Source organism: Mustela erminea, chromosome 16 (assembly GCF_009829155.1).
Source record: "Mustela erminea isolate mMusErm1 chromosome 16, mMusErm1.Pri, whole genome shotgun sequence".
In the NCBI taxonomy this organism is placed as follows: Eukaryota; Metazoa; Chordata; class Mammalia; order Carnivora; family Mustelidae; genus Mustela; species Mustela erminea.
In genome coordinates, this window is record NC_045629.1 from 44,005,220 (window position 1) to 44,076,663 (window position 71,444).

General features: G+C 44.1%; 1 protein-coding gene and 2 long non-coding RNA genes across 5 annotated transcripts in view; 1 reads left to right on the plus strand and 2 right to left on the minus strand.

The window, feature by feature from the left end:
* Positions 1–5,931: 5,931 nt before the first annotated feature.
* TP53INP1 (tumor protein p53 inducible nuclear protein 1) lies at positions 5,932–24,825 on the minus strand. 3 transcript variants are annotated; one of them, XM_032315470.1, is made up of 5 exons: positions 24,588–24,825; positions 16,268–16,526; positions 15,341–15,698; positions 11,986–12,023; positions 10,766–10,853 (listed from the first exon to the last, which is right to left on the minus strand). In XM_032315470.1, the coding sequence occupies exons 2-4, from the start codon at positions 16,377–16,379 to the stop codon at positions 12,002–12,004; spliced, it is 492 nt and encodes a 163-aa protein (XP_032171361.1). In that variant the 5' UTR covers positions 16,380–16,526; positions 24,588–24,825; the 3' UTR covers positions 10,766–10,853; positions 11,986–12,001. The 3 variants fall into 3 exon arrangements, with proteins under 3 accessions (XP_032171359.1, XP_032171360.1, XP_032171361.1); XM_032315468.1 differs by lacking the exon at positions 11,986–12,023 and having other exon boundaries at positions 5,932–10,853; positions 24,588–24,824; XM_032315469.1 differs by lacking the exons at positions 11,986–12,023; positions 24,588–24,825 and adding an exon at positions 24,069–24,484 and having other exon boundaries at positions 5,932–10,853.
* Positions 24,826–27,935: 3,110 nt separating this feature from the next.
* On the minus strand, positions 27,936–35,047 carry LOC116574719. The gene is made up of 4 exons (XR_004279455.1): positions 34,919–35,047; positions 34,313–34,583; positions 29,333–29,468; positions 27,936–28,034 (listed from the first exon to the last, which is right to left on the minus strand). It is a non-coding gene; the product is annotated as an uncharacterized LOC116574719 (long non-coding RNA).
* Positions 35,048–65,432: 30,385 nt separating this feature from the next.
* The window catches only part of LOC116574720, a 16,017-nt gene continuing 10,005 nt past the window's right edge, over positions 65,433–71,444 (plus strand). The window contains exon 1 of the long non-coding RNA XR_004279456.1: positions 65,433–65,511. This is a non-coding gene — a long non-coding RNA (uncharacterized LOC116574720). The remainder of the gene's footprint in view (positions 65,512–71,444) is intronic.

Sequence of the window (71,444 nt, forward strand, 5' to 3'; positions counted from 1 at the left end):
TCTTATAGCCTTATTGACTTCGGCAGGTCACACTTCAAGTTTAGAGAAGAAGCCAAGCAAGAAGGATGTGTCTTAATTGTTTCTGTTTCAAAGAAAATCTTGAGGTAAGTTCCCACATTGAGCGTCTGCTGTATGCAAGACAATAATGCTCCAGCGAAGGGCGCCTTCCGTGGCCAAGGGCCGAGAGCCCCTAAGTGAAGCAGGAGCGGCCCTGCTGGGAGTGAGGCAGCGCGTCACCCGGGGAAGGAGAGAGAGCTCTGGAGTACATCGTCCACCCAAGATGCCACCAGCTGTAAGAAAGCCCTCTGTGTGTGTCACTAAGAAAGATCAAACACTGTCCCTTACACTAGGATATGCCATTGGAGTATAAGACACGTGTGGATATCACAGGTGTTAAAGTGAGAATAAACGGGTTAAGTGAGCGTAAACAGTTGGTTAAGCGTCTGCCTTCCTCTGGGGTCATGATCCCAGGGTCCTGAGATCGAACCCAGCACAGCTTCGCCCCCACGGCTGGCCTGCACGCCCCACGGCCGCTGCAAGCAGCCCCAGCTACCCCCCTTCTGGGGCGCTACACGTGGCGCGGCTGGACCTTCGTGAACAAAGCTCTTTCATTCCTGTCCCTGCTCCAGGTCTCGGCCACACTGGGCCCGGCTCCACACGCACAGCACCGGCCTGCATCCTCTCCAGCCTACCCGGCCTAACCCTGGTCTCTGAGGCTAACGGAAAAGCTCTTTGAGCCTCTACTGGAAGCCAACAGGGCGTGAAGAGAGCCCAGCCCAAACCAGTTTAAGCAATAAGAGAAGCCTCAGCTCACCTAACACAGGAGTCCGAGGGTTGAGCGAGATCAAGGCATTATCAGTAGGCAGGGCTGTCTCTCCTTCCCTTCTTCCCGCTCGCGGGCCCAGATTCTCCAAGCATCACCCCCCACCACCCCCTGCCACCCCCGCCTCTGTGGGCTGAGGTCCGGGCTGGAGCTCTAGGTTCAGGTGCTCCTTGACTGCAGTCCGGTGGAAATGGGTCTCAGGCTCTCTCTGCAAGCCCTGAAAGAGCCTCAAATGCATCTCATTCGCTTTGATGGGGGCAACAGTCCAATCCAGGGGCTAACCCCCGCCCCCCCCGCTGCGGCCAGGGGCATGCGTTTCGGGGGGGGGGGGGCTCATTCCCGTGCCTCCTCCCGGCGCGGGGACTAAGGAATGCCACCTGCCCGGAAAGCGGAGCGCGGTGCGGGGAAGAGCGGGTCCCTAGAAGAAAATCGGGGCGCTCCTGTCGAAGGACAATGGTTACAGAGTGTCCGCAAAACAATACATTGCTGCTTCCCTCCATGCTTTTTTTTTAATAAACGGTGTATTCTTCCTCTTAATAACCCCCTTCAGTCCCGCGCTGACCCCCGCAGGCGCCCACCCCGGCTCCTCGCCTGCTGGCCTCAGCCGCCTCTGTCCACGCCAGACATCTGCTGGGAGACAAGGCCTGCCGTGGGTTGGGGGGTTGGTCTCAAAGCCGTGGGTTGGTCTCAGAGCAGGGTCCCTGGACCAACAGCCACACCTGGGAATTTACTAGAAATACATACAATCGGACCCACCCCAGAGTTACTGATATTTTTTCGCGTTTCTTTTCCTTTAGTGCCCGCGGATCTTGGTCCCGCCGCTTGGGAGAATGAAGAGGTAGAGCGGGCGAAGAGTGGGGGGCAGCGGGGCCAGGTTTATTGAGCGGTGTTAGGAGGGTCCAGAAGAGCGAGGGGACCCGAGAGGGTTGCTGTGGGAGTTTCTAAGTTGAGGAGCTATAACGGGCTGGTCGGTGGCCGTTTTAATCTGATTAACCTTCCCTGCACCTGTCACACAATCAAGTTTTTGTCCACTTTGCACGGGTCTACCTTCAGGGAGCTGTCCGTGTGGGAAAGTGTGCTGTAGAATAACAGGAAGGGGCTCCCCCCCTTTTTTTCTTGTTTTAAAGATTTTATTTATTTATTTATTTATTTATTTATTTATTTGACAGAGATCACAAGTAGGCAGAGGCAGACAGAGAGAGAGAGAGAGGGAGAGAGAGAGAGAGGAGGAAGCAGGCTCCTTGCCGAGCAGAGAGCCCAATATGGGGCTAGAGTCCAGGACCCTGAGATCATGACCTGAGCCAAGGCAGAGGCTTAACCCACTGAGCCACCCAAGCGCCCTGGGGCTTTTTTCTTTTAAGAGTAGTTGTCTTTGAGGGCAGGGGGCCTCTTGCTCCTGCCTGCTCTTCTTCCCACTACCCTCCTCCGTTAATTAGACACTCTGGAGGTGGGACCCAGTGGGTTTGAACAAGCCTTCTAGGGAATTTTTTTTTTTCCCCCTCCAAGTTTTAATTTAAATTCCAGTTAGTTAACATATAATGTCATATTAGTTTCAGGTGTAGGATTTAGCGATTCATCACTTACACACAACACTGGGTGCTCATCACAGGTGCTCCTCTTAATTCCCATCACCCATTTAACTCATCCCGCCACACAACTCCCTTCCAGCAACCCTCAGTTTGTTCTCTGTAGTCTGTTTCTTGGTTTTCCTCTCTTTTTCCCCCAGTGTTCATGGGTTTCTTAAATTCCACATACGGTATCTGTCTTTCTCTGACTGACTTACTTCACTTGGCTTAATAGTCTCTAGATCCAGCCATGTCATTGCAAATGGCAAGATTTCATTCTTTTTGATGGCTGAGTAATATTCCTCTCTCTCTCTCTCTCTCTCTCTGTGTGTGTGTGTGTTCGTGTATATACCACCTCTTCTTTATTCATTCATCAGTCATTGGATATTTGACCTCTCCATAATTTTGCTATTGTTGATAATGCTGCAATCAACTTTGGGGTGCATGTATCCCTTCAAATTAGTATTTTTGCATCCTTTGGGTAAATACCAAGTAGTACAATTCCAAGGACTGGAGCTCAAGCATGGAAACAAAGTCCTGGGTTGAGGTTGACTTGATGTTGGAGATTAGCAGAGCAGGCATGTTGGAAAGATAAGAGATTCAGTTGAACATGCCATCATCAGGATGGCCAAATTGCAGAAGGGGGGCCTGGGCTGAATGGGGAGAGGGTGGCTGTGAAGAAAGAAGTGGCAGCCCAAATGTTTCCAGTAACTTGAAGCAGGTAAAGTGGGAGAAAGAGCTATGTGGCAAAGTAGTGGTACAGGCTTGATGGAGGAAGGATCTTCCTTCATGCTCTCTGGGTCCCTAGCAGATGGATTTTTTGGTAACTGTGGAATTCACAGCAGCTGGCTTTTTCAAATCCAGCAATGGGAAGAGAGTCTCTGTTTCATCAAGTCCTCGACCTCTAGACTCTTTCAAAGGATTTGTCTGACTGGTCAGTCCCATCCAGGAGAATGTCTTTTTTTGATTTTAAAAGCAACTGAGTAAGACTGTGATTATATCTACAAAATCCCTACCTTTGCCATAGAATGTAACCTAATCTGGGAGCAACATCCCATCACCTTTGTCCTATTCTGTCTGTGAGAGGAAGTAACAGGTTCAGCAATCCCTGAAGGAGCAGGGGTTGGTTGTGGAAGTTGTGACTTAACAGGGGTCACCTGGGGGGTTGTTCACCACGTACTGTGAGAAAGCTGGCTCTCGGTTTCTGTCATACTTTCACTGTTCAGTCCTGGTAGACACATAAAATAATGACAGAATTGCTAACTGCTACATCTGTGCCAAACAGATTCACCAATTAGAGCAGTGTGTTTGTGAGGTTGTGTCCTCGCTTTCCAATGCAGTGGAAATACTGATTCCCAGTTGACTTGGTTCTTTCCTTCCCCTTCCCTTTCACTGTGGTTCTGTACTCCTCTCTAATAGGTTCAGTTGCTCTTGCTTCCTATTTGGAGTCTCTCCCCTTCCCCCCCCCACCAACACCCTGGTTGGTTTTCATTTTTTGTTGAAGGTGCTGGGGGGATTTCTATGGTTCTAAGAGTCAGTGGCAGACGGGGATGCCTGGAGAAATCTACTGATTTCTGATTACTGATTACTGAAATCTACTGAATCAGTGGTTCATCAGTTGCGTCTAACACCCAGTGCTCATTACATCACGTGCCCTCCTTATAATGTCCATCACCCAGTGACCCCATCCCCCCACCCACTGCCCCTCTAGCAACCTCAGTTTGTTCCCTAGAGTTAAGAGTCTCTCATGGTTTGTCTCTCTCTTTGATTTCATCGAATTTTATTTTTCCCTCCCTACCCCCATGATCTACTATATTGTTTCTTAAATTCCTCATGAGTGAATTCATATAATTTTCTGATTGACTTATTTCGCTTAGCATTATACCCTCTAGTTCCACCCATGTCATAGCAAATGGTAAGATTTTTTTGATGACTAATATTTCATTACATATATATACCACATATTCTTTATCCATTCACCTGTCAATGGACACCAAGGCTCTTTCCATAGTTTTTTCATAGTTTTATTTGAGAGAGAGAGAGAGCATGGGTAGCAGGGTGTAGGGGCAGAGGGAGAAGCACACTCCCCGCCCGAGCAGGGGGCCCAACATGGGGCTCAATCCCCATGATTTGAGCCAAAAGCAGGTGCCAAAAGCAGACGCAAAAGAAGACCTCACTTACCTACTTTTAGACTCCCTCGAGTCACTGCCCTTGAGATGTGAAGCAGCTGCTAGATTCCCTCAGCAACCCCTTTACCTTGTAGTAGGCCTGGTAAACATTTCTCAACAGTGACCATTCAGCTGCTATTTTGAGGAGGTGCTTTCATTTCACGATGTTCTTCCCATCTTTGGGGTGACCATCCCCCCATGCCTATCCTCAGTCTTTACGTCTCACCATGGACTCTCAGGATAAAAATCTGTCTTGAAATAGTCTAGTTCTAGAATGCAGACATTCCTCAAGGATTCATTAACATGGGAGATATTCTTTGGGCTGTCTGAATGTTTACTGGCTTAATTAAACTAGAGCTCCACAATAAGGGCAATAATGGACATCAGAAATGTCCATATTGGGGCGCCTGGGTGGCTCAGTGGATTAAGCCTCTGCCTTCTGCTCAGGTCATGATCTCAGGGTCCTGGGATCGAGCCCCACATTCAACTCTCTGCTCTCTGCTCCCCCCAACACCCACCCACCGTGTGCTGCTCTGCTTACTTGTGATCTCTGTGTCAAATAAAATCTTTAAAAATCTTAAAAAAAAAAAAAAAAAAGAAATGTCCATATTGCCCTAAAATGTTTAAATAAGATTGTGCCTGCACTTATCTGGGAAAGAGCCATTGGGAATTCAGCAACCTAGCTTTAAAAAAGCTAAGAACCAGGGGCACCTTGGTGGCTCAGTTGGTTAAGCGTTTGACTTCGGCTCAGGCCGTGATCTTGGAGTCCTAGGATTGAGCCCCATATCAGGCTCTCTGTTTAAAGGGGGGTCTGCTTCTCCCACTACCTCTGCCCCTTCCCCCTGCTCTTGCTCTCGCTAATAAAATCTTAAAAAAACAAACAAAAAGGCTAAGAACCAGTGTATTTAATTCTGCATTTGTGGGGTGCCTGGGTGATTCAGATGATTAAGCATCTGCCTTAGGCTCAGGTCATAATCTCCAGGTCCTGGGATAGAGCACATGTCAGGCTCCCAGCTCATCAGGGCCAGCTCAGCGGGGAGTCTGCTTCTCCTTCTGCCACACCCTCTGCTTGTGCCCTGTCTCTGTATCTCTCTCAAATGAATTTAAAAAAAAAATCTGTATTTGTTTAACAATTATAGGTTGCAGGGAAAAGGTACTGGCTAGGAGTCATACTCAAATTCATGTTCACTTAAATGATTATTCATTTCAGGTGAAAAATTTTAACATACTAATTTTATGTAAACTTTAAAAACAATATTTAAAGTGCATATTAAATATTTTGGATAAGTAAAACTAAACAGCAAGTAATTTAATTAAGTTGTATCTAGTTTTAAGACTGTGGCCATAAAGATAAAATAAGAGAATCTGACGAGTGTGAAGTTAAAGAACATTTTATTTATTGACAGATTAAAAACCACAACTTAAATAGTGCAAAATGCACCACTGAACCCAAATACAAAGAACTGGTGTTAATACACAACGTTTAAGCCATGCTACACTTATTTTTGGCAAAGTGCTGTATTGTTTAGTCTGTGTAAAAAACTGACCATCTATGAACCAATCAGTATAAAAAATTCTATAAAAACAGAAAAAAATTTAGATAGTGGCTCAAGAAAACAAGCTGCCATTTATGCATAGATGATGTACAGTATATAATCCAACCAAATGTCCCTTTTGAGTTTTCAAGTTGAAAAAAATTTTATGTCCAGAAATACATCGAGAAGGCACATAGTACAATCTACAATACTCTTCAGTCTCTAAAACTGATGCCCTGCCCTTGTAAAGCAAGTGTGTTCACAATTATACTTGAGAAGAAACCCCACGCCACTTAAACACACACACACACACACACACACACACACACATACACACACACACAATTATTGATTAAAATTCCAAACCTCTGGAGGAAAACAACCAAAAAGCAAGCAAAACCACTCATACACATCAAGCCTGGATACACACACATCGAACTCCCCAAGTCCTGATTTGGTTTTTAAGAAGACCACCTAGAAAACAAATATTAAAACTTCAGGCAAATACAGAGCTAAATGGAGCATTTAATAATCATACAATTAAAAAAATATGTTGTAAGGAAAATTCTAAATGATATACAAAACATCCACTTAAGCTGCCTTCGTTTGAATAGTAACATCTCTTCCCACAGAAAGGATACTGTTGCAAACAGAAAAAGAGGTCTTTATCTGTATGCTTTCCAGTACCTCTTTCTCCACCCCCAAACCACTGTAACTGGGGTCATATTTCAAGTGAAAGTGGTATATGGCAAGGCTGACACCACTGGATTAGGCAGGTTTTCTAAATAAAGCATTTCATATAAAATTTTAAGCATTACAATAAGTAGATAAGGATGCCATTTATAATGCATCAACACAGCTGATGGCAGTGAAGCCATCCGAGAGAGTAGCTGGACTTCTAAAAGAATTTAACCAGTATGAATGGGCCTGATAAAATAAAAGATAACTTCAAGGTAACATTACAAACATATGCTAGTATCTCCAGTATCAGGAGCAGTCTTTTTACTGATTCTAAAAACAAAACTACCTGGAAACTCTTAAACATTCTCCACTAATCCATTTAAACTTAAATGTCTATCTTCCAGTTGGAATCCTTCATTTTTAAATTTTTGCTTTGTTTCCAATTAAAAGAAAATGAGGATAAGAAAGATACTCTCTTCTGCTCTTTTTATCGAGGAGTATAGACGGACAGTATCTTTCCTTGAGGAGGAAGAGAAAGAGCAAAGACACTCAGATTCAGTGAAGAGGTACAGATGACAAACCAGTTTACTGCACAGATTTTAGAAGTAAAATCAATAGGCGATGCTGAACGGCCCTCTCAAGTTTTAAGGAAACTGTCTTCTCACTAGAATCAACGTTCTGATACACAGACTACCTGGGAAGTGGGAAAATGTCCAGGAAATTAATGTAGAAAAAGCTCACCGGAGTAAAAAGTCAAAAATTCAATCACTGTGCACCTTCTGCAAAAAATTCCCCATCCACCCAACCATATAAATGCATTGCCACAGATGATAAATAATGGATGGTTTGTGTTCACCTTACAGTGCAATACATAGTTAGTTGAGAAAGAAAAAATAAAACATGGAAAATACATTATAAAATGTTTTATTAACAAAAACACAAACTTTGAGAAACATGGTGCATTTTTAAAAACTAAGAAGCTCATTCATGAAGCACTGCTTGTGTGCACCATACAGTCCAAATTTTTTCCAAGTAACATTCCATATTATCAGTCTAGAAACCATCAGAACACTAAATTCAGAGGGGTCTGATTTCTCATTGCTTAAAGTTTTAATAAATATGCACGAAAGCATATTGTAAACCACTAATATTTACAACAACAGAAATAATAATTACCTTATAGTAAATTGCATTTTGGCCATGTTTCAAAGAATATTTAGCAGGTCAACATCCTTCTGTTATTATTGGTCTTGTGTCTCACACAGAGTAGATGCCTAACAAACATCTAATGATCAAGAACTTCAAATGAATTGTGTAACCACTTTCTTCAGTTCTAACATGTGCCGATTTCAGGCAGAAACCTTAGATATTGATATAAAAACCACAGTCTGATAGGACAGATGGCTTGGTTAGCCTAAAAAAACATCCCCAAGACTGAAGGTGTTGCTTCCCAGGTATAAACCATAAAAAACTAGGTCTCGATAAGGCAAACAAAAAGTCAGTAACAGATAGAGACGTATTTTCAGGTATCAGGAAATTTGAAAAAATAATAGTAAAAAAACCCCAAAAAACCATTGCTATTTTATATACAAATCTGTTCACGCTGCCAAACATATTCTCATGGCTGAACTTCGGTAGCTTGTGAGGTACTAACAAATTGCATGTAATATATGAAAAAAGAGACCCCCCATGTATTCAGAGGCTTACATCCAGAAAACATTTAGCTGGTCTATTTTCAAGTTACCGACGTATGGCCCTATAACAGATACGGTGTAAAACGTACACACCTTCATGAAAACTTTATCTTAACCACTCAGCTCTCGTAAACACAAACAGTAACAAAGTAACTTGTAGCTCAGTTTGACAAAACTTTACAGACTTGGCCCCTCATTAGAAAACAAATAAATAAAGGGGTAGTCGAAATGGAACGGGAGTAAGGAGAGAAGGCAGATGTAAGACATTGCTGGCACTTCATCACGGCCAGTGGAAGGACCAGCTACTACCACCATCTCATGAAGCTATTTAACCTCTTCTGACCCCAAACATCCCAGTCTAGGCAGAAAAGAGCACAGCTCTTCACTTACGTTAAAAAAAAAAGAAAAAGAAAAAGAAAAAAAAAGTCTCCCATAGTTCCCTGCACCGAACTGTTACAGGGTTATTGAAAAATATAATAATTCACATAACTATATGCTTTTTCCCTTGAAAGCCTTATATAGACATGTACTTATTAAGGTTGCAGAGGAGATGGAAAAATAAGCTATTTGATTGCAAAGGTGATACTACTGATCTGACAGTAGAATATGCTTTGGATTGTGTATGTTTAATTTAGTGACAGAGGAAACTGGTGAATGTGGATGGCTCAGCAAAACCCATCACAACTGCTAAGAAATAAAGTGACTGGCTGGAGGTACACAACAGAGTTTCTGTGTGTTAACTGGCCTCGTGTGAATCGAGCCCTGAACGCCGGCCTCGTTAGCACCAACACTCTGAAGAACAGCTGTGGCAGAACACCGCCACAGGCCCCCTCCCCCCATCCCTATCATTAGATTCAGTAGCGAGGCCCTTGGAATTTCACACAAGGTTCAGCTCTGGACAGCCCCGTTCCCATCAGTACACAGTCCGCACGACAACGGTGAGGAAGGTAAATACTACTACTACCCCCATTGGTGGAGGAAATAGAGGCCAAAGTGGTTAAAGATTCTGCCTGTAGCCCCAGTTACAAAAACAAAAAATGGAAACTCAAGGGCTCCAACCCGTCACTCTTCATTTGGATGCGAGGACAGGATGTCACCGGGAATCCCTCCTCGGCCTCGCAGGACAGGTCCATGGCAGAGGATGGATCACTGCATCAGAAATACAAAATCTACTTCTTTTCCCTTGGACAGTCATAAATAAGAAGTCACTAAAGTGCCTGGACGAGTACTTCTGAGTCGACGGCTGACAGGAGGTGGCAAGTGGGCAGAGCTGACAGGAAAGACTCCAGACGAGTCAAATAGTGGACTAACGGGTATGTTGTAGACGTACATTTCTCCAAAAACAATTTCACAGGTCTAACTGAATCCCGCTGCGTGGGAGACAAGTGCTTTTGTCCCATGATCTCTGTACCACGTCACACAGTCACGTCAGAATTACTGAATGCACTGTTCACTAATACTTAATGTACCTGAATTCCAAAATGAACTGCATGGCTAATCCGGAAAACAAAACAAAATAAAACAAAACAACCAACCAACCAAACAAACAAACAAAAAAAAACCACAAACCTATACACACAGAAATGTATCAAGTTTTCTTTCAAGAGAAAGTTCAGCCATAATTCCATTATATCTATGGCAACTATCACCTGTTAATGCTCATGTTAGTGTGTAAAAATGTATTCGTTATATACAGAAAAGATTATCAAGTACTGGTCAATAAAGTGTATGGCTGACCCTGAGAATAAATTCTTGCTTACTCAAAATATTAAGTAATACAAAATAAAATGAAATTGAAAGATGCCTATTCTCATACTTGGGAAGAAATGTCTTTAGAATGCTAACTCATGTACACCTTAGTAGATTTAAAGACATCCCCAAACACCAAACACTGTAACTGTATTGATATGTTTCCAAAAATATTCTGAAAAAATTTACAAAAAAGTAAGTGTTAAAAGCAAGGCATTATGTGATATACAGCATGTAAATCTGGTTTTCAAGATAGTGTCTAAACACATCGATAAAACTATGTGATTGGTCATCAGTTGGCTGTAAAGAAACAGCATCTTCATTGTCCGTCCACACGCGTCCACACACATATAAACAAACCAAGAGAATCCAACCAATCTTGAAATTCTTAGTAATTGTACTGACGGGGGCAGGGCTGATGGACAGCCCAGCCATTGTGCTTGACTTGCCTAGAGTGGCAATCCCTGGTAAGATTTTGGCGACGAAGGCTATTTCTGTTCAAAGACTGTCTTTCACTATGTTCTTTTATCCACTGGGAAGGGCGAAAGCTCTTGGGTTGTTCCAGAAAAGCTGTATGCGCAGCAAGAGCTGCAACGTAGCAATGGATGTGCTGCCCCATTTCATTTCGACTTTCCACTCTGAAACAGAAGAAAACGGGACTGTATTAAGTAACAGAGTATGTTATTAATGAACTTGAAAAAGGTACTTAGTGATTCAATTTGCCCCACTAATTTGTTTATGGTTGAATGAGAGCTTAGTGTCTCATAGCTGACAGACAAGTTTATCTTTCGTGACCACACTAACTGACAATGACAGAAAGGAGAGGACGGTTTTTCATAGAAATATGTCATATAATCCACGGATGGTTAATTAGGTAGACTGTATTTTTCTAAAAAGTGCTTCACATTTTGAGTGAATTTCAATCAGGCAGCAAATGCATTTAGATAAGATTTTCTGTGAGGGGGACTAACATTTATTGATTATCTGGATTGGCCAACTGTTTTGCAAATGTAGTATATTTAATTCTCACCATAATCTTAAAAGGAAAATGTTTTAATTGCCAAATTTTACTGACCAGAAAGGCTCAGTAATGTTAAGGTCACTATTATTACCTCATGCAACCAAGATTCTAATACAGGTTTTACTCCAAAGTCTGTGGTTAGGAAGGGGGTTGGTACTGATGCCCTAGGCTGGCTGCACCTTCATACACGTTTTCTGTCTATAAGTAAATGTTCCAGGAAACAAGCTTTAAACCCACATTTAATAGAAATATGCATAAGAAAATTCTACTCATTTAACACTTTCTGGATAAAAAGCTACCCGCTTATTATAAAAGTTTTTCATTGATATCGCAACAGGGCACATTTTGGAATGGCCTTTGCATAGTAATGTTGCAAAGACCTGTGGAGAACACATCTTGAAATATGGCTACAGACCACATGATTATTCTATGTTTTCTACATTAAAAGCTATCTAACAGGATAGATATAAGTTATATCAACACATGACAGGAAGAGTTTTAAGAGTTCTAAGGGTTATTTTATACAACAAGGGCAATTATAGATTATATCTGTAATCACTAGAGGAAAACACTATAGTTTTTAAAGATTTTTTAAAAAATAGAATTAAAGGGGGTCACATTAAGAAGCTAATAGGAAGAAGTTAATATAAAGAAAGCAGTTTGTAAAAGGTGGGCATTTTGATACTTTGGGCTTTCTGCTCAGACTGATTTTAACACATATTACACAGTCTCAAAGGGAATGTACTTACTCTGCGCCAGTGAGTCTTATAAGCAGCTTTTCCTGGCCCTATAAATGTTAAATGGTGAACTATTAAATCACTAGTAAGATTTAAAATGCTATTTAATTTTACTGTTAGGACATGGTGCATTTTCTGTAATTAAAACTGGTTTACTATGGGTCATTAAAGGCACATGTATTATTTAAGATTATGATAGCACACAGACCTCATAAACAATACTTACAAAGGCCAAAATACAATAAAACATACACTCTGAAGCCCATCTGTAATTATGAAGCACCTTCTTGTTACATACTTTACGATAATATCCCTAAGGATAGAAAGGATAGAGGCAATCTAACTTTTGAAGATACCAAGTTTAGGAAACATAGATATTTACTACACAGCCATCCAAAGTTTGGTAACACCTGATCTATCTTGGTTTAGTGTTTTTTTTTTTTTTTTTAAATAAGGATTTGAAATCCAGAAATAAAGGTGTTAAAAATGTTTAGTTATTATAAAACTATGATAATTTGCAGTACTTTTGAAGGAATTCATAGAAAGTGAAGTGTGTTCTTTTGATTCTATATATGGAAAAGTATCTATTTGTTTAACTTTCCTGTATGTTACATCAAAACATATAACAAGATTGGGGCACCTGGGTGGCTCAGTGGGTTAAAGCTTCTCTGCCTTCAGCTCAGGTCATGATCTCAGGGTCCTGGGATCGAGTTCCTCGTCGGGCTCTCTGCTTGGCGGGGAGCCTGCATCTCCCCCGCTCTCTGCTTGCCTCTCTGCCTACTTGTGATCTTTCTGAGTCAAATAAATAAATAAAATCTTAAAAAAATATATAACAAGATAAAGAAACAAACAAAATACAAAAAAAAAAAAAAAAAGATCATTCTGACTGCATCAAAACAGCAAACACATAACTAGATGCAGAGTATGATCTTGGATGGGATGCTGGTCTGGACAAATGAGGTGAACTATTCTGGGCTCCAATGAAGAAAGCTGAGTATGATGTGGATAGTACATGAAGTGAAATTTTACTGAAAAGAAAAAGGTTCAGATCATTGCCTAAAGAAGCAGATTATAAACAGTATATACAGCTTGATCCCATTTAGGTTACAAACGTGTGCGTGCGCGCGCGTGTGTGTGTGTATGTGTTTGTGAAAAACAAGCTGGAAGAATGTGCCCTGGGGTGTTAACAGTGTGCATCTCCAGGGCGTGCAAATGTCTTTTTAAACTTTTTAATTTTTACATATTTGCATTTTCTAATTTTATGCAAATGCATATATGCTGTTTCTGGAATAATAATATTATTTACAAAGCTGTTGTACATATACACACACACTTTAAACACTGAGAAGTAAATATACAAACATCAGTGTTTGTATTTAAAGTGAATTTTTTAAACATTTAAAGTGACTATTAATCATGCTAAACTCTTGAGTGGAATTCTACAGAAGTGAAATCAGAATCAGGTGGGAAGCATTTCTGAGAAATGAAGAAATTAATTTGAATCAATCATACGGCAATTTAATCAATACCATGTCCTAGAAATTTTGATTTTTTTTTTGTTGGAATGCCCGAGACACTGATCTCTTGATAAACTTAAAGCGCTGCATCAGGTGCCAGTTAAAGTAACATTTCCCACCAAAGATCTTACCCAGTATAAAGCCAGGCAACTGTATAAGCAAATTGTTTCTCAGCTGGGTAAAGGATATGTTTATCCTCATAGAAGATCACAAGATTACTTAGAGTATTCAGACTTGGGAGTGCAGCAAACTCTGGTAAAGTTAAATTAATGAGCTGCCTGGGTTTTGTTTGTATCTGGCAAACAGGAAATGGTAGAAGATATATACAATGATCCAGTTAGTGGAGTTAGAGCCCCAATAATCTAAGAAGAGGCTCTTTGGGCTATAGGACCAACTATGGGAACATTCTGAACTGTTCCAAACATTCCATGTCACCTGAAGTGTATGGTATGTAGTGTAGGTATGTAAGAAATTAGGGTCAGCATCCCCCAAATACTGTTTAACACCACAGCACATTCCACTACCATGCACTGTGAACAGCCAGACTTTGGGCTGATGAACATGACCATGGGCTTTCTTACAGCAGGTGCAAGCATCTTGAATATACTCACGGGATAAAGGCCATAGGACGCCTATAAGTTTGCTTTGAAACACATCAGTCTTTACTGACCAGGCCCTCAGCCTATCTGTCACTCAAACAGAGCCTTTCAGACCTATTAGGACTTCCATATAACAAGAAAATATTGTTTGGGTATGAAATCATTCCTCTGTAAGGCAGAAAACAACTCTCTGGGGAACACGTTTTGGTAAAATTGCCATTCTACTTCATGTTTACGATTTGTCATGTTTTTGAGGTTAAGTGCCATTTGATGTGACCCAGCTAAGACTACCTGGAAGAAAATAAGAGTTTTAAGATATACTACTCTTGGGGTGCCTGGGTGGCTCGGTCGGTTGAGTGTCTGACTCCTGATTTCCGCTCAGGTCATGATCTCGGGGTTGTGAGATCAAGCCCCACGTCGGGCTCTGCGCTGAGTGGGGAGACTGACTCTGCTTAAGAGTCTCTCTCCTTCTCCCCTTGCCCCGCCCTGCTCGCGCGCTCTCTCTAAAAAAAAAAAAAAAAAAAAAAACAACAAAAAAAAAAGAAAGAAAGATATACGATTTTTGTTGAATTTGATAGCCCAAATAATTCAGTGTATAAAGTGCCAGTTACATTGAGACAGGTAGCAGAAATGCCAGTTTTTTCTTCTCTGTCACCATCAGAGTACTATAAATCCAACAGCTCTTCCTTATATAATCAGAGCCATGTTCTAATGGACTTTTTTTGAAAATCTAAAATGAACATGTTTTTCACACCATCCACTACCTTGTGCACCATGCACACGCTTTCACAAATCTCTAACGAGATTACTTTGCATCTTCTAAAAAATCAGCTTTGAATTGTAGTAGAAATAAATAAACTGCATGTGAAACAGACTGCTTGTGGACAGAGTAAAATACAGTCAACCCCTCAACAGCTCAGGGGTTAGGGGCGCTAACCCGTGTGCAGTGGAAAATCCACGTGTAAGTTATGACTCGCCCGAAGTGTAACTGCTAATAGCCTACTGCTGACTGGGAAGTTTACCAATAACATCAACAATCAATGAACACATATTCTGCATGTTAGAGGTATTATCTACTGTATTCTCACAATAAAATAAGCCAGACAAAAGAAACTGTTATTAAGGAAATCCTAAGAACACAAAATACATTTATAGTCCTGTATTCTGCTTATCAAAAAAAATTCTCTATACAAGCAGACCCATGCAGTTCAAACCCAGGATGCTCAAGGGTCAACTGTACTCACAACGTACCTGGGGCTACTTGGGTCAGGACATTCATTGGTCCCACAACTGGCCTCACTGACGCCAGGGCAGGAGTTATGCACAGCATAGACAGACATGCTGGGATGTTCAATGAGAAGGTTTTCCAAAGGACTGGTTTCCACCTTGAGAGTGGTTAATTCACCTGCAGTAAAACATGGGGGAGGGGTGATAAACCAGCTCTCCTCCATCGGACAGGACTCAAACTGGAGAAAGCAGGAGTCACCGGTATCAGCCAAGCACTCAAGAGATGCAGGTAAACAGGAAAAGACTGGTGGGTGCTCAGTATGTGACTCTTCACTGATGGCTTCAGCTTTGGCTTCTGCTGCTGAGAAACCAGGGCAGGCGTCTACATCGTGGTCCATGTTCGTTGGTGAAGTCCCACGGGAACACGAGCATCCCGATGGTATCACATTCAGGGCACAGAAAAAGAAGAGAGGATACTATAAGCTGATGTTCACATTCTCTCTTCATTTAGGTGAGACACAAAACCATTTATGTTCATTCGTAATGACAGGAAATGATTTCTGAGCACCCAGTGTGTGTGTAGGGTGGTGTAGCACTGCACAGGATGGGTCATGGTGGTTTCGTGGGAATGGGTTTGAAGACTGCGGCTATCCTGCTGAATAAACGTGATGAGCAGCATGGGTCACTGTTCGTCTAGCACAGGATTTCCTATTAAAGTGCATCAGATCTGAACAGATTATGAGAGTTGCAAAACTGGAAGATCTGACGTCAGTCAGTTTCACTGACTGATCATCTGGCACGGGATGTTTCACGCAATTTTTTTTTAGACAATTCTTGCTTATTTACTCTTAAGGCTTCCAAACCTTCAGAGTTACTGGTTTACTTATGCAAAAACTGAGAAGGAAGAGTTTCCACTTTTGCTGGGATGATTAACAGCTAAGAATACCTTACCTATGAAGTCAACGAGAATCCATTCTTCATCTTCTTTCTCACTAAATTCCGGTTCTTGGTTGGAAGAAGTATTGACTTCACCCACAAACATTTTATTCAGTCTCTGGAACATGGTTAAGGCAAGATTGAGACTTTGGCGGGATGTCTTTACAGCTGAGATCTCAAAACACTGTCTTCAGTCTGCCTGATGGCACGACAGGAGATTAAAGTGCACAGGGTGCTTATTCAACTTAGGCGAGAGCAAGAAGAGTCGTTATCCCTAAAATAAAATAGGAAGAGAAGGTCATTTCAAATCAGCACATATTTATACAATATGTGTGTGGTTTCGAAAGCGTGTGCCCACACACACGCACACACCCCTTTAGAAGAAAGCTCATGCCTTGGCCTGTAGCTACAGCCATTCTCTTCCTATAGGGTCAAACACAAGAAATGTCAAACACAAGAGATCTAGCACCTCTTATTTATAAACCATTATGAAACGAATACTCAAAAGCAACCTGTACATAAATGTGAGATGAAAGGGAAGGAGCTGGTTCTTTTTCCCATCTGTGCTTTCCTAAGGGATAAATCTGACTCATGTAGTTCAAGCTGAAGTACTGCTTTTCTGTAAGAAAAGCAAACGCCAGATACTAAGTCTTGCTGTATGACATTCAGTGCCCAGAAGCTGCCGAAGGAAGCCTGCAGCAGGACTGGACGGCCGCCGGCTTTCCTCGGCTCGCCTTCTCTTCTGTTCTGTTCTTCTGTAGGACTGTAAGCATACCTAATTCCACTTAAAAATCAGCAAGCATAATTTGACCTTCAAAACAATTCCTACAGCTGGCACAGAGAAATTTACCCTGCAGAAAACTGAGGACAGCAGCGAGCCATGGAAATCGTTGACTGCAGGCGAGCAGGAAGGTAATGTGGCCCGCACACCTGGCTTCAAATGCTGGCTCTGCTGCTTTTGGAGTTAGGAAGTTATACTACTTCAGTGGGCAATAGTTCTATTCTACTTCATAGAGTTCTGGTGAGTTCTTATTTTTGTTGTTTTGTTTTTAAAGGGTGAGCACGTGGGAACAGGGGAGCAGAGAGGGGCAGAGGGAGGAGAGAGAATCTTTAGGCAGGTTCCATGGTAAGCCCAGTGTGGGGCTTGAGCTCACGACCCTGAGATCACAACCTGAGCTGAAATTGGGTAGCTCAGTGGGTTAAAGCCTCTGGCTTCGGCTCGGGTCATGATCTCAGGGTCCTGTGATCGAGCCTTGCATCGGGCTCTCTGCCTACTCGTGATCTCTCTCTTTATCAAATAAATAAATAAAATCTTAAAAAAAAAAAAGAGTAGAACACTCAACCAGCTGAGTCCCCAAGGAACCCCTCTGGTGAGTTCTAAGTGAGGAACTCTGGCCTTGTCTGATCTTCCAGAATTCCAAATATATATATATATATATATATATATACACACACACGCACATATACACACACACACACAGACACACATATATAGAATTTGTAAATAATATAAACATAATATTTATATAATATATAAATAATATAATTTATAATAATTATAAATTATATATGTGTATATTTTTTATGTGTGTGTGTATATGTGTGTGTATATATACACACACACACAGACACACATATATAGAATTTGTAAATAATATAAACATAATATTTATATAATATATAAATAATATAATTTATAATAATTATAAATTATATATTTATTATATATGTGTATATTTTTTATGTGTGTGTGTGTGTGTGTGTGTATAACCATTTCTCCCTGTTTACCAGATAGTCATATCAAACCTAACACACACCAAAGAGAACTTTTAATTTCCACCCCCCACAAACTTACACGCACTGTCCTCCTTCCCTTTCCCAGCAGCAGCATCCAGCAGTTATTCAGGCCATAATCCTAGCAGTTGCTCCTTCTGCTCCCCACCCAACCTCTCAACCAAACTTTCACCAGGTCCTGTTGACTCTAGCTGCACATGTGCCCTACATCTGCCCACTTCTTGCCACCACTTTCATCCTAGTTGAAGCCAATCTAGTGGGTGTCCCTCTGGACTCTGCCAATCACTACCTCCCTGATGGGTCTCCCTGATCCTACTCTTGTGAAATGGCATAACGCAGGCAACCACTTAGCAAGGCACTTGGCACAAAGTTCTCAGTCAACGTCAACTATTATTCTACAAATATTAACTGAGTACCTATTATGCATCAGGCAGAGTGCTGAGCACAGGGGAGGCAGCAGTGAATCCGGGCCCTCCCGTGGCAACCATTAACAACCCAATGTGATGAATGCCATGGAAAAAGTACGGGGTGTTCCTCCAATCCAGGCAGGCAGAGGTCAGGAAGGACTACTGTAGTAAATGACTTTGGTCTTGAGAGGTCAAGAAGATCAAGAATGGAGGAAGCCTACAGATGAGTGAGAATGTGGCAACCCTCTATGGGACTCAAGATCCAGACGGATGGTCATGAGCGCAGGCTGGGGGGGCTAAGCAAGAACCAGATCTTTTAGGACCTTCTAAACCAGAAGTTACAGAAAGGGAAAAGCCAAGGATGACCCTCTACCAGAAGCCAATGGGGGGGATGATGGGACCATTTAGCGGAAAACGTATACTGCAGAAGGTGCTGGTTGGGCATTTTGGACATGCTGAATTTGGGACTCTGCAAGTCACGTGCTTGGTGTTGTCTAGTGGGCAGCGGAACATTTCCAGGGCTTTGGAGCGCAAGGGCATGGTCTCAGCTGGGGGCACGGATTTGGGAAGTTGTCAACACAACAGGGCTAACAGAAACCATGAATAGATGAGACCAGCCAGGGATGGTGAAAAGCCTCTGACACTCTTTCTCATGAGCATCGGCCTTGAATCCGTAACTTCAGACTCTTGAACCTTTGCTTTCAAAACAGTCATCATTTTTAGCTGGAAACGTAGTTACAGTCTGTAGTGAAGGAGATTCTTGGTTGACGTCTTTATGTGCAAACAGGACTGCTACAACTGTTTGGCATGCTACTACGAATGTGTAATACTACAAATGTGTGTTCAAATAAATGACATTTGAACACTTTTGTGGTCACAATCCGTCATCATCATCCATTAATTATTAAAAGAGAGTAAACAGGAAACATTACTTGCATAACCAGTCTGCCAGAAACCCTTCTGGAAAGCAGCGGGGCCAAATCATGAAGGCTGGGGCTCTAGTATAGAATTCAAATTCAGCTTTATGTTCCATGTAAGAGATGTTAGATGAAAAGTGAGCTTGTGTAGTTCGCTTGTGTAGTGTCATAGCTATATCCTAAAAGATGAGCTATGACAAGGTCTGGTGTAAATAAAGGTTTTCGCATATAAGCTATGAGGGAAAAGACACTTAAAGAATCTTCCCCCCTTGGGCGCCTGGGTGGCTCAGTGGGTTAAAGCCTCTGCCTTTGGCTCAGGTCATGGTCCCAGGGTCCTGGGATCGGGGCCTGCATCGGGCTCTCTGCTCGGCAGGGAGCCTGCTTCCTCTCTCTCTCTGACTGCCTCTCTGCCTACTTGTGATCTCTCTCTCTGTCAAATAAATAAATAAAATCTTAAAAAAAAAAATCTTCCCCCCATTTCTCTTAAATTATGAAGGCATATATTGGCCCCAAGTACAATCCTATGTCTGCTGAACTAGTTGAGAGAATAATCTTAATTATCTCTAGAGTACAGGGCTGGCCTCAAGCGCTGCATCAGCTAGGAAGCTGGAGTTGCTGGGTGTAAAGCAGAGCACCCCACAAGGGAACCCCTGCTCATCCTGAATGAGCACCTTGTCCCCCAACTGCGATGCCACATGAGGGTAACTTACTGGGGCCCAGGCCTATAAAGTGGAAGCTACAAGGCAGAAAACAATGCTGGTGCCATTGTGGTTGGACAGCTGTGGTTCCCAGCTGCCAACTGCCTCCCCCCACCCCCGCCCCAGCTACAGCTCCAAATCCATGAGACAAAAGCCAGCAAATGCCTAGAACAAATACAACTCTGCCACAGGAAAGGTGCCTTTGGAGGAATTTTCCACGGGGCAGCACAATCTTCTTTTGGTCTCCTGAAGTCCAAGGCTACCTTGAGATATCCCAAATGTCCTGCAAGGGCAACCAACCTTGGGTGGCCAGAGTATTCACGAGCCCAACCAGGCAAGAAAAGAGCTCATTTTCATCTGTCCTGAGTCATGACTCAGATTTAAATGACACACCTGTGGAGGCCCCTGGGAAGGAAAAAGACCAGTTTGGGGACAGGTGGAAGGAGGGCTGGCCTGGGGACAAGCAGGAGAGGGTTCTGGTGCTCTCCTTAACATAAGTGGCTGGAGCTAAACGATCTAACCCTTCTGAGCCTCAGTCTCACCACTGGAAAAACGGGGAGACTGTGTTGGATCACCTCTTCACTCTCCCGATAGACCTCTAGCACAATGAAGAAGTAGGGTTAGACTAACTATGCAAAGTTCCTTTGGCCTTGCTTTCTGTAGGAGTCAGAAAGAACAAGGAGCTGCTGGAGAGCCCCAATATGCTGAAGCTGTTCAGTGGGTGGCCACAAGGCACATCAGGCAAACGAGCACTTGAAATGACTTGTATGACCAAAAATCTGAATTTTAAATTTTATTTACTTTTAATCCATTTCAAACTCAAATTTGAAAGCTGATAATTGAGCCAATTTTTGGAAACTTCCAAGTATGTTCTGAACAACCGATTAACTATTTCCAATGAAAATTGTACATCTGAATCAAGACGTGATATGTTTAAAAATATACACCAGAGTGTATGTGCAAGGAAGACTTAGTGCCTCCTTGAAAATACTGTAAAATATCTCAAAAATTTTTATATTAATTGTATGTTGAACTATAGTAATTTTGGAATATGTTAGGATAAGTAAAATATGTTAATAAAATTAATTTTACCTATTTTTCTTTTTTAACGTGGCTACCAGAAATTTAAACATACATATAACTCACATTACATATCTCTACTGGACAATGTAGTTCCAGAAAAATCTCTCTAAAATATTGAGAGCCTCACCTCCTAACTGCCCAGGAACTGGCCCTATCTGGTCACTGCCATGCTTCACCTTCGCTCCTGCCCAGGAATGGAGGCTCCTAATGGGGCTGGTTCTATGCGGAGCTGGAAGTCCAAGCACAGCCTCAGACTTCACTTTTCATTACATGTCACAGACATTTTTTTTTAATTTAATTTTTTTTTGAAGTAAACTCTACCCGCAATGTGGGGCCCGACCTCATCACCCTGAGATCAAGAATCTCTCACTCCACTGACTGAGCCAGCCAGGTGCCCCGGTCATGGACTTTTTGATATTTACAACTCTAGGGCAATGATAAAACTAAAGTGAAAATTCCAGAGAAAGCATGTGTCCTAAGAGGACAAATTTACAAATACAATTCTGGAATTTAGCAAAGAGGTAGGGTCAAAGAAGGCTAGGTAAGGTAGCACTGCTATTTTTGGGGGCATCTGCAAACTTTCCACAGTAACCAACCTTAGTCAATCTACCAGGGAAGTCTCATCCCAGTGGAGAAAAGAAACAAAGTATCTGGGCCCCAGCATTTCAAGAAGTTAGCTTTGTCCCTGTTTTTCTGGCTCAAAATACCTTCCTCCCTCACCAAAAATAAATAAATAAATAAATAAATAAAATAAAATAAAAATCATTATAAAATTAAATAAAACTACATTATAAACAGTTTAGAAGATAGGGAGAATAACTATTTCACTGCCTTGTTGCAATACTGTTAGCATTTTATGCATTTTCTTCTCCACACAAGGTTTCTTTTTATCAGGAAGTCTAGTGAATGCAAAATACTGTATCCTGCTTTGTTACTTAACATTTCATCATTAATGTTTTTCCTATTATTACAGGAGTTAGAAATGCTCTGTGGGCAGAGAAAGGTGGCTAAGTTTAATACTTATGGGGAAGAGCATTCTAGTTTGTGAACTTAGAAAAGGTGTTGCTAGTCTGTAAGAGCTTGTTAAAATGATTTATTTTCTTATTTTTGAGTCAGACAAACAACCAACAGGCACTGTGGCTCTGGAGGTACCCTGCTGTGTTTGAAATCTTGGCTTTGCTACCTGCAACTTGTGTGAACTTAAGGTATTTAGTAACCTTTTGGTGCCTCAGTTTTTTCATCCCTAAAATGGGGAGGATAGTGCACAGATTATGCGTGGATGTGAGGATTAAGTGCGTATCCCTCAGACTAGTGCCTGACAACAGAGCAGACAGCCAGTAAATATTAACTCAGAATATTAAATATAACTTGGAAAACTTAAGTCCATTCCAAGCCAGCAGCATGAATGTAAGCCACTTAGCATCTTTGGCTCTGAATGTCTTCCTCTGCAAAATGTTTATATAATAATCAGAACTACAATCTACTGAATACTTATTGTATGTGGCAGTGAGTTGAGGTACTTGTCACATGTTACTAACAGGAAACTGAGGCTCAGAAATTAAGTAACTTGCTCGAAAGTGACAGAGCTGGTCAGGTGTGGAGCGGGCATTAGAACATAAATCTGTGCAGTTCCAAGTATCTTGCTTTTCCCTGCTCATGATTGCCCAGCCTCCTTTTGGCCTCAACTCTGGTTCTATGAACTTCATAGAACAGTACTTTTCAGCTGGTTTTGGCTGCCAGTAGGCGGCTCCAAAAACAACATTTTTAAATTAAAAAAAAAAAAACCCAAAAAACAAAAACAAAACCACAACTTTGATGATCTAACTTTGCGAACTATGTGTACAGTTGTGGCTTCTTGACGGTTTCGAAATATCAGGTGGCTAACCTAACACATCTTCACTGAACAGCAGCCTCAAAATGATTTTTCTCTTTATATCCCACCCTATTTTAGAACAATAAACATGCCGGTTCAAGTAATTTAGAATTGATTTTAAACTGCAGAAAAACCAAGCCAGGAAAGCTGTCTTTGCTTGTTCCGCTTCTAATCAGCCTATTCAGCTGGTCATAGTGGGTTACTCTCCCAGAGACCCACCACTGTCTGCGCAGAAGGGTGAATGACAGCGGACAAAGACAGCAGTGAGTGGTTATTCCCAGCCTGTTAACCTTCAATTTTTAAGGTAGGGCCATTCCCAAGAGAAATAGGAGGGAACAACAGAGTGAGCAGGCAGTCACAGAAAAGAACAAAAGACAGGAAGAAAAAAACAAAACAGCCCTCGCTCATATAAGTTAATGAGGTCCTGGAACCAGGTAGCGGCCTTTAAAAATTATGCTCCCAGTTCAGAATTATAGGTCTGTGACTTAAAATCAAATGCTTCCCAGAGATTTTCACATCTGCAATGAACAGTGCGTTTCAATTACCAAGCAAATGATTTCAGGATCTTGGGGGTACCTCTTTATTACCTCTGTTCAATGACCTCATGGGTCACACTCTCTCCTCCTCTTTTCCAAAACTACTCTGCTTAGAAAAGGCTCTTTTAGCAACAAATGCCCAAATACTTGGACGTTTCAGACGGAAAGAGGCTCTTCCTTAACCTCTCCTCAACTGGAAGTCAACACAGAAGATGATGAGAAGAGGCAGTTAGGAAATGTAACACAAAACGAGGAATGCCCACGTAAAATGCACCTGAAACTTTGAAAGGGAAAACACCGTTTCCTTTTAATTGGTTGTGTGGCCTCGAGTCAAATAACTTCATCTCCCTGGGCCTCGGGTTTCCTATCCACAAGATAATGAAGCCGACATCAGAGGGTCTCCGTGAGGAGCAACTGAGACAACTGATGCACGCTAAGCCCTCCGCATAGTCTAGACACTGAGGAAGCGCTCAAACGGCGTCCGGGAGCAAAACGAGGAGGATTTTACCGGTGGCGGCCAAGTACAGGGCCCCTTCCGCAGGTGCAGCGTCAAAGATCAGGTGGAAGATCGAGCAGGGTCAGGGGACACGCAGCGGACCCGCGGACACCCAGGGCGCTTAGGCGGCGGTGGTCGCGGAAGAGAGGAGGGTCCCCCGCGCCGCAGGACCCTCGGTGCTAGGGGCGTGACCCGGGGCTGCGAGGGCTGGCGCGGGAGGCGAGGAGCGAGAGGGGCGCCCGGGCGGTCCTCCCGGAGTCCCCGACGCCAGTCCAACGGCCGAGGGCAGGAGGAGGAGTGGAGGGGAGTCAGGAGGGGAAAGAGGAGGAGGTCCTGCCGCGGCCAAGAAAACAGGCCACGCTCGCGGGAGGAGGCAGAAACCGAACACCCACCGCCGCCCCGCGCCGGGCTCGTCCGCCTCCGCCCGCACCCCGGGGCCTCGGGCCGGCCGCCGCCGGGGGCAGGAGGCGGGAGGCCCGCGCGGGCCGGCCGGAGCGAGCGGCCCCGGGGGCCGGCCCCGCCCGCACTTACGTGGGCCCGAGCGGCAGCGGAGACGGGCGGCGCAGGCAGCGGGCGCGTCGCTCGGCGGGGTCGGCGGGGAGCGGCGCGCACGGGCGCGGGGCTGCTGAGGTAGCTGCGGCTCCCCGGACGGCGGGCGCGGGGCGCGGGGCCGGGCCGCCTGTCCCGTTGCTGGACCACTGGCCGCCGGCGGCCCGTCTCGCTCCTTTTGTTGTTGTGCAGCGCTCGGAACAGCTGATCGGCCGCCCAGCCCGCCCGTCGGGCCGCCCCGCCCCGGGGCCGCGCCAGGCCCGACCCCACCAATCGGCGGCGCGGGGGCCCCGGGGCCGCCCTGCGAGAGGTTGTCACTAACGCACGTGACCTGGCGGCGAGCCGGGCGACGCTCTCAAGTTAGAAACAAGCCCGGGCAACAAAAGCCGGGGCGCCGTGGGACGAGAAGAGGGGCGAGCGGAAGGAGGGCGAGAAGCGTGTGTGGGGGGCACCGGCGCTGGGGCGACCGGGGAGGGGAGCAGGGGAGGGCCGGGGCGAGCAGAAGTGGGAACCCGCAGGAGTGTGGGGGCAGAACGGGAAGGGTGAGAGGAAGAGCCCCGACCCCAGCGACCCTTTGCCTGAGTAAGGGCCCGAGGGTTTGAGGGCACTGAGGGATGGAGGGCCATGTTTGTGGGAGAGGAAAATTAAGGGCGTTGAGAGTGATGGAGGCCAAAGACCCCAAGGGCCCCGTTCGGCCCACTCTAGGGGTAGAACCTTAGACGTGACCCTGTAACGGCAGGTCCACTTCTTGGCCTTTTTGGGGAAGAAAGTCTGGCTCCAGATGCGGGGGATGATGCCCCACTTAACCTCCTTTTTAAGCCAGGCCCCATCACCCTGTGGGAACTGACACAGGGAGCTGACTGAACTTGCCTACAGCCTCAGGATTCAACCTACAGCAGGCAAGGCAGAAGGGGCCGTGAGACCAGGGCCCAAGGCAGAGAGGTCCGTGACCTGGAGAGGTCTGCTCCAGCAGACCTGGAGGAGAACCTGGAGGAAGGAGAGTGGAGAGCTGCTTCTTCCCCAGTCTCTGCATCCAGGCTCCCATGTGACCCGGGGAGCTTATGACCTCGGCCTGACTGTTGACATACCTGCAGACCGTTGGCATTCACACGGGGCCGGCCTGCTCACCGGTTATTCATAGTGAGAAGAAGATGAGATAGTGGGCTGGAAGACGCTTTCCAAGCCTAAGCTCTGTATGCAGATGGGTGGATTAACTGTCTGATAGAGGCAGGGGAGTCACATAGATGCACCTCTGCTCTCATGTGGATCCTGTGTGGACTGAGATGCAATTCTCCCACGCAGGGTGAAATTTATGGCAACCACTGACAGGTATATCATACAGTATCTGAAGGCCTCTCACATTCTGACCTTCCCAAGAATCCTGTGGTCAGCCCATTCCCAACAATACTGGTTTTAAAGGACGAAAATCAAAGTGCAGGGATTTGTTACTTTTTTTTGTTTTGATTTTTTTTTTAATTTAATTTTTTTGTCGTTGTTCTGATACCCAGAAGTAATAACCAAAATATGGTGGCCATTGGACTTTTTCTCAGGAGGTAGACTGGGGCTATAAGTTGGACTGGATAACCTCATGGAATTGAGTGTGCTTTAGATTTTAGGTTTTAGCAAATCAGGCACACTTATGTTTTCTCTCAAATGTTATTGCTACCCTTGGAACTCCATAATCTCTTCCTTCTTCTTAGGAATCCCTGAAGAGACCATTTTCCCGTTAAAGGCATGATGATTAAAAAGTCAAGTTGAGACCTACTTTTTCTAATGTGATAAGGTTTATCAACTGTTAAAGGCCAAATGTGAAAGCATACAGTACTTTGTTATGATAGTGGAAACAGTGTGAGGTAGCTGATGCTTCCAAAGACAGTCACAACAATATTTCTTTCATCATAAAGTGGAGACTATTTTTCTTCCCCTTGAATCTGGGCTGACCCTGGGACTGCTTTGATTAATAGAATGTGGCAGTGATAGTGTTCTAGGATATCTAGGACCAGACATTAAGAAAGCCTGACAACCTCTGCTTTGCACTCTGTGGAAGGCTGGCTGCCACAGAAGAAGAGATCACCATGCTGTGGGGAAGCCCAAGCTAGCTATGTGGAGAGGCCACATGGAAGGAGACACATGCCTGGCCAGCCCCTCTATTTAGCTCACCTCAGCTGAGGTACCAAACATGTGTGTGAAAAAGCGGTCTAGGGAGTTCCAATCCCAGCAGACACCACGTGGAACAGAGGTGAGCCAGCCTTACTGAGCCCTGTCAAAACTGCCGAATCACAAGCAAATAAAAGATCATTGTTTTAAGGCACTAAATGTTGATGTGGCTTGAAAAGCTGCAATGGATAACCAAAACACAAAGTTAAGCAAGGAAAGGACCACAGCAGACAGATCCACCTGCTCTAAATTCCACAAAGTGGAATTTGGGGGGATAAAAAAACTTCTTCTTATCTTATCTCAGGGGTTATTTGCTTTCTGTTTACTCTTTCAGTGATTTGTAATCTTCCTACCTGGTACTTGTTTATCCCAATAGTGTACCAAGGGGGTGGGGGAGGGGGCGTGGGAGAAGTCTGCCCCTATGAGGGAGAAGTATTCTGTCACCGTACATTGTTTGGAACTGTTGGAGCATGAAAATAATAAAAAGCAAACTGACTTTTAATTAGTTTTATTATTGTATTAAAAATTTCTATAGAAGCGTACACATACAGAAATTCACTGCTTTTCGCCCACACCGGGAGTGGGTTGCCCCCACTGCCTCCCTCCTTGCTGTGCCACTGGTTTACATACACACATGCAGTGAGACTCGGAATAAGCATAGAGCTGTCTGAGCGCAACCAAACTGTCAAATCACACAGCTGCAAGCCAGCCTCTCGTCTGTCAGCTGACAAAGACCCAGCCAGGTTCCCTGCCTTGGCAGACCCAGAGAATCCAACCATCCTTTAATTCGAAGGATAATTCTCAGTGGGTTGCTATAGTACCCACGTCCAGGCTGACTCCCTGCTGAGGGGGTGACCCTTTCCCCATCTGTCAGAGTCCTCCTGTCTGTTTTCCATGGAGCTCAATACACTCCCTTATCTCCCCCAACAAAAGGGATTCAACCTCAAGTTTTGTTCTGAAGGACTACAGGGCAGGACCACATTTATACCAACCTCCAGAAACAATGGAGTTAATGCCCGTGTGTCCTGCTTACAAAGGCAGGCTGTGGCCATTGCCCTGCCAGTTGCGTCAGGACTGCTAAAGAATGTTGTTTCCTACCAAGCCACAGATGGGGAACCCCACTGGCTGGCTATTCAGGGCAACCTCAGAACAACAAAGCAACAAGTTGTCCAGTCTATCCTGAGAAGAATCTGAAAATGAAATCTACTCAGGTAACTTACGATGTGTCCTTCAGCAAATCCAGTCTTCCTGTCCTTCCCGCATGTGAAATGTCTGGAAAAGAAGCAATTTTGTTTAGTTGCACTTTAGAAGAACAATTACTTGGAATTCCAGTGAAACCTATTGTCTAGACAAAGAAAGAAAGGGTCTCTCTTGGTCTCCAGAAAGCCTGGAACAGAAGGAAGCAAGAGGTTTGGTGACCTCTACTTTTTGAAATAAAAACAGAAAACAGAAATCTAACTGGGCTGCCATTACCATCTTAGGAAGAAGTCAGAAAGGATACTGGGGCTACAGGTGTAACAGCTTTCCAAGCCCCTGGAACCTGGTAACTTGCATATTCATTTTTTAAACCCTCTATCCACATGGTGACTAGAAACAAAATCCTTACAATGAAGAGTCTGTGTTCTGACTGAGGAACCAGAAAGGAGAAGTGGGGTGGGTCTACCCCCTTTCAGCAGCCAGTAGCTAGGGAGAAGAGTCCTGAGGGCTGTAGTGGCGTAGGCCAGATAGTGAGTGATCAGTGACCGTCTCCCAGACTCACAGTGCTTTCTTCAGCTCCTATAAAGTCCTGACCTTAAAGGATTTTAGTTTCTAGGTGGATGCACAAATAACTGTCCAATTATCTAAAATTATATTAACACTTAACTGTACAGCCGAGAGAGAGGAAAGTGAGTCATCCCTTAATACATGTGGCCTGGATACATGATACAGAATGTCCCTCCATACACCTTCCCAGCCCCAGGCAGCCACAAAGCTTGAAGGGACTGGCAGATGCGGCAGACCCAACCCAGGCCTCGGGCAGCTGTGGCAGTTACCTGAAGTCTGTGAGCAAAGATCCTTATGCCTCCTGCTGCCAACATACCTCTTCACTCACACGGCTACTTCTGGGTCACTGCCCAACAGTCGTCATGGGCCAGAGACAGCCTGAGGTGGGGGTCTGTAACCATGAATTGCTCTATTATGGGGACAGCTCCAACAGAACGGTTTTTTTGCCTGCTCTTCTCAAAAGGATGACTCAGACAATACGATCAGTACTTACGTAAGCTCACAAAGTCTTCCTATTTAAGGAAAACTTATTTATTGGGTTATTCTTTTTGCCAGAATTAAGCACCTTAAATATCTATTACATTTCGCAAGATTAATTTGTGTTCTTCAATGTCCAGATTGTTTGTGGCTTTGGCCAAAGGCCTAAGCATGTTGATAATCTGAGGTGGGAGGGTTTTTGATTATTATTCTTTTGGGGCCTCTTCTCCTGCCTGACTCCTCTTGGGAGTAGTCATTTCTTTCCCTTCGTAGGGCGGACAGAGGGAGGACATGAGTATGTAGATCTGTAAACGTTGACCACTACTCACCCATTCATCCAGGCCTGTGGTGTTCACAGCACGCATCCAGACATCCACTAATTATTTAATGAGTATCTGCTCTGTGCCGGGCACCAGAGGCACAGCAGCGAACAAAACAAAGTCTCAGCCCTCAAGGAGCTTCCGTCTAGTGGAGGAGATACAATAAGCAAGTAAACATGTAATGTAATGAGGGCTGTGAAGAAAAACAAAGCTGGGTAAAGAGAGAGAGGCTGCTGGGGAGAGAGGATGGTCAGGAGGTGACCCTTGAGCAGCAAGAACAGAAGGCACGAGGGGAAAAGGTAACCCAGGCAGTCAGAAAAGCCTGTGCGAAGACTGGAGGCAGAAGAGGTTTTGTGCTGGAGGAAGAGCTCTGTTCCTGAACTAAACAGAGTGTCCCTGAGAATTGGGTGTGACCTGATACCGCTGGTTACCTGAGCTGACCCACAGATCTATGAATTAAAGAGGACTGGCCACAGCACTTTTTAAAAAATTTTACTTTAAAAATATTTATTTTAAATATTAACTTATCTAAGGGAGACAGCACACATGAATGGAAGGTGGGAAGCGCAGAGGGAGAGCGAGAGAGAGCCTGCAGCGGACTCCACAATGAGCACGGAGCCTGGCATGGGGCTCGATCCCAGGACCCTGAGATCATGACCTGAGCTCAAGTCATGCACTTAACCCTCTCAGCCACCCAGGCATCCCAGAACTTTAAAGTCCTTTGCAGTCTTTTGGATTTCTGTAATACTTCCTGAAAAGCATATAGGTCCCTGAAAAGTAACTTTCTATGTTTAGCCTAACATGGAACAAAATTTCAGAGCCCTGAGAACAAGTCTCACAGAATGGGCCTCAGGTAATCAATTGTGTTGCATGCTGGGAAGGCAAAACCACTTTGGAGAATGTGGTATCTGGTACGGAAAGGACAGGAAATTGTGGAGTTCCGGTTCTGTATCAGGACAGTCACTTACCTTCTGAGTCCCACAGTGTCCTCAACTATAAAAGAGAGGAAAATATCAACTCAGGGAGACAATGCAATCAGAAAAGTGTCTGGGATATTAGGTATTCAATAAATGTTTATTTTCACCAGCACGCGGACCTTTTTCTGAGGATTTTATTTAAATGGTTTTGTTTCTAATCGCCTTTGTGGAAATAGGATTTTCTTAAAAAAGCAAAAACCTAAAGCTTAAGAGCTTTAATAGCTTCTCAGAACTTGAGCCTGAAAAACCAACAAGGTTAAGGACAAAACACTCTCATCTTCTTTAATAAGTCTATAGGGGCGCCTGGGTGGCTCAGTGGGTTAAGCCGCTGCCTTCGGCTCAGGTCATGATCTCAGAGTCCTGGGATCGAGTCCCGCATCGGGTTCTCTGCTCAGCAGAGAGCCTGCTTCCCTCTCTCTCTCTCTGCCTGCCTCTCCATCTACTTGTGATTTCTCTCTGTCAAATAAATAAATAAAATCTTTAAAAAAAAATAAGTCTATAAAAGCAAGAACCACAGAGGCATAGACCCATGTTTAAATTTGTCTCTACCTAACTTATGTTTTATATCATCTGAATGTTTAAAGGCAGAATTTGGAAAATAAGCCCTTCCCTACACACACTGATAAACCCAAGTAACTTTATCTGCCCAAACACAAGTGCAAGTGAAACCAAATGTTGAGGCTGTAGCGTTCATAATTAAGAATAGTATTTAGGGGGCACCTGGCTCAGTGGGTTAAAGCCTCTGCCTTCGACTCAGGTCATGATCCCAGGGTCCTGGGATCAAGCCCCACGTCGGGCTCTCTGCTCCTCGAGGAGCCTGCTTCCTCTTCTCTCTCTGCCTGCCTCTCTGCCTACTTGTGATCTCTGTCAAATTAATAAATAAAGTCTTAAAAAAATAGCATTTAAAGTGAGAAGCAGCTTTATCTAATGGTTAAGAGCACTAGTTCTGGACTCAGACCTTAGTGCAGGCTATCTGACCTTGGATTTGACCTCTCTTAGCCTTAGTTTCCTCATCTGTAAATGGGGATGGTAAGATTGTCTCTATTAGGAGGTTCTGAGGATTAAATGAGATCATGCATATAAAGTGCTTAGTATAATGCCTGACACCATAATATGAGCTTATTAAAATGTTGTAAGTGTAACCCGAGAGGACTGAGTTCTGCAACCTTCAGGAGAGTGATATGTGAGACAGTGGGTCAAGGAAGGCCTCTCAAGAGGGTGAATTTTGAGCCAAACCCTGAATGATAATAAAGGAGCAAGAAAGCTCTGTGAAGTTCTAGCCAGTGACTCGTCATAGAGGCAGAAGGAACAGTGAGTGTAAAGGCCCATCATAGGTGTGCAGAGAGGTCCAGCAGCAGTGGTTGGAGAGTGGGGAGGGAGGTGGGCAGTGGAAGGACATGAGGTCAGGAAGGTCATGAGGAAACTTGCGAGCAGGGATGACAAGTCTGGATTTCATTCTAAAAGTGATGGGACATGGGGCGCCTGGGTGGCTCAGTTGGTTGGATGACAGCCTTCGGTTGTCCTGGAGTCCTGGGATCGAGTCCCGCATCAGGGTCCCAGCTCCATGGGGAGTCTGCTTCTCCCTCTGAACTTCTCCTCACTCATGCGCTCTCTCACCGTCTCTCTCTCAAATAAATAAATAAAATCTTAAAAAAAAAATAAAAGTGATGGAACATGAGAGCTGGTACCCTGGGGTTTCAGACATGTTGAGTTTGAAATGCTCTTTGGATACCATGGGGGAAGTTTGGGCCCAGAGCTAAAGAGATAGGTGGGTGCTGGTGACATAAATGTGTAACTTACCCACTTGTTCATGTTTAAGACACAGAACTGAATGGATTGGGCAAGGACAGACTATGAACAGAGAAGAGGGCCAAGGCCTAGACCTGGGGCTCTAACCTTTAGTAGAAAGATTGGGGATGCCGGGTGGCTCAGTTGGTTAAGTGTCTGACTCTTGATTTTGGCTCAGATCATGATCTTAGGGTCCTGGGATAGAGCCCCGAGTTGGGTTCTGTGCTGGGAGGGCAGTTTGCTTGAGATTCTCCCTCTCCCTCTGCACTCTCCCCTCCCCACCCCCGCACTCTCTCTCTCAAATAAGTACTTTTTTTTTTTTTTTTTTTAAGGATAAGGAACTAAAGTCAGCCAAGAAGACTGAGAAGTAGCGGCCAGTTAGGTGAGTGAAAAATTAGAGTGAGTGACCTGGAATCTAAGTGCTTCAGAAAGAAATTGTGACCAAGGGCAGAAAATCTGATTAAGGACAGCAAAATGGTCTCCGGATCTGGCACGGTGGCAGCTGATGGGGCGGTCAGGTTAGGGATAAGCTGGAATGAGCAGTTCTGGTTTATTGGTGGCTACGGAATTCTGATGACAAAAGGGAAGGTCCCAAGAAAGCGAGACTATGGGAAAAGGAAGCGGAGACCGATCCTCAGTGTCTTAGTTTGCGAGGGCCGCCATGACAGAGTGCTGCACACTCGAGGCTTGAACACCGGACGTTCATTTCCTCACAGTTCTGGAAGCTGGAAGTCCAAGATCAAGGTGTTGACAGGATTGGTTCTCCTGAGGCCTCTTTGCGTAGCTTGCAGATGGCTGCCTTCTCCCCGTGTCCTCACACGGACTTCCTCTGTGCTGTCTGCATCCTAGTCTCCTCTTCAGACTGGCACTGGGGTCCACTCAGCCCACCTTGGTTTAACGAAACCCCTTTAAGGGCTCCGTCTCCAAATACAGTCGCCTCCTGAGGTGCTGGGGCGGTAGGGCTTCCACATACTAATTTTGGGGGTTGGGTGGGGAACACACAGGTCCGTCTGCAACACTGAGCAATGCTTTTTTAAGGAATTTTATTGTGAAGGAGAACAGAGCAAAGGATTGGGGGGGAACTAAAGACTGTCTCTCTCAGTGGGGAGACAGGGAGGTTTTGGGTGTGTTTTGGATTTTTTACAATGGGAGAAGTTCCAGCCACTGGTATTGCTGGTGAGAATGGCACAGTAGAGAATGTGAGACTATGGCTGCCGGGGAGAGGAGGTTATTTCAGAAGCAAAGTCCTGGAATACCAGAGAAGGGATGAGATCAAGAGGTGTCTGGTGACTTACCTAGGTCCCTGACTTGTGAGTGGTAGGGCTGGCACTTGACCCCAGAAATCCTAACCTTGAAACACACTGTCCACTGGCTACATTTCCTTCCCTGTTCTTGGGAGCAGCTGGAACCAGAACAATCCCTTAAGAAGGCAGGAGAGGAATGCAGCAGAGGGAACATGTTCATACACGGAATTATGGCCATCCTGGCTACCTACTACCACCTGCAGGGGTGAGGGAGGCTGTGCGGGTTTCACAGAAGGGGAAGGAGTAGAAACAGGTGAGGCTCCACTTGGCTGACTGATGAACTAAAATACCCAGGAAGTCCAGGTCCGAAAGTGGCGGAGTATTTCCGACCCACACCCCAGCCTGGGCCTATTTATTTGACCCAAGCTTGGCTATGGAGCACCGTAGCCAGGGCATGGTTTCAGAAAGTTACACCATCAGCGTTTCCTAGGCAGATCGCCACGGCAGGTGGCTTTGCGATTTTGCTTCTACAAACTCTCTTATCATAACACTTGCATGTTGGGGCCTAGACATTAAACAAATCAATCAATAAATAAACCTTGGCTTCACATTTTGTACAGACACATTTAACGGACACCTACACACACACACAATGTGTCTTTGCTGCTATGTCGTCTCTGGGTCATGGGGTCTCCTGCAAACACTTCCTCCTTTTTGGGGTTTTGTTTTAAGATTTTATTTATTTATTTATGAGAGAGAGAGAGAAAAAGCACCCACATGAGAGAACAAGGGGACAGGGAGTGGGAGAGAGAGGAGCAGACTCCCTGCTAAGCAGGGAGCCTGAAGTGGGACTTGATCCCAGGACCCCGAATCATGACCTGAGCTGAAGGCAGACACTTTACCATCTGAGCCACCCAGGCGCCGCCCCCTTTTGGGTTTACAGCTTTACTGAGATACAATTCACAGGTCATAGAACCCACCTGTTTGAAGTGTACCATTCATTGGTTTTTAGGGTATTTAGAGTTGTCTACACTTCCTTCTTGATTCTGGGCTTCTCACTTGAGTGGATGGGCCAGTCTCCTGATGTCGGTGAGGCTGTGCCATTGCGGTCAAAGTGATTTCCTTACCGGAGAAGCTCACTTGAAGGCAGGTGTCCATCTGACTGTGACTTCCCCGGTGCCTTGGGAACAGCTGGGGACCTGTCCAAATTCACCGGTGAAAACCACTCAGTGTCTGTGTCGCGGCCGACTGCTGTGGAATGAACAAACACAGAGCTGGGGGAGCAAAGTCTGAACACAATGAGGGATAGACGCTCTACTTGGGGCTCAGACAACGGCATCCCAGCATTTTTTTTTTTTAAAGATTTTTATTTATTTATTTGATAGAGAGAGATCACAAGTAGGCAGAGAGGCAGGCAGAGAGAGAGGGGGAAGCAGGCTCCCCGCTGAGCAGAGAGCCCGATGTGGGACTCGATCCCAGGACCCTGAGATCATGACCCGAGCCGAAGGCAGAGGTTTAAACCACTGAGCCACCCAGGCGCCCCCCCAGCATTTTTAATCCCAAGGGTAGAACACCAAATCCCTTACATTTGTTTCCTATCTTCTAAGGAACCTTTCCCTTAAATGATCCATTGCATTATTCCTCCAAAGCATTTGTTTTGAAACTACGTCTGTCTCCTTCCTCTCATGGAAACCACCTGTAGCAGCGACAACTGGGCCTGCTGCAAACATTTGTTTTTGATAACAGCGTATTTTGAACGTCTGTGGTTTCAATTTCTATTTTTGTCCCTTACTGTCGCAATTTTTCGCTCTCTTCTTACTTTTTACAGATAGTTTTGCTTTTCCCAGGCATTTGTACTCTGCTAAAGACGTCAGCTGCATACACTATGACCTGAGAATTTCTACATTTCCAAAAATCAGTACCGCTGCCCGATGACTTACATTTTCCAATACGTTTGCATCTGCAATATTTAAATTGGTCTTCACAACAATTCAGTGAATGAAGTCAGGGCAACTGTTAATACTCCCATTTTATGGATCAGAAAACTCACGTCTCCTGGCTAGCCTGTGGCAAAAATTAAAGTGAAAATATGGGCAATTTTAATTCTAGTCTAAGATTTTTTTCCCCCTACCATACAATTGTCCGTAATATATGACTATGGTTCTCCAGCTTCAGCAGAATCAGAATCATTTAGAAGACTTGTCAAAGCACAGAATGCTGGGCTCCACCTCCAGCATTTGGGGTTCCATGGGCCTGGGCTGGGGCCCAAGGATGTTCTCATTCACGCCCCTGCCCCTCCACTTCCTCCCTTGCTCAGGATGGTCATGTGACATAGTTTTGGCCAATGAGATGTAAATGGGAGTCTTGTGGGAATACCTGTGCTTTCCCAATGTAAAGGGACATCCTTGGTTCTTCATCCCTCCTACCTCTTCCTGCTTAGAACTTATATGTGATGCTCAAAAGTGTAGCAGACATCTTAGGACAACGCATTAAACCCAGTCGGATAGGAGGATAGGAAGATAGGAAGAAGGTTGGTCTCTGACAGGCCTGAGTTGCTTACCTACAGATTTCCTGCTGTGTGAGAAAAATAAATCTTTATTTAAGCCACTATATCCAGGTTCTTTGTTACTTGCAGCCAAATGTATCTCTGCCCCATACAGAGGAACAGGAAAGAATGATGCGTGAGAGTCCAGGGGACTGTGTGAGAAACGGCATTTAATAAACATTTGTTGTAGTGATCCGAAGGGACATGTGCACTTGCATGTTTATAGCAGCAATGTCCACAATAGCCAAACTATGGAAAGAACCTAGATGTCCATCAACAGATGAATGGATAAAGAAGATGTGGTATATATACACAATGGAATAGTATGCAGCCATCAAAAGAAATGCAATCTTGCCATTTGCGACGATGTGGATGGAACTAGAGGGTATCATGCTTAGCGAAATAAGTCAAGCGGAGAAAGACAACTATCATATAATCTCCCTGATATGAGGAAGTGGGGATGCAACGTGGGGAGTTTGGGGGGTAGGAAAAGAATAAATGAAACAAGATGGGATTGGGAGGGAGACAAACCATAAGAGACTCCTAATCTCAGAAAGCAAACTGAGGGTTGCTGGGGGTTGGGGGAGAGGGACAGGATGGCTGGGTAATGGACATTGGGGAGGGTATGTGCTATGGTGAGTGCTGTGAATTGTGTAAGACTGATGATTCACAGACCTGTACCCCTGGGGCAAATAATACATTATATGTTAATAGAAAAAAAAAAAAAGAAAAAAATAACAAGCATTTGTGAGGCCCTATTCTGCAGCTGACATTGTGCCAGGTGAATGAGCCATGGTTCCTACCCCCAAGGTGTTCATAGTCAAGGTGAAAAAGCCACACTATAAATACATAAATAGTAATACATCGTGAAAATCACAGATACAAGCCAAATGTTATGAAACCCAGGGAAGGAACCCTGTCTAGGGAGGTCAGAGAAGGCTCCCAGGAAGTGACATTTGAGCAAAGCCCTAAAAGATAAGTAACGTTCTGCCAGGTAGAGAAGAAGGGGAAAAAAAAGTTTTCTGTGCTGTGTCCCTTCTCACTCCTACACTTTGGGGCCAGAGGCTGGCCTGGCTAGGCGGGGGCACGTTGAAACAAGCTGCTGGCAGAGTCAAGGCTCTGCAGGAACCTCAAAGCCCAGAGAACCAGGAGGGAAGCTGTGAGGATTGGCTAAAACTCTTGAGAGCAGGTCTAGGGAACCAGAAATCTGGGGCAGAAAGACAAGAGAAAGAGATCAGAGGGCAAATGGGGAGGAGCAGGGCAGGAGCCCAAAAGGATGGGTCAAGGCTTGCTTGACAAGGCTCAAGCAAGTCAGAAACTCAGGGCACTAACGATGCATTTCACCATTTCTTATTATTCAACTGCATTTCGCTCTCAGCCTCCATCTTGTTAGGCTTGTAGGTAATTCTGTCTTGGTCCCTCCTGGGGCTTGCCCTTGAACCCAAAGTTGTGCTAAAATCCTGGTGTGTTACTCAGCCTGCATCACTGTCTAAATGGCACAAAACCCTGGCGATTGAATCCCTTCTCCCTGGTGTATCATGGGTATTTCCACCAGGTGCCTGGTAATACCCTCTGGTGCATCTAGAGAGCAGGGCATAGGTCTCTGCTATGGGGGTCCCAGCGATCTCGTTCTTCTCCCCAGGGTCAGGCATCTCTTCTAGGTTTTGGGGAAATGCCTCCTTCTAGCCCTGCTTCCACCAGAGGCACACTCTCCCCTCTTTAGCTCAGTGGGCTCAGGGTTCGGGAACTACAAGCCAGGAAGGCAAGTGTCTCCAGGCTAATTCTGCTGACCACCTGCCCAACCATCCCCAATACAAAGGACAGAACCTTTGAGAATGGGAGGAGGAAAAGGGGGAAATGCAGGGAGAGAAGCTTAAACTTTCAAGTAGGTATTAGGCCACATATTGATGGTGATGGTGTGGTTTAAAGGACCAAGGGCAGGACATACATATCCCATAAGCCGTGAAGACAGAGTCAGGAAAGGGCCTGAGAACAATGAACACCTGGGGAAAGAGGAAGAAGAGGCTGAAGGGGATGCAATGAGATAGCTTCGGATGACCATTCGTTGAATTTGGATTTCATTCTGTAGGCAAGAAAATTCAGGAAAGGTCCATAAGCTATGCTGACATAAGATCCTGGGTTTTCTTTTCTTCCTTTCTCTCTCTCTTCCTTTCTCTCTCTCTCTCTCTTTCTTTTTTCAGAAGTGAGAAGAACTCTGATAGAAGGGTGGGAAGGTAAGTTGTAGAGAGCCTATGACTGGACCATAGAAATAAGAGTAAAAATGGAGATGGAACAGCATGGTCAGAGTTCTAGGACAGAATCAACAGAATTTGGTTACTGATTGGCTATAAGGGAATGATGGGGACTGACAGAGAGAAGCTGAAGAAGATTCCAAGATTTCTATCTTGGGAGCTTGGGCAGTTGGTGAAGCCATTTACCTGAAGGTTAGAAGACAGAAGAGAGTAGACACGGCTGGAGGGAGGGGATGGGTGACAGGAACGAGAGTATTACAGGTATCTAGCATGGTTATACGCCAAGCTCTGTTTTACATGGATCTGTGTCATAAAATCCTTATGAAGTAGTAGTATGAGGTTCATTACCCCTCAGATAAGAAAACTGAGACTCAGAGATGTTGTTGCTCACCCAAGGTTACTCAGAGTAATGGAGTCAGCGTTGGAAACTATATCTACGTGACTCCACAATCCATGCTATCCCTCAAATGCTTCTAAAGTGTCATTTGGTTGGGATATCTGGGAGTCACTCGTGACTCTGGGTCTAGAGCTTGGGAAATAGGCAGAACACGCAGGCATCAGTCTGGGAGTCTTTTTTTTTTTTTTTCTAAGATTTTATTTATTTATTTGAGAGAGAGAGCGAGCGAGAGAGAGAGCGAGCAAGAAGGGGGTGAGGATGGGACGCCTGGGTGGCTCAGTTGGTTAAGCAGCTGCCTTCGGCTCAGGTCATGATCCCAGCGTCCTGGGATCGAGTCCCACATCGGGCTCCTTGCTCCACAGGGAGCCTGCTTCTCCCTCTGACTCTGCCTGCCATTCTCTGCCTGTGCTTGCGCTCTCTTGCTCTCTCTCTCTCTCTCTGACAAATAAAATCTTAAAAAAAAAAAAAAAGAAGGGGGTGAGGAGCAGAGGGAGAAGCAGACTCTCCACTGAGCAGGGAGCCCGATAAAGGGCTTAATCCCAGGACTCTGGGATCACAACCAGAGCTGAAGGCAGCCGCTTAACCAACCAAGCCACCCAGGTGCCCCATTTTGGGAGTCTTTATTATGTAGTTGGTTCCTGAAGTCATGGGAGCAGATGAGAGGAGCTGGGAAAAGTGTGTGCATGAACAGAGAGGACAAGGGCAGACTCCGGGGAAGTTCATATTTAAGTTTATGTCACTTATGCTATTGATAACAGAAAAAACAAGGAACAAGATTAGGATTTGTATTTCTCTCATCACAGGAGCTCTGAGGTGGGGTCCTCAGGGTTAGTATGTTGGCTTCATTAGAGACCCAGGCCCTCTCTTTTCTTCTACCACATTTAGCATTGTATGTTTCATCCCCAAATTTGCTTTAATCATAAAATGGCCACAGTAGGTCCCACCATTTCAGGAAGCAGGAGAGCGGAAGAGGGGAGCCAAGTGAGCCTGCTTTTAAGGAAGTCTTTCCAGAAAATCCGCCCCATAATTTCTGCTTACACTAGCCTGAACTTAGTCCCATGACATATCTTCAAGGGAAGCTGGGAAATGTAGTTCTTTAGCTAGGCCCCTGACTGCTCCCACTAAATCAGGATTCTCTTGTTAGAGAAGAAGGGAAAAAGGAAACTAGGACAACTGTAGTATCTACCACTAAGAGGGTAGGCAAAGGAAAGAAAAAGATAAAGAAGAACATTTGAGGGCAGGGGAGAGAACGATGCCATAAAAACTGTAACAGTTAGGAGGCTTTTCATTTCAATGTATTGAAAAGTCAGCCCAAGCCAGTTTAAATTTTGTTCAAGTAACCAAAAAAATTTATAGGTAGGGCAGATACATTCATTGGGTTTCTGACTCTGTGACTTTATTTTCTTGGCTCTGCCCACTCTGTGCTGGCCTTACATTCAGGGTGGCTTGACAAGTGGTAATAAAATGGCCCAGGAAGTTTCCAGTACTTGCACGGGATCACCACATTGTCCAGAGCAAAGCAGTCTGTCTTCCCAGCACAAGTGACATTCATTCATTCATTCATAAGGATTGCTGAGTAAAAACTGTGCGCACTTTTCTAGATTTTAGGGATAATGTGAATAACATAAATAGGAATCTTGCTCCATTGGACCTTGTTTTAGTCATTTATTGCTGTGTAACGCATTTCTCCAAAACTCAGAGGCTTGAAACAACAAACATTTATTATTTCAGTATTTCTATGGGTCAGGCATTTGAACATGACCTGGGGACTCTGGGTGCCGCAGTCTCGGGGTCTCTCATAAGGCTGTAGACATCTCAAGGTCTAGTAGGGGAGGATCTATTTTCCAGCTCACTCATGTCACTATTAGCCTCACTGTCTTTCTGGTTGTCGGGCAGAGACATCAACTCATTGTAGTGTGGGCCTTTCCACTGGTCCAGAGGTCAAGCAAGAAGCAGGAGAGCAGTTAGTCTTTTATAACCTAACCTTAGAAGTGATGTCCAATCACTTTTCCATATTCTATTTGTTGTGAAATAAGTCACTGGGTTCAGCTCACATTTGAGGGGAGGGGATGACAGAAGGGCATGAAGACTGGAAGGTGAGGGTCATGGGGAACCACTTTGAGGTTTCTACCACAGAGCTATAACCTAGTCAGTGGAGACAGACAATGAACAATAAATAGATAGATCCTATGCAGGTGACAATAAGTGCTCTGAAAAAAAAAAATAAAGCAGAGTAAGGGAAGGCCTCTTTCATGAAATGACATTTGAGTAGAGTCTGAAGCAGATGAGGGAGAAAGGGTAGCTGTGGAAGAGCATTCCAGGCAGAGGGAAGAACAGGAGGGAACTCTCTGAGGCCGGAGCCTGCTCGGTTATCTTGAATGAATCACGCAACCGTCTCGACTGAAGGGGGGCAAGCGAGGGAGAAGACAGGCAAAAAGGTGCGGTGGGAGACAGTAGGTACAGACTTATAGGACATGGTAAAGACTTTACTGGAGGGTTCCCAGCATGGTGTGACATGATTTACCTTACTTTGAAAAAGCTGTGGTGTGGGGAACAGATGATACAAAGGCCAAGACTGAAAGCAGGAAGACTAGGTGGGATTCTCCTGCAGTAGTCTGGGTGAGAGATAATGGAGTTTTGGATGGGCAGAAGTGAGAAGTGATTGGACTCCTGATATATTTGATAAGATTTGCCAGTGGACTAGATTTAGGGTATGACAGAGCGGAGTCAAAGATGACTTCAAAGCTTTTAATGTGAGCCTCTGTAAGGTTGAGGTTGCCATTTGCTGGGTCGAGCAGACAGAGTCTAGGAGAGTAAATCAAGGATTTGACTTTGGTCTTGTGGCCACATTAAGTCTGAGACGCCTACTGGATATCCAAGCAGAGATGTTGCGGAGGAAGCTGGAGTACGGAGTTCAGGGGTGAGTTCATGTTGGCAATAGAAATTTGGGAGTCACCAGCATGGAGTTGACACTTATAGCTACAGGACTAAATGAGATTAATCACCTAAAGAATAGGACTTAATGAACCAGGGAAGACATCTCTCAGAACCTGTGGAAATTAGGAGGATCTGGTGAAGGGGACTGAGAAGGAGCAGCCAATGAGAAAGGACAGATGTGCTGAGGAGGCTATCAACAGGGTCCACCTTGGAGGCCAAGAGGAGAGGTGCTCTCTACCTGCCAGATGCCAGCAGGGGGTCGGGAGGGGCCACAAGATTTAAAAGGTAGTAGAAGGTCATTGGTGACTTTGTAGAGAGCAGCTTGTAAAGACTCCTAGATTCAACAGCACACGTGCCTTTTCTCTCTCTCAAATTAATAAATAAAATCTTAAAAAAATAGAAGTATAGGAAAAAATTATTAAAAGGCTAGAAAGAATAAGTTATAAAAACTAGAAAATATCTATATCAATAAACAAATACTATAGCATTAAGACCCAAGGCCAAAAAAAAAAAAAAAAAAAAAGGATATAGTTTTCAGCAAATATGACAAGGGTTAGAATCTTTAAAGTGGAAAAAAAACTCATGCAAATCAGTGAAAGGAACGTTAAGACATACCAGGTAAGTGGACAAAGGACACGAACAGACAATTCACAAAGGAGGAAATACAGTTAGTAAACAAAGATAAAGAAAAATGTTTGGCACCATTAGCAAGGAAAGAAATACAGACTAAAACCACAAGATGACGTGTTTTAAACTATCAAATTAGCAAAAGCTGTTTATTCCCTTTAACCCAGCAATTCGAGTTCAGGGAATCCTAAGAAACCAAGCCAAAATGCAGACGAAAGAGCTGGCCACAGTTTTATTTACAATAGTTAATAAGAGGAAATAATCTAAAAGCTGAACACCAAAAAAAAAAAAAAAAGGCTTAGAAAATGTTGGTACATTCACACAAATATTATTTTTAATCATATGCACCACACCACATGCACACATGAAAAAAATGGGAAGAATCTGTAGTAATACAGTGTCTTAGTCCATTTGGGTTGCTATAAAAAAAAGTACTAGAGACGAGGTCACTTATAAACAACAGAAATTTATTTATCTTGCTAACCCAAGATCAGGGTGCTAGAATGGTGGGGTAAGGGTCCTCCCGAGGTCACAGACTTCTCATAGAATCCTCACGTGGTTAAAGACGCAAGCGAGGAGCGCCTGGGTGGCTCAGTCGGTTAAGTGTCTGCCTTTGGCTTAGGTCATGATCTCAGGATACTGGGATTGAGCCCCACATTGGGCTTTCTGCTCAGTGGAGAGCCTGCTTCTCCCTCTCTCTTTGCCCCTCCCGAGCTTGTGCTCTCTCCTTCTCTCTGTCAAATAAATAAATAGAAAATTAAAAAAAAAAAAATAAGAGGCAAGCAAAGTCTTTGGGTTTTCTTTTCAAAGAGCACTAAACCCATTCATGAGGGCTCCACCCTCAAGGCCTGCTGTCCTAAAGTCTCCACCTCCTAATACTGTCACCTTGGGCATTAAGATTTCAACATATAAATTTGGGGTTAGGGCACACAATTTTTCAGACTAGAGCACATAGGAAAATGCCTATATCATGCTCAATGGCAACAAAAAGTAGGATTGCAAATTGTATATACCTTATATTCTCACCCATGGGAAAAATATTTATAGAAAAAGGAAACCTATCCAAATGTCCCCTCCAGATCACACAGGAAGACAGGCTACCTTTCATCTATGCGGTACAACTTTGCATCCTGGCCTCTCTCTGTCGAGTCCTGGAAGGATGAAGATAATTCAGAAATGTCTATTCTTGAGGAGTTTGCATCCAACTAAAGGTTAAAAAAAAGTGTTCTGTGGGAGGGGTGACTGGGTGGCTCAGTGGGTTAAGCATCTGCCTCTGGCTCAGGTCATGATCCCCAGGTCCTGGGGTCGCTCCCCTGCTTGTGCTTCCTCTCTCTGTCAAATAAATAAATAAAAGTCTTTAAAAAAAAACAAAACCCCAAAAAACCCAAAATAAAACCCCCCAAAAACCTATTCTGTGGGAGTAAATAATAAAGTCTCAAAAAGTATAAACACAATCGGGATCCCAAAATACCACAGCAAAAATGAGCCACGAAGTGGACATCAGCCACACAGTTGGGCCTTCGGTGGCCCTGTATGGACCTGCAGGCCTAGGGTCAGAGTGCTCGGGCGCTGGGGTGAAGGCGGGGGGTAGGCTTAGCTGTCAGTTGACTTCTTCTTGGAGACCCCCATGCTGGAGCTGAGGTGGCCTTGACCACAAAGGGATGAAAGTCAAACAAAGGGCACTGGAACTGGAGGACAAAGGTGAAGCTTCCAAACAATGTGTGTCACCTAACCTCCTGCTCTAAGAGGTTTGGCGCAGCCTTTGCTGGGAAGCACTTGGCCCATGACAGTGGGTCACTGCTCTCCTTTCTTCTCCTCTGGGGCGGCTTCTCTAGCCTCCCGATTTGGCTGAGACTGGCTTTGGACGTTCTTGTGGTGGTGTCAGGGTCAGGCTGGTGGGAATGCTTCTGTGTTAGGGTTTCTCATGGATGGAGGCCACAGACAACATACCTTCTGTTTCTAGAGTCCTTTACATGTATTTCATATGTGTTTTTAAAAATTCCCACTCACCTGCAAAGGGAGCATGCTGGTGAAACCAACACTAGTTGTGAAACCAACCAGCTATTGCTCATTTCCTGGCAGTGTCACCTCAACCTTGCTTCTCTCTCCTATCAAATTGCAACTACTTGACAAATGCTACATAAGAAAAATAATGGCTCTGATAGCATCAGGCAGAAAGCTCTGCTGGAAAGCTGTTCTCTGAAAAAATGAAAGGGTTATTTTTCAAAATGATGAAGTGTTTTAGTCAATGGCATGCAAGACCGACTTAAGAGGGTGAAGACGTGATCTTTTAATCTTTTAAAATAGCACTGGGTGTTACCTGCAACAGATAAATTGTTGAATGCTGCATCTGAAACTAACAAGGTACTGTATGTTGGCTAATTGAATGTAAATTAAAAAGTAGATCATAAAGGTCAAGCTGAAGGCAAATGAGCTTCTAATTACGAAGATGAGTACATTGAAAAACTCAGTTCTCAAGAGGAGCTCTCAGTAATTACCATGTAATCAGGACTGTAAGGTCTAAAGACAAATTGGGTTCAAATCCTGGCTTTGCCACTATCAGCTGTGTGACCCTGAGGGAGCAAGTTACTTAATTTCGCCGTATCGCAGTTTTTCCCTCAGCTGTGAAATGGGGACAACGATAGGCCCTACCTGCCTGATAAGGTCATTGTGAGAACTAAATGAGCGTTTGTAAACAGTTCTGGGCAGCATCTGGTACGTGATACCAGCTATGTAAGTGCTTGTTAAGTAAAAATATTAATACAAGCAAGCACTGATATTTTTTTCGCGCTACCTTATTAGTAAGGCAATCCTCTCAAGTAAAAGCTAGCACAGAAAATAGTTCTGTGACAATATATTGAAGTAGTCTTTTATGTTTCTTCCTTCTCTGGGTGTCCCTCTCTCCTCCCTCCTTTCTTTTTTCTTTTAAAAGACTTTATTTACTGGAGAGAGAGCGCACAAACAGGAGAGCTACAGGCAGAGGGAAAGGGAGAATCAGGCTTCCCGAGGAACAGGGAGCCCAATGCGGGACTCGATCCCAGGACCCTGGGTCATGACCAGAGCCAAAGGCAGACACTTAACCCACTGAGCTACCTAGGTGCCCCTTCTCTCCTCCCTTCAAGCAGGGAGCCACGCTCCCGTACCCCGTGGCTGGAGGGATTCTTGTGGAGTGGGAAGCCTCGGGCACCTGAAGCCTGTGGCTCTTCTAGTCTCCCAGGAAAGCTGAAACCCAGTGAAGTGACAGGTGATGCTGAATGTCCCTGGAGAGGAGGAGGTACGTGAGGCCTGGGGGTCCAAGAAGGGGAGGGACAGGAGGAAATTTCCTGGAGAAGGGCCTAGGAGCTAGCGTGCCTGTGCAGGACTCCAGTGGTGGCATCCCCTCAGGGGGACGGCTGTCCTGTGCTCTAAGGAAGGCGGCACCCCTCTTCCCAGGCCTTGTGGCCCAGATAACATTTCCAATAAATGGTGCTAGAACAATTAGACGTCATGGGCCAAAAGCAAACAAAAAGAAACCCCCAAATCTTGCCCTATGTCTCAGGCCTTATAGAAAAATTAACTCATGGACTTAAATATGAAACTATAAAACTTTTAGAATAGAACATAGGAGAAAAATATCAGAATCTAGGATTCTCAGACTTTATGTTGAAAGTATGATCTAAAAAGGGAAAAATGGTTAAATCGAACTTCATCAAAATGACAAACTTGCTCTGAGGCTTTATTAAAAGAATAAAAAGAGAAGCTACAAAACAGGAGCAAATATTGCAAACCACACATTCCACAAAGTACCAGTCACTAGAATATATAAAGAACTCTCAGAACGCAACAACAATAATAAAAAAATCTAATTATAAAATGGGTACAACCCATAAGAGACATTTCACTAAAGAGGAATACAGATGGCAAATAAACATGTGAAAAGATGCTTCATCTCACTGGCCATTACAGAGATGCAGATTAAAAGCACAGTGAAATATTACCAGACACCTATCAGAATGGCTAAACCAAAAAACAAAACAAAACAAAAAAAACAAAAAACCCAGTGACAATACCACAGCTCGGCAAGGTTGCAGAGGAACTGGGTCACTCAGACATTGCTAGTAGGAATGTCAAATGGCGCAACCACTCTGGAAAACAGTTTGGCCATTTCTTTAAAACCACACACGCAACTATCCTATGACTCAACGATTGCACTCCCAAGCCCTAATCCCAGAGAAACAAAGACTCATGTTCACGCAAAAACCCGTACATGAATGTTTACAGGAGCTTTATTCATAATAGCCCAGGCATCTTTCAATGTGTGAATGTTTCAACGAATTGTGGTACATTCATACCACAGAATAATACTCAGCAATATGAGAGAATAAACTTTTTGTATTTATATGTTTTATTTGTTTATTTCTTAAGTAGGCTCCACGCCGAGTGTGGGGCCCAATTTGGGGCTTGAACTCATGACCCTGAGATCAAGACCTGAGTGGAAATCAAGAGTCAGATGCTTAACCCACTGGGCCACCTATGTTACAAACTATTGATAAAAGCAATGATCTGGATGGGTCTCCAGAGAATTACGCTGAGTGAAAAAAAAGTCAGCCCCCAAAGTTACATACTGTATCATTCCATTTATACAACATTCTTGAAATGACAAGAATGAAATTATGGGTAAGAAGAACATGTTAGTTGTGGCCAGGGGTGAAGGAGGGGACAGCGGTGGGTGTGGCTATAAAAGGGCAGCAAAAGCGGTCCTTGTGGCGATGGAAATATTCAGTATCTCAGCTCTCTCAAAGTCAATATCCTGATTCTGATCTTGTACTACAGCTACTGTTGGGGGAAACTGGTAAAGGATACTGAGACTTCTTTGTATTATTTCGTACAACTGCATGGGAATCTACAGTTACCTCAAAATAAAAAGTTTCATTAAAAAATGATTGCAAGGACTGTCTGATAGTCTCATGCATATACTCATAGTATATTCATACTATCAGCAAGATCCCAGCCCAAGATCCCTCAGATTCAAGTGTATTGGTGGATGGATCTATCTCTTTCTGAGAGTTTTTGTAGACTCAAAGTGCTAATGGTCCCTTCCAAATGAAATTCACTCCCTTTATTGTGGGTAACCTTAAATCCAATGTATAGAAAAACATCTGGAGGAAGTTGTATAAATCCAGATGTTTTTATACCCCTAAAAATAGATATCCATGGGGTATTGTAAATATGTGAAACATATGTGCATAGCAGGAGGATGTGCTTACAAAATAGTTTGGAGAATGTTGCAGATATCACCTGTGTGTTTCAGCTCCTAGTTCCTACCGAGAGAGCAGCTTCCGGTTGGCAACTGAGACTTAGGAGTAGGGGTTCTTTCAGAAGGGCAGACTGACTGACCATCTGTTGAGTGTCTCACCTGTGCTAGGGGCTCTACATGACCCAGTTTAATATTTAGCCCCACGCTAGGAGGTGGGCGATGTTACCCCCGGAACAGGTACTGCGTCTCTGAATGTCTCGGTCTCTGAATTTGCCCCAAGCATTGACCTGGAATTCAAACCCAAGGCATTCTAGCTCCCAAACGAGTAAGTGGCAGCCAGGAAGTCAAACTCAGCTTTGTTTCCAAAATGCCAGCTCTTCACTGCTGTCTTTTCTCGTCGGGGGTTGGCCACCGCCCTGCGTCATCCAAATGCTGGGTTGCCCCTAGGATAAGAGCAAGCCTTTCTCAGTCCTCCCTGGAGCGGCGGGGGCCGCGCAGAGACAGAGAGAGGGTGTGCGTGGGATGGAGGCCCCCTTTCATCTACACTCTGCAGGTGGCTTTCTTGAGTCCAGTTTCCCCTTTCAAGCTATCCTAATTGATCATTTTAGCCAGATTGTATCTTCCTAGGAGGGAGATGTGGGAGGAGAAAATAACAGATGAAAGCACAGTGAGACTTTGACCCAACTATTCCTTCTTCCAAGGTTTCCCTGTGTGTACCCTCACTGAACGTTCCAGGTGTGCCTCCCAGGCCCTGAATTCGAATCCCACCAAAGCTCAGGCAGAGGGGAGCCAAGGCAGTTAGAGAGACCACGCGTTCACAGAACTGTGATCTGCAGCTGCTGGTCGTCTAGAAACTTTCTTTGTTGCTCTTGTTTGCTAGACTTCTGTATGGTGCGCTTTTGACTCTATTTATAGGGTCTAGGATTAGGGATAGAGAAAGAGGAATGGAGGCCTGCGGGGAGGAAACAGGCTGAAAGAGCCCTGGGAAATGGCTCATCTGAAGAGACGGCTTTCAAGGTCATTTCCAGTCAGATATATTCAGGTCATTATTAATTTTTTTTCTGTCAACAATGCTTCAGGGGCACCTGGGTAACTCAGTTTTTAAGCTCCTGCCTTTGGCTCAGATCGTGATCCCGGGGTCCTGGGATGGAGTCCCACATCAGGCTCCCTGCTGGGCGGGAAGCCTGCTTCTCCCTCTCCCGCTCCCTTGCTTGTGTTCCCTCTCTCTCTCTGTCAAATAAACAGATAAATAAAATCTTTTTAAAAAGCCCCAAAACAATGCTTTGTATTTTATTTTCAGCATCATTAGCAGACTCTTTCTTAGGATCATGTGTTGTTGTTTTATAACCTTCTGTTTTCATTTCACGACTGTGATTCCCTTCTGACTAGCTGCAGTGAGCATTGGCTACACACTGGAATCCCTTGGGAATTTTAAAAATACTGATGCTTGCGCGTCTCAAGAAATTCTGATTTAACTGAGGAGGGGGTAGTGAAGCCATGGGTGTACCTGACTCAGAAAAGCTCCCAGGCCATTCCAGCATGGAGCCAGTGCTGAGTGTGTCTCCGAGGATCTGAAATCCGTAATTTTCACATCCTCATTGTTCTGGTAACTCTGTTTTCTCAGGGGACAAGTTCCTCCTTTTGTTGAGATTTTTGTCTCTTTTGGAGGGTATGCTGGCCTTTCTCAGTGGCTGGATGAGCTCACCCGCTACCTTCTTTTTAAAATAATGCTGGAGAAATGGAACAACTCATGTTCAAGTTTAGTCTACAACAGAAGTGCCCGTGGGAAGAAATGGTCTGGGGGAGGCACCCGAGCTCGAAGCTCACTGTGGGGTGTATCCCAAGGAAGGTGTGCCTGGAATGTGGTTTTTGTCAGAAGAAAACTAACATTGTCAACCGATACCTTAACTGTCTTGGGCATGGGGCCATGGTTTAGTAGATATTTGTCTACTTTCATCTGTTCCCCATTTTTTTCAGCAAGAATGCCTTTTGTTTATTTGGGAATCCACCCCTCCACAAGCCGTAGGGTGTCCAGGGCTAGGCCAATCAGCATTTCACATTCCTCCTGGCTCATGACTGGTTTAAAGGTGAACAACTAATTTAAGCCAGTTAAATTGAAGCCACTATAAAGAGGCTTTTTTGGGGGGCACCTGGGTGGCTCAGTGGGTTGAGCCTCTGCCTTCGGCTCAGGTCATGATCTCAGGGTTCTGGGATAGAGCCCCGCATTGGGGGGGGGGGTCTCTGCTCAGCAGGGAGCCTGCTTCCTCCTCTCTCTCTCTGCCTGCCTGTCTGTCTACTTGTGATCTCTATCTGTCAAATAAATAAATAAAATCTTAAAAAAAAAAATAAAAGAGGGTCTTTTGTGTGTGTGTGTGTGTTGTACGTGAACTTGAACCTTGTGGTTGCAGCAGCTATAGCCATCTTGCTTCCACGTGGAGATTGACAATTACACACTATACGGAGAGGAGCAAATGATTTGTACCTCCATCTGGCCATGGTGAGGCCAGCTCTTCTGCCCTTAGATTTTCAGTTACGTGAGCAAATACATTTCCTAAGCCAGGCTGAGCTGGGCTTTCAGATACTTACAATCAAAATACTTCTACAAACTGTGCTTATGGAGATGTGCTTTAAAAGGAAGACTAGAGGGTGAGAACTGTTGCCTTTATTCAGTGTTTTCTTAAGAGAGCTGGTGAGAGCTCTATTTCTTGACCCCCACCCCTATTTGCTGGGCTTATGTATCCCTCTCCTGCAGAAACACTCATCTGGTTGGTTAGCCCAGCATGATGAAAAGATCTCCCCACAGCATCCAACTCCTATTTCTGATTCCAGATTTACAAAACTATCTTCTGACTGGACATTTGGTCCCTTGACAGGCCGGATGATCAGGTAGGCACCCTCCCACTGCTCATGAATATCCTGGCATTACATGGGCTCAGTCAGCTTCCTGGAAGTTTGGTTAAGTAATTAGTAGGCTAGAGTTTGCATGAACTGGAAACCTTGAGATTCTGGCTGCAAAGCGGAGAACTGTGCCAGCTCCATGCTGACCCACCACGATACAAAGGAGCCGACCAACTTAACTCTTTGTATTTCTAACTTGAACAAGCTCATTCACATAAAGAGAGGATTAATAAAGGCAGAGTGTGCACATTCAGCATGTGGCTCTGACAACACTAGTTGGCTCTGGGACATGGCAGGCCTGGGTTTACGGCCACTGTTTCCGGTATAGTCTTGGGCAGGCCAGCATCTCCCTCAGTGTCTGCTTTGATTTTCCTATGATAATAGATAAGATGATAATATCAATTTTCTCATGGGGCTATTGCAAGAACCAAATAGAACAACATACATGAAGCTCAAGCATAGTAAAAGCTACTTAGCCCCAGATTTTACAGGAAGTCAATGAACCTTCACAGTCTGCAGGCCACAAGGGGTGTCCAGGGCCCATGGTTTCTCCATTCCACCTGGTTCCCCAAACTTTGCTGGGCCAAACAATCTCCAGAATGTCCTTAGTAAAGTGCAAATTCCCTGGCTCAGCTCAGAGCTTCCAAATTAGGATCTCTAGGGGAGGGACTTGTGACTCTATTTTTAATATTCTTCCCAAATGAATTCAATGAGTAGGTGGGTAATTGCTCTTCAACCTGTTGCCTCTGGTATAATAAGAGTTCAATGCAAGTTGGCTTAGATTGTAATAAAAATTGCTTTTATTATAATAGAGACCTCAATCTTGGGTTTCACAGAGGAGGCCAAATTTAAACTAAGCCGTGGAGAACAGAGAGAACTTTGCAAAGAGGAAACAAGGAAGGAAGTCTATACACTGTGTATATTTTGTACAAAAAAATGTGATAAAATGCAACCTCTGTAGTTCCTTTTATCTGAACTGAAATAGACATTTACTGAGATCACTTGAACAGTAAAGTTGTGATCTCACCTAAAGGAATTTTGGTTAATTTTGCCTCTGGTTAATTATTGTTGCCAAAATTTGGTGTAGGCTGAGTCAAAAGTTTTTCTTTTCTTTCTTTCTTTCTTTCTTTTTTTTTTTTTAAATGAAAGTTCTCTAGCTTACTTAAGTAAATGTGAAACCATCACAGTTGGAACCCATCTGACAAAGACCCAACAGGGCCATAAGAAGTACCTAATCAAATGAAAGTCAGTATGTATCAACAATGAAGAGCTTTAACATCACCGATGAGCTGGTGTTTGCCCAAACACTGCACTGGCGCTCTTTTGCCAAAGTAAATGGAAGGATAAAGCTTCTTGACTCATTGAACCTGGGGAAGGAAAGCAGAAAACCCTATCAGAGGGCCTGAAGATTTTGTGTCTGAAATGAGTGGAAACTAATTTCCCATGTGTAATATTTAAAGGTCTACTATACTTTCTACTGAATATATAGTCATAGGCTTCAAAGTTTCTGAAAGACGGAGAACCAGTTAATTTTTAATCTTACTTATGCAAATTCTCACCGAACATACAAGCAGAGTGCTGTAATGAATTACCGTACATCTATCATCCAGCTTCAACCACTCTTAACATGTTACTAATTTTGAGAAGCAGTTGGAAAATTGATAAAGACTAGTGCTTGGAAGTTAAAGAATTTGGAAGGGTTGAAACAGTCATTCCAATAATTTGAGAGAGGAAAGCAACTGCTTTTAGGTAAACTTCCTAAATAATTTGGGCAAGAGATATTTTTATAATTAAAACACAGTATAAAACAGAAAAAGACAATGTGAAACTTTTGGGATAGCTTTTTTGTGCCATGTTGCTTCGCTCAAATCTCCCCAAATAGTATACCAAGAAGAGAAACTTGTTTTCTATTACTCTTCCTTCTGCAGCTCAGAGGGGGAAACAGACATGGTGTTTGGCAATTTCAAGTGGTCTAAAAGCAGGTGTGGAAGGACACAGAACCCCAGCCTGAGGGAACTGCATGTGCGAAGATGGGAGGCAGAAACATAGCGTGCATTTGAGGGTGTGATACATTATAGACTTTGTGATGAAAAGGCCATTTAAGACCTGTGAGAATCTTAAAGGTGACATCATGGAGCAAAGCATAGGTTCTATCTGCAGACAAACCAGTCTGGTTACCTCCTGCCTTGGCTGACAGTGCTGGTTGCCAAACCAAGAGCCATTTCCATTGTGTTTTCAAGTGGTCAACTGGTACAGCTGCCTCCCTCTCTAAAGGATGAAAATGCCAGATGCCAGGTACTCATCAATCAGACTCTCTTGCAGCTAGGGCATGGCCATGGGCTACAACTTTGGCCAAAGAAGCCTGAAAGGAAATTTGCAGGTGGGCTTCTGGAAAGAGTTTTCTCCCTAAGGTGGGGGGGTGGAGATTCTAAAGCAAAAACTTCTTTTTGACTTGGAACACAACTGTGTGACGCTCTGAACTTTGAAGCTATGACATCCACCCAGAAAACAGCAAAGAAGTTACTCTCTTAGATTATTTCTCCTTTACAGCCTTTTTCTAAATTTTAGAATTGTTTAGAACATACAAGTGTATTTGGACAGCAAAAACCATTCTTCTGTATTTTAGAAAAACCTCTTATCTAACCAAATCATGCAGTAAAAATAAAAGGGCTTATGGGAAAAACAGAGTTAAGAACAGGCCACTCAAAATCTTAAGTTTGCAAGCAGAGCCCTGATAAAAATGATAATCATCCTAATGGCAGCCTGGTACGCTTCACCCTTGGCATCTGAACATATGGCCTTCTTTTCTTTTCTTTCTTTCCTTCCTTCCCTGCTTTCCCTTCCCTTCCTCTCTTTTTAAGATTTATTTGAGAGAGTGTGAGAGCGAGTGCGCATGTGGTGTGGGGGTAGCAGAGGGGAAGGGAGAGAGGAACCCAAGCAGACTCCATGCTGAGCAGGAATGGATCTGTGGCTCGACATTATGACCCTGAGATTGTGACCTGAGCCAAAGCAAAGAGTTGGACATTCATCTGACTGAACCACCCTAGAGCCCCAACACATGGCCTTTTTTTTTTTTTTGGTAGCCTAATCATTTTCCAAAAGAGATGATCAATCTAGCTTTCTTTCTTTTTTTTTCCCCAAAGGATTTTATTTATTTATTTATTTGACAGAGATCACAAGTAGGCAGAGAGGCAGGCAGAGAGAGAGAGAGGAGGAAGCAGGTTCCCTGCTAAGCAGAGAGCCCGATGCGGGGCTTGATCCCAGGACCCTGAGATCATGACCTGAGCTGAAGGCAGAGGCTTTAACCAACTGAGCCACCCAGGCGCCCCTCAATCTAGCTTTCTTGAATCACTTACCTAAGTGTAAAAGAGAGGGTTCACCTTTTCTCATGTGCTTCAGGGAGTAGAGATGCAGAGGTTCTTAAGGCCAAAAAGCCAGCCACTACATCCCCACAAGGAGGGCACAGATGTGGGATTTTCAGCTTTTTCTTTAGGGCCCTCAAATATGATGAACACTTCTTCTTTGTGAGAAGGTTCACCCTGATCACATCAAAATATTAACATATTGGAAAGCTGCCTATGAACCAACTGGGTTTCTGCGTTATGTTGATACCATTCCCTATTCAGCTGTCATGTGGGGGCCAGCAGCCTGAAAAGAACATCAGTGTGGTAAAAATGGTAAGTTTTGTTATATATATTTTACCAAAATAAAAAAAAAAAAAGACTACTTGGGCACATGAAACAGACAAATTGAGGACTGGAAAGAGCTCTCATTTATGTGGTGGTGTCCACTGATGTTTATTTGATTAGTCATTAAGACTGAGAAATTAGGGGCGCTTGGGTGGCTCAGTGGGTTAAAGCCTCTGCCTTCAACTCGGGTCATGATCCCAGAGTCCTGGGATTGAGCCCCACATCAGGCTCTCCACTCAGCGGGGAGCCTGCTTCCTCCTCTCTCTGCCTGCCTCTCTGCCTACTTGTGATCTCTCTCTGTCAAATAAATAAATAAAATCTTAAAAAAAAAAAAAGACTGAGAAATTTAAAAAAACGAACTCCACTGTGAACAGGTGGTGCTCTGAAAGCTCAGGTACCCACCACTCAGCTTCAGAAATTAAACTCCTAATAGCATTGTGTTCCTTTGTCTTTCCCTGAAAGCACAGCTTCTCCGCCACCCAAGGTTAACAACTACCCAGGATTTGGTGCTTTGTCATTCCCGTGTCTTCATGATTTTTCCAGATTTGGATATATTCCTGGGTACATATAGTTTTGAAATTTTAAGTCAATGTAATCACAGTGTGTGTGATATTCTTCAACTTTTATTGGTTATTCTTGATGCGTTCACCCTTACAGAATCAGAATACGTTTTGAATTAGTTCTTAGCACATAAATATTCCTAAGGCGAGCAGCAGCCACATCGACTGGAACAGTCCTGGCTGGCAGATCTACCAGGATTTAAGAGGTAAGTTCACGGAGATCCTGGAATAGGAAACTCCCAAGAAGAGAGGAAGTGGGAAATGAACTGCTAAGGACTCACTGAGGTTGAAACATCAACCTGGTGTTCTGTACAGTAAATTCTGAAAATGTTCTCTTGTTTCTATCAGTCTCCTTCTCTCAGCCTGGCTTACTAGGCTTAATTTTGATGCTTCTGAGCTAATTTATTCAACTTATCCTTGCTATATGCTATAGAGTGGATATTTGTGTCCCCTCGGCTGCATTTCTTAGCTTCATTCCCTATTGCAGAATTTCATACAAGAAGAAATGAACATGTACTTTTAAGTTATAGAACCTAGGGGATTTTATGGAATGAGCCCTGGACTGGGAGCCAGGAGACCTGGCTTTGAACAGCCCAGCTGTTATTTGCGTTAGTTTCTTCACATACAAAATGAAATGCACCAAAAAATAAAACAAAATAAAATAAAATGGGATATACCATCTACTAGTGGTTGGATAAACAAAATATGAACTATCTCTATAATGGAATATCATTCAGCCATAAAAGCTAATGAAGTACTGAAACATGCTACAACATGAATGAGCCATAAAAACATTATGCTACATGGAAGAAGAAAGACACAACAGATTATGTATTATAGGATTTCATTTATGTGACATGTACAGAATAATGAAATCTATAACGATAGAAACTAATACATTAGATAGCAGGTATGGGTTTTTCCCTGGAGCAATGGAAACATTCCTAAAATTGATTGTGGTGATGGCTGTATTCACAACTTTATGAATATAGCAAAAGCCACTGAACCGCACACTTTAAATGGTATGTGGTATGGTATGCAAATTATATCTCAATAAAGCTGCGATTTAAAAAAAGAGGGGACGCCTGTGTGGTGCAGTTGGTTAAGCGGCTGCCTTTGGCTCAGGTTATGAGCCCAGGGTCCTGGGATCAAGTTCCGAGTTGGACTCCTTGCTCAGCAGGGAGCCTGCTTCTCCCTCTCCCCTCTGTTTGTGCTCTTTCTCTCTTTCTAGTTCTCAAATAAATAAAATCTGTAAAAAATAATTAAAGAAAAAAAGAAAATAATAATTTCTGGGGCACCTGGGTGGCCTAGTGGGTTAAGCCTCTGCCTTCAGCTCAGGTCATGATCCCAGGGCCCTAAAATCGAGCCCCACATCAGGCTTTCTGCTCAGCAGAGAGCCTGCTTCCCCCTATCACTCTCTGCCTGCCTCTCTGCCTACTTGTGATCTCTGTCTGTCAGTAAATAAATAAAATCTTTAAAGAAAAAAAAAGAATAATTTCTGCCCAGCTTCAGTATGTTGTGAAGCTTAAATGAGCTATTTTCCAAATAAGAAAGGTATTTCAGACTATATGATGATGATGATTTTTAGACCTCACTATTTCCTCGGGTTGGAAGCTGATGTGCTCAGAGTTCTCCCGTGATAACTAGCACTCCTTCAGCTCTGAAGCATGGAGAGGTGATCAGAGGGAGCAGCGTGAAGCTGGTGAGTGACGCAGGAGAGAACCACAGCTGGACTGTAAGCTCCTCAAGGGCAGGGATTGCATCTCTGTCTTGTTCTGTTGCAAGCCCCGTGGCTAATACGCCAACTGGCTCAGCAAGTACACATAAATGAATGAGTAAATGAATAATGGGTGGGAATGTGGTGAAGCTAATGAATGGAGGGTCCCTGCATGAAAACAGGGAGGCCACCAGGCCAACACACCATTTCACCTGGCAACACATTCAGATTCTCGCTTTGATGCTGACAGTTGAGGGGGATCTGGGTGTTAAACTTATTCCATTACCAAGGGAGTGCTCTTCTCTCTCAATTGTTGCAGACCACAGGGGTTCTTCTTTCTCCTCAAGACTGCGAAGAAGGCAAGTTTTACTCTGTGTTGACGTTAGCAGTGTCGTGGCTGAGATTGCTTCATCTTCTCTTAGTTGTTGTGAGCTAAGGAGAGGGTTGGTTTCCAGAACAAAAGCACCACAAGGTCTGGTCTGCTGGGAGGACTGACAGCCTGCAGGCCAAGCCTGGATGTCAGCTTTGCTGCAAGACAAAGGCAAGGCATTCATAAGGTGGTTTGGAACTAGGGCAACAATTTTGTGTGGTCCCTGCATTGCAAGTCCCTGTGATGGGGATAGGAATCACCTCCAGAAGAAGCAACTACTTTATTGTTCCATCTTTACCCGAGAACCAAGAAGTAGACAACTCTCCACTTTCTGCTAGGGGTTCTGGAGATTCCCCTCTTTTTTACTAAATGTTAAAAAAAAATCCTTGTTATCCAAAGAGTTCTAGTTAGAACCCCTCTGATGGACTTATATTTCCAGGTCTTTACACTGAAGTAACAACCATGAACATGTGACTAATGCACTTCAGGATGTAAACTGCTCAGACAAAGAGCTACTTGGTTCAGGGCCGGGATATTTCCATTTAGAAACGAATTCTGGCTTAAGAGAGATTTTCTCATGACATGGAAAAGAAGACATGATTAGTTAAGAAAAGATCTAGAACACACAGTATAACTTAACCGGGAGCCAAAACATTCTTGCTGATGGATGAACACCATACTTTTCCATTTATGCTCAGATAGTAAGTCCTTCCTACTGAGGAGACTGGCAGCAGTGACAGCAGAAGTCTCAACCAGGAAGGGATTTTTCTTCACTTTTTTTTTTTTTAAAAAAAAGAGTGATTTATTTATTTGAGAGAGAGAAAGCAGAAGGGAGTGGCAGAGGGAGAGAACCAACTGAGTGCAGAGTCTGAAGTGGGGCTTGATCCCACGACCCATGAGATCAAGAACTGAGCTGAAACCAAGATTATTAGGACACGCAACCAACTGAGCCACCAACCACCCCTTTTCTTCACCTTTTATTTCCCTTCCTATATTTCCGGTCTTCCTTGGACCATATATCCTGGAGCTAAACAGCATAAATGCTAAAATTCAAAAGCCTCAACCAAAAATTACCCGCCTAAGGGAACTGTATGTACCACAAAAAGTAGACCATCTTTCCATCCCCTCCTCCACTTATTGCTTTCAAAACAGACAACTAAAAAGCCAGGAAGCCAACAAAGGAACATATAAACAAACACAAACCACCAGTAAAACCAGCCCCCCCCCCCACCCCGCCAAGAAGAAAACATCTCCCAATCTCTAGCCCTTTGTATTTGTATAAACACTTTAAAATATGTTTAGTTCTTACTTTTGATTATTCTGCCTTCAATATGATTTATTTAAGATCATAGATCTGAGGATTAGGGGCATATATTTATTCAGAGAACAGTCTGAATCATGTTAAAGCATGGACTATGGAATCAGGCAGAGTTAGGCTGGAATCAGGCTCCATGTTTACCAGCTGCGTAAACTGGTCAGCTGGGCAAGTGACTTGGTCTTTCTCATCTCCATCTGTAAAATGGGGATAATAATACTTGCCTCAGATTTGTTATAAGGACCTAATGACATTTTATATAAATGGGAAAATAATCTATCCCTATTTACTCCCTTTTCTCCAGATAACCAATTCTATTTGCTTCTTATCCCTCCAGTTTCTTTATGCAAATAGAAGCAAATTAAAAATATATATTATACTTATATGTATAAACGTATTCTTCTCTTGCCTTCTTGCTTACATAAAAGGAGCACACAGCTGTTCTGTACTCTTTTTTTCTTCATTTAATCTATCTTGGAAATCTTTCCATATCAGTACAAGGAGAGCTTCCTCATTCTTTTTTTTTTTTTTTTTTTTTTTTTTTTAAATAGCAGCATGAGATTCCATTGTGTGTCTGTAGCACAGTTTATTTAACTGTCTCTTATTGGAAGATACTTGGATTATTTCCAGACTTTTCCTATAACAAATAAAGCTACAGTGAGTATCTTTGTACATAGTATCATTTTGCATGTGTGTATGTCTAAAGGGTTTATGCATTTGTAGTATTTTTTAAACAACCTGATTAAGGTATAATTAACACATTTGTAATTTTGATGGCTTTTTTTCCCCCAAAATTGCCTCCCAAAGGGGGCTACGTTTTGCACTCCCCTTTCAATGTAGGAGAAGGTACACCAGACTCCTAGAAGTGTCTGTTTGCAAAAGGTAGCGGTAGAGGGCCCAGAGAGGATTTGACTTTCTTTCTTTTAAAATGATAATATGTTAAGAATATTTTTACATGTAGATCTATTCTTCTGGTAAGTTGTAGCAAGCAGCAGAAATATACGGTAAAAACGTAAAGTTCTCCTTGGGGATGGCTCTTTTCCTCCCGCGGCCAATCCCAGCTGCCTTCCTGCTAGGAACTGTGTGAAGTACCAGCTGTGAAATCCGATGGCCATTTCTTAGCCCTCATTCTCCTTGAGATTTCCAAAGATCTATTACCGAGATTCCCTTTCCCTTTGGCTTCCATGAGACAAAATTCTTCTGGTTCTCTCATATTTCTCTGATCCCTTACCATTTTCTCTGGCTTCTCTTTCTTCTCTTGTCTTGAAAAATCAGGCCCAATAACAGGTAGTATTTCTTTAATGCTGATGATGCATAAGAACAACAGAACTCCCAGCTACAAGGTGCTTGCGGTCTTAGGGGTGTGGGGGGCAGAATGTCAGGAAAGGTACAGCTGCAACAATTCCTCCTGTCTTTGTAAGTGTACTAGTCTGCGGGGGCCGCCATAACAGAATACCACAGATGAGGTAGCTGAAACAGAAATGTATTTTATCACAATTCTGGAGGCCAGAAGTCCAATTGGGATCAAGGTGTAGACAGGGTTCTTTTCTCTTCTCTTTCCTTTTCTCTTCTCTTTCCTTCTCTCACTTTCTTTCTCTTTCTTTGCTTTTTTCTTTACTCTTTCTTTCCCTCTCTCTCTTTCTTTCTTTATGGCGGGGAGGGGCAGAGGGAGGGAGAGAGAATCGTAAGCAGGCCCCACACCCAGCGCAGAGCCCAATGCAGGGCTCAATATCACAGTCCTGAGATCATGACCTGAGCCAAAATCAAGAGTCTAACCAATTGAGCCTACTAGGCACTCCAGGGTTGGTTTCTTCTGAGGCCCTTCTCCTTGGCTTGTAGATGGCCATCTCCATGGTCACATGGTATTTTCCCTCTCTGTGTATCTGTTCCTAATCCCCTCCTCTTATAAGGACATATTGGGCGGTGCTCACCTTCATGGAAAGGACAGCAAAGTCACATCGTAAAGAAGCATGCTTGTTGGTATGAGCTGAATTCTGCTCTACTCTCCCAATTTCTTATGTTGAAGTCCTGTTGAATCACTGGGTCCCGAGATGGGTCCTTTTGGATTGGAGCTACTTGGAGCTCCAGTAGCTCAGGATGTAACTGTATTTGGAGACAGGGTCTTTAAAAGGGTAATGAGGCTAAAATGAGGTCTTTAGTGTGGGCCCTGATCTAATATGACTGGAGATTAGGATAATGGCACTCACAGAGGGAAGACAATATGGAAACACAGGTAGGAGAAGACAGCCACCTACCAGCCAAAGAGAGGGGCTTCCAAAGAAATCAGCCGTGCCAACACCCTGAGCTTGGCCTCTGGCCTGCAGAATTGTGAGAAAATAAATTTCTGCTGTTCCAGCCACATGGCCTGGGGTACTTTGTTCTAGTAGCCCTAGCAAACTAATAGGAAGGATTTCACGGTTTCCCAATAAGTCAAGAAAATAACTTATTTCAGGGAAGAACTTGTTTGTTTGAGAACATGAATCCAAAAGGACCCATCTCGGGGCCCAGTGGTTGGAGTTCCTCCTCCATTCTGAGGCGCAGATGCAGCAGAAGGAAGGAATTCCCTGGTGCTTTTATACGTGGCCACAGGGCAGGCCCTGACCCGGGGCCAGGGTCACCCCCGCCAGGATTTCAGCAGGCACTTATGCAAAACAGAAAGTGGGGGGAATGCAGGAGAGAGGGGGGTGTGGAATGTAAGAGACAGATTTGTAATATAAAAGGGAAAATGGTATTTTCTTCCACACCAGATAGGCTTGGAACACCTCAGTGAGATCCCTAAAGTAGACATGAATATATTTTTTAACTCAGAATCCTTTCTGTGACTTTAACAGAGGATGTTTGGCTGGGTTTTAAGAAGTTTGCAGATCTCCATGGTCGTTCTTGTTGCAACATGCAGAGTAGCTGGCTCTCAATTAGTTGTCTTATTAAAAGGATTCACAGGGCTACCTATTATTAGTGTACATTATTTTTCTCGATGCTTCAGACACTTTGGCAATTATTTTACTGTTGCCATAGAAACCCAGGTCTGTAATAAGCAGCTCTTTTAATTCTGATAATTAGGCTTATATAAAGAAATATTTTAATGAGGTGAAGAACTTAGAGAGCTCCATCAGAAGACTGCTGGAAGAAGAACCCTATTCTTCAAATGGTTACAAAATTAGCTTAGATTGCCCCTTGTTACCATTGCCTTCTTTGACAAGTGCTGAGTGTTCATTAGTCCAGCCTTCCTAAGGACCTGTGGTTTCCCGTAAAGACCGGAGGGTTGCTTATTTCTGGGAAACTGCAATTTCATCCACCCCAGTCTCCCTCTTACATCCAGGCTGCTCTCCTGGGCTAGAAGGAGATGCAACTTCTTTTTTGTGGTAAATCAGAAAAAGCCTAGGTTTATCTTTCAGCATTACAGACAATAAAGGCTCCTTCTCCCCCTTTTAAATCAGTGGAGAAAAATAATTATGTCTTTCTACATGTGGGATATTTGGAAGCCATAAATCTTGTTTTTTTTTTTTTAATCTTGACTTTCTTATATTCATTGCCTATAAAGAAAGGCATTTTGGAGGAATATTTATTAATTAATTTAAGTGAGAGGTAACCCATGCATAAAGCACAAAAATCAAGAGGCAGATAGTTAAACAGTCTCTTTTATGCCTGTCCCCAGGTAGCAACCATTGTTACTAGTTTCCTTTGTAGTCTTCCAAAGCTACTCTCTGCCACCAAATACACACACATACACACACACACACACACACACACACAGCAATTTATCCATACTGGATAAAAAAGCACCTTGCTTTTTTCATTTACTGCTGAAAAATTTGCATGCTCTTCTATTTCATTACATAAAGAACCTCTCTGTTCTTCATAAACGCTTTTCTCTGTAACTATCTGACAGTCATGTACCAAGTACCACAGGCATTGTGTGCGGCCTTGGCATACGAGGGAAGGGCCACAAAGTCCCCACTCCTGGGATCGACCCTAAGAGAAAAGAGGTGACCAACTCTCTAGTGCCCAGCACTGTGATGAGTCAGGGGACAGGGGAGGTCGGAGCAGCTAGCAGGAGGTCTGGCTCTGCTCCGAAGGGTCACAGAGGGTTCATAGGCAAGATACTTGAGCAGGATCTCGAAGAGTAAGCTGGGGGAGGGGTGGTCCCCAGGCTGTCAAGGAGGCAAGCACATTTCAGGTAAAGGGAGTGATAAGTCCCAGGTCCTCTTGAGTAGGACTAGCATGATGTTTTGGCGAAGTGAAAGTGGTTTGTTATGGCTGGGGAGCAGGGTGTGTGTGTGTAACTTAGACTAGACTAGTGGCTCTCAAAAAACTTTTTGACTGCAGCCCAGAGTTAAGAAATACATTTTACATCACCACACAGTATGTGCAAAACGGAAACAAAATTTCACAAAACAATACCCTCTTTAAATGTACTGGGTTTTTTGTTTTGTTTTGTTTTGTTTTTCCTACTGAATTCTAGTCTTTTTTTTTTTTTAAATGCCAGCTGTGACTCACTACACTGATTTCACAAACCACTAATCAGCACTATCTGAACGTTGGGGAACTGTGGACTCTAGTGTCTACAGGTTCTGAATGTCTTTTGACCAATCAGCCCTTCCCTGCTTTACAAGACTGTGACCCCTTTTTAAGTTAGAATAGATTGATAAGAGTCAAGAAGCTTATTTGGATATTTATTCAGCTCACACAGTGTCTTAGACATTGTGCTGTACGTTAAAGGTACAGTGCCAAGGCAAAATAAAAACATGGTTTCTACCCTTATAGAACCAAAATTTGGTCTCACAGATGAATTATTTCCTGTCATAATTTAAAAATGTGCATTTTAGTATAAAAGTAAAATATGCCTATTGTAAAAAAATTCAAACTATGTAATAGAGTATAATACACCAATCCCCCCCCACTTTTTTTTTTAAAGAGATTTATTTTAGGAGGGGCAGAGGGAGAGATAGATTCTCAAGCAGACAGAGTGTAGAGCCTGGTGTGCATCTCGATCTCATGACCCCTAGACCATGACCTGAGTTGAAATCAAGAGTCAGATGCTTAATCAGGTGCCCTCACCAACTCCCTCTTCTTAGAAGAGAAAGAAATCTTGGGTGCTTGGGTGGGTTAGTCGGTTAAGAATCTGCCTTTGGCTCAGGTCATGATCCTGGGGTCCTGCTTTTCCCTCTCCCTCTGTGCTCTCTCTCTTTCTTGCTCTCTCTAAGGTAAATAAATAAGATCTCAAAATAAGAGAAAAAGACAAAAAAAAAAAATCCCCAGACCTTTATGTACGTAAAGTTTTTGTATTTACTTCATTAGGGTAGAAGTCTGAATTTCAGGGTGGTTGAATCTCTGACCCACTGGGATGTGTTTTGGGAGAGTGCAACTCAGTTTCCTAGAGTTTGATCACCCTTCTAAGATGGTTATTTTTATCAACTTGATTTGGCTAAGGGAGGCCCAGATAGCTGGTAGAATGTTATTTCTGAGTGCGTCTGTGAGGGTGTCTCTGGAAGAGATAAGCATTTGAATCAGTAGACCACCAATGAGGTGGGCACCATTCAATCCACTGAGGGTCTGAATTGAATAAAAAGGCAGAGAAAGAGTGAATTTGCTCTCTCAACCTGAGCTGAGACATTTATCTTTTCCTGCCCTCAGATATTGGTGCTCCTGGTTGTTGAGCTTTCTGCCTCACCCGGGACTTACGCCATCGTGCTCACCCTCCCACAGCCCCCTGTAGTCCCCATTCTCAGGCCTTTGGACCCAAATAGAAGTACCCCATGAGCCTTTCTGGTTCTCCAGCTTGTGGATCAGCCTCCATAACCATGTGAGCCAGTTCCTAGAATGAATCTCCTATATATGCTATTGTATAAGCCATTCATGGTTCTATTTCTTTGGAGAATGCCTGACTAATACACCTATCTCGACCAACAGGTTAGGTCTAATCAAATTTCTAATCAAATGCAGAATAGTTGAGGCCCTGAACCTCTGGGGCTTCACCCCGGTAATGCCATTTTGTGGTGACACCCTACTGAGCAGCCAGCCAGCTGGTCTACCCATATCTTAACTGCCACAAGGAAAGCTTTCAGGGGGCTGAGGACACTGAGCAATGCTATTACTGCTGAGATGACATAATCACTTTGGGTAAATTTACCCAGATGCCTTTTGCCTGATTCCCCTCAGGCTGTCCAGAGATTAGACTAAGATTCCTGGATTCTTGCATAAACTTGTGCTTCGATTTGGCTGTCCAGGGCTGGACTCTTAAACCTCTGCAGGAGCTGAAGAGGAAACAACTTGAGGAAGTTCAGTAGGAGCACACCCGAGGGAGAAGATTTGATTATTTGAGTGGCTCACCATTCATTCAACAGATACTGCCTTCCCGGAGAACCTGCACATTGAAAGTTTCGGGGGGGGGGGGGTGCATGGGGATGCAGAGTTGAATGGAATTCTGCCACCATATTTAACATAGAGCTGGAAGAGTTCAAACAATTAAGCTTCCTCAGTGTTCTCTGGAGAAGTGGAGTGTTTTGTAGCTGTTATGTTTGCCTAGAGTTAGACACAGCGTTAGAGGATCAGATCAACCTACCCTTACTTAGTTGGAAAGAAATTTGGAGACAATGAAGAGAGGATTTGCTGACTGCTATGCTTGCTCATTTATGTTTGTGGAAATGCTCTGTTTGACTTCATTTATGAGTGGCTTTATCTTTCCAGGATATTTGGTTCCTGATCTATTTATAAAATGTTTCCGAGCTTGTTCTGCATTCTTCTAACACTTCCTGATAAAAATATCTTTTGCTCTCAGTCTAGAGCTTTGTTTCTCTGCAAGGATCTAGGCTACTTGCTTTCTTCTCTATTTATTTTCTATTCAGGCCAAGGCAACTCACATTATTTGCTGTATGTGTGCCTCAAGTGCCTCAGAGCAGAGACTGAATCTCATCCATCTTTTTTTGCCTCTGCACAGCTGGTGCATGAGAGTGCAATTAAGAACAGTTACCTTTTATTGAGCATCTACTACACAGACTTAAGCCCGCATCCAATGTACTTACTATCTGGTAGGGAGAGATGGCCAAGAACACAAACAACCAAAATAAGAAGCAAAATCTGTAACATGCCATTGCGAGTCATAGGCAAATGCATTAGGGTTCTGAAAATGATCCTACTTGTTTTGGGGGTTCAATAAAATTTTTATAGATGGAAATGAGATTTGAATTGGACTGGGAATGATTGTTAGGATTTCAACATTTATTTCATATTATTGAGCACTCTTTCTGTTAGATGGTATGGTTCAAAGTCTGTGTCTAGCTGAGCACGTAGAGTCTAGCAGAAGAGACAACATGTATATTGTCTTTGGGACCTTTGGGACCTAACATGGCACCTTTGGGAGCCATGTTAGATCCACATGAGTGAAGGAAGGGCAATTCTCTAACTGCGGGGCGGACCTGCTACCAAAAAAAGGAGAAGAGCCATGGAAGAAGGGATCTCGGGCAGACGAGCACAACAGATACCCTTTACAAATGTAAACAAAAAAGTTTCAACAAAATGTGAAAAGGGCTGTAATAGAGCTGTGCATTAAATTCCACAGGAGCAATGAGAAAGGACTGATTCATGTCAAGGAGAGGGCATTTTTGAAGGAGCAATGTACGTAAGCAATGGCAAAGAGGTGAGAAAGCAGTGGGGAGCTTCTGGTCCACTCTGGTTCACCACCGGGGAGGTATTCCAAGAGGAACAGAAGGAACGGAAGATGATAGGGAAGGTTTTGGAGATATGTCTAAAGTGGGGTCTCTGGGCCCTGCTGGGGTAAGCTTTTAATGCAAGCTCAGTCTTGACTTAAGTTGGTGGACTCCAAAGGAGGACGTGATTGAAATTGCCCTTTAAAAACGTGCCCGGGCTAAGTGTGTGTGATGTATAGATAGCCATGCTCTCTATTTCCTGGCCCCTCACCTCGCAGCGCTCCCCCCTCCAGCCACCCCATCTCCAGAGCCCTAGGCTCTCTGGAAACTCCCCGTGGCTTTTGCCTCTTCAGCCTTCAACTCTCCTACACTTTCAATTTTGTGCTATTTGGGAAAAGCCTAACCCAGGGCAGGCCCATCTTTCTCTCCATACCTGATTCCACAGCTGAGCAGTGCTGGAGAAAGTCACACTCCAGGGCAAACTGGGCCGAGAGAAATCCCAGACGGCCGACTTACGACCAGCCCTCAGCACTGCCTAGACAGCCCACCTTCATCCACTGTCCACTTTCCCACATGAAGACTTCAGATCTTTTCCACTGTTTTAAACTTCTCCCCTCCCATCTCATATCCCCCAGCTGGTGGATCTCACCTTCCACTTCACAAGAGAACGGAATCCCCTCGACTTGCCATGGCCCTCCTCTCTCCTTCTCTGCCTCTCCCTCTGGAGGCTATCCCTCTCCCTGCCTCAGCCCCGCCACCGCACCCATGCATTGGACTGCGGGGCTCTGCCTCGAGCATCCCCCGCTTACACGATCCCTTCGTTCTTCTGTAACCCGTCTCTTTCCCATCAACATCAAACATATTCAGTTCTCTCACTTTGTTAAACTTCCTGAAGGACTTAGCTACAACCATCCACATTTTCTCCTCTTTCACTCCCCCCTGCCCCCATCGTGTCTCCCGCTGACCACCATCTTTCCCACTGACAAGTTCTTGCTAAGTGCATCAGTCCAGATAATCACCTTTCTTCACATTCTTTTTTTTTTTTTTTAAAGAGGACAAGACTTAACATTCTCAGATGTCCAGACAAGAGCAATCAGTTATTACTACTATTTATTTATTTTTATTTATTTATTTGACAGAGAGAGATCACAGTAGGCAGAGAGGCAGGCAGAGAGAGAGGAGGAAGCAGGCTCCCTGCTGAGCAGAGAGCCCGATGCGGAACTCGATCCCAGGACCCTGAGACCATGACCTGAGCCGAAAGCAGCGGCTTAACCCACTGAGCCACCCAGGCGCCCCTTTCTTCACATTCTTAACCACTTCCTCCTTCGGTAAACTTTCTTTTCCTTGACTCCATGATGCCACCCTCTTGCTTTCTTCCAAACTCTCTAGCTATGATTATTTTTTGTGGTAAAATATAAATAACATAAAATTTGTGTTTTATCCATTTTAAAATAGACAATTCAGGGTCATTAGTAACCTTGTTGTGCAACCATCACCACTATCTCTTTCCAAAACTTTCTTATCACCCTAAACAGAAACTCTGTACCCATTAATAAATAACTCCCCATCTCTCCCTCCCCTGATAGACCCTGGTAGCTTCTAATCTACTTTCTGTCTCTATGAACTTGACTATTCTAGATACCTCATATAAATAGAATCATATAATATTTGTCCTTTTCTGCCTGGTTTATTTCACTTATAAGGTCTTCCAGAATCATCCATATTTTAGCGAGTAGGAGAACTTCATTTCTTTCTATGGCTGAAAAACATTTCACTGTATGGATATACTATATCCGTTGACATATCTTCTGGCTCCTACAAATAATGCTACAGTGAACATTGGCATATAAGTATCTGTTTGAGTCTCTGCTTTCAATTAATTAGGATATATAACTAGAAGTGAGATTGCTGGGTCCTATGGTAATTATATGTTTAGCTTTTTGAGGAACCCCCATACTGTGTTCCACAGTGGCTGTACCATTTTATCGTACCAGCAATGCACGAGCATTCCAATTTCTCTACATTGTCACCAACACATTATTTCCCATTCTATAAATTACAGACATTGTATTCGTTTGCTCAGTCTGCCATAACAGAATACCACAGATGCGTAGCTGAAACAACACAACTTGATTTTCTCACAGTTCTTAAGGCCAAAATTCCAAGATCAAGATGCCAGTAGGGCTGGTTTCTGATTAGGCCTCTCTTCCTACCTTGCAGACAGCAACTTCTCACTTGTCCTCACATGTCCTTTTTTCTGTTCATGCTAGGAGAGAGAGAGAGAGAAAGAGAGAAAGAGAGAGAGAGAGAGCGCACTCTGGAGTCTCTTCCTCTTCTTATAAGGACATCAGTGCTATTGGATTAGGGCTCTACCCTTATTACTTCATTTAACTTTAATGATCTCAAAGGCCACATCTCCAAACAGTCACGTTGGGGGTTAGGGCTCTAACATATTAATCTGGGGGTGGAGAGACACACAAATCAGTCCCTAACAGACATCCTAATAGGGATGAGATCGTATTTCATTGTGGTTTTCTCTAGACATTCTTTTATTCCCTTTGATGATTCAATCTACCCTTCCTAGCCATAAAGGTTGGACTTTAAGGTGTCAGACTTGTCCAGAAGCCCTCTCCTCTTCTCATCCCACACGCGCTATCTACAGTTTCAGTAAATGCCAGTGAATCCCAATCTTAAAATGGAGAACTCTTTCCTGAACTCCAGATTCTTTTACCAAATCTATTCAATACTGGGAGGCTTTATGTATTGTCTGTGGAAATAAACTCTTCTGTAGTGCTTACCATGTGCCAGGCACTATTTTTTTTTTTAAGAATTTTTAAATTTTTTGTTATTATTTTTTTTTATTTGACAGATAGAGATCACAAGTAGGCAGAGCAGCAGGCAGAGAGAGAGGGGGAAGCAGGCTCCCTGCTGAGCAGGGAGCCCGATGCGGGACCCTGAGATCCCAGGACCCTGAGATCACGACCCGAGCCGAAGGCAGAAGCTCAACCCACTGAGCCACCCAGGCACCCCTGTGCCAGGCACTATTTTAACAGCTTTACGATCAGCTCATCTTCTCCTCATCACAACCCCAGGAGCAAGGTAGTGTTACTCCTAGTTACAGACAAGGGGGCTGTGTCTAACAGATTCATATTAACTCGAGTATGCTCCCACAGTTGGTAAATAGCGGGCCTGTGTCCAAACCCAGGCAGATGGCTCCAGGGTCCATACTTTTAATTACCTTGTTATGTTTTTTCTCAAATAGCCCCTTAAACCCAGTTGGTCCAGAGTTAGATTTCTGGTTTTCATTCCTATGTTAGTTTCCTAGGGCTCTTATCACAAAGTACCACAAACAGGGTGGCTTACAAAACAGAGATTTGTTGTCTCATAGTTCTGGAGGCTGGAAGTCTGGGATCTAGATGTTGGCAGGGTTGATTACTGCTGAGGACAATGGGGAATATTCTGTTCCATTCCTCTCTGGTAGCCGCAGGCATGCCTTTACCTACAGATGGTGTTCTCCCTGTGTCTCACATGGTCTTCTCTCCATGAACGTCTCTGGGTCCAAATTTCCCCTTTTGATAAGAACAGCAGTCATTTTGGAGTAGGACCTACCCTAATGACTTCATTTTATTGTGATTACCACTGTAAAACACTATCTACACAAGGTCACATTCTGAGGTACTGGGGGTTAGGATTTTAACACCCCTTTTTCGAGGGGGCACAATTCAACCCATAACAAGCCCCAAATGTGACCCACCATGTTTTTCCTAGCTTAGGGACTACCTTAATCATTTGTTCAAGTTACAAACCTAGGAGTCATGCCGGCACTTCTCTCTCTCCTGCCGCCATGTCCAAAGCCAAGTCCACTTATGGCTCCTAAATTGCTCTTCACGGTCCTCTGTCTCTGTGGCCACCATCACAGGTCATGTTCTCATGCTCTCTCTCCTAAACTTCCACAGTCACCGAGAGGTGGTCCCTACTCACTCTCCAATTCAGTCTCTGTGCTATAGCCAGAGCGATCTTCCTACCAGTTCTGATATCTGACTGCAGCCACTCCATCCTCATTCCCTTCCTAAATTAAAATTCTCTGTTACTGAGAATCCCACTTGCTGTTAGAGTACCAACCAAAACCCCCAGCCTGGCCCACTAACCCTCCCATGATGGGCTCTGGCCCCTCCCAGCTTCACTGAGGCCGTTGGTCCCTCTAGGGCTCCCCCTTCCCCCACTCCGTGCTTCTCTTTGTTTCTGGATGAACCTTGCTCCCTGCCGCCACTGGCACTTCACCCTTCCCTCCTCTGCTTGACGCTGTCTCCGGTCCTTTCTCTCCTCTCTAATCTTCTCCTTGATCTCCCAACTCCCGTCCTTTTCTGTGGGAGACCTTCCCTGGCTCTCAAAGTTGGTTCCCTTTCCTTCCTTACACTCTCTTATTGACCTCTGTTCCCTTTCTTCACAACTCTTCCTTCTGTTTGAATCAGGCTCATTCGCAGTGGCCTCTGCCACACTGGAAGCTCAGTGAAGAGAAGATCTGGTCTGTTCACTCCTCTAGGCACTAGGTCTGTCGCAGACCACACATTCAGGTTGCATTTGTGAAGTGAGCGAATAGAGAGAGAGAGTGCTGCCTATGCTCTATTTGCCCCTACCTGATCCATTCCCCACTTCTCCGCGTGGGGCAGCTGACCGCTGGGATTGCAGTCCTGGTTCCGTTTGGTCATCTGGCTTCTGAGCTGGAGCAGGGGGTGGGCTCCAAGAGATCAGAAGGGCAGAAGATGAGAGACGTATCCCAGCTCCCTCCTTCCATGGCTGTAGCTCCTGAAGAAAGACAGCTCTGGAATATCTTGGCCCTAGGCAGGGTTGCAGTTTCTCACTGTTGCTACTTTTTGGATGTCTCCCTATGACTTAAAAAAATTCTTTGCCCTGGGGTGCTTGGGTGGCTCAATTGGTTAAGCATCCCACCCTTGGTTTTGGCTCAGGTCATGATCTTGGGGTTGTGGGATTGAGCCCCACATCAGACTCCATGCTCAGTACAGAGTCCACTTGGCCCTCTTCCTCTGCTCCCATGTCCCTCCCCCACATCTCAAACAAACAAACAAACGAACAAATAAACAAATTCTTTACCCTGCCCAAACCTCTGAGTAGATCTCTCATTACCTGGCTAATAACACAGAAAGACCACTTTCTTTTCTTTTTTAAAAAAGATTTTATTAATTTATTTGACAGAGATCACACGTAGGTGGGGTGGGGTGGGGGGGGAAGCAGGCTCCCTGCTGAGCAGAGAGCCCGATGCGGGGCTTGATCCCAGGACCCTGAGATCATAACCTGAGCCGAAGGCAGAGGCTTAACCCACGGAGCCACCCAGGCGCCCCCTTTTCTTTCTTTTTAAGATTTTATTTATTTCTTAGGGAGAGAGTAAGAGCGAGGGGAAGGAAGAAAGACTCTGAAGCAGACTCTGCACTGAGCTCAGACCCTGAGATGGGGCTCCATTCCAGGATGACTGTGAGATCATGCGCTGAGCTGAAACCAAGAATTGGAGCTTAACGGACTGAGTCACCCAGAAAGTGGTCCCCGGCAAGACTACTGTCCAGGCAGTGAGGGCTGTACCAGAGACTCAGAAGAGAATTATGGGGAGAGATATATATGAGAAATGAGTCCTATACAGTTTAGTAACTGATTCCATGCTCTTTGGGAGTGGGAATTTTATTTCATTAATTCTTTAACCCCAATGCCTAGCTCTTACTAGATGCTCAGTAAATAGTGGTGGAATGACTGATTGGAAGGATCACTAAAGATTCTAAGGTTCAAGTCAGTGTACCTGGGGAAATCAAGTCAATTTACAAGCAGTAGTTAAAGTAACAGTAAGAATGACACAGAAAGATACTGTAGAAATAGCATCATGTTTAGAGTCAGATGGATCAAAAGCCCAACTTTC

Coding starts and splice junctions, on each gene's coding strand:
- TP53INP1 (XM_032315468.1), bottom strand. CDS start 16,379: ATGTTCCAGAGACTGAATAAAATGTTTGTGGGTGAAGTCAATACTTCT. Junction 15,699..16,267: donor GATTCTCGTTGACTTCATAG/GTAAGGTATTCT, acceptor ACCACGATGTAG/ACGCCTGCCCTGGTTTCTCA. Junction 10,854..15,340: donor CCTGACCCAAGTAGCCCCAG/GTACGTTGTGAG, acceptor CTTCTGTTTCAG/AGTGGAAAGTCGAAATGAAA.